The sequence below is a fragment of the Lathyrus oleraceus genome, chromosome 6 (assembly GCF_024323335.1).
Source record: "Lathyrus oleraceus cultivar Zhongwan6 chromosome 6, CAAS_Psat_ZW6_1.0, whole genome shotgun sequence".
In the NCBI taxonomy this organism is placed as follows: Eukaryota; Viridiplantae; Streptophyta; class Magnoliopsida; order Fabales; family Fabaceae; genus Lathyrus; species Lathyrus oleraceus.
Genome location: NC_066584.1, coordinates 21,089,206 through 21,161,294, shown reverse-complemented (window position 1 = coordinate 21,161,294; position 72,089 = coordinate 21,089,206). Strand labels below are relative to the sequence as shown.

At 40.1% G+C, this 72,089-nt stretch overlaps 1 non-coding gene across 1 annotated transcript; it reads left to right on the top strand.

The window, feature by feature from the left end:
* The first annotated feature begins 48,890 nt into the window (after positions 1–48,890).
* On the top strand, positions 48,891–48,997 carry LOC127099380 (small nucleolar RNA R71). The gene has a single exon (XR_007793887.1). It is a non-coding gene; the product is annotated as a small nucleolar RNA R71 (small nucleolar RNA).
* The last annotated feature ends 23,092 nt before the right edge of the window (positions 48,998–72,089 follow it).

Sequence of the window (72,089 nt, the reverse complement as noted above, 5' to 3'; positions counted from 1 at the left end):
AGATGGAATTGGTTATGTGCAGATGAATTCCCTTTAGTGTCCGGAGGCTGCTCTGAATCAGTTAGCTCTTCTCTCTGTCTAGGTTTTTTTTCATTCCCGGGTTAGGTCAGGGTTTTGTTCCAAGGAAACTTCAGAGTGTTTTCAGCTTTCACCAATTCTCTTTCTTTCTTTTTCCTTTACTGAAATTTCAGGATTTATAACTTGATTTTCGTGGCTTTGTGGGCTCAAATGAGAGAGGTCCAAGTCCAATATTTTTCTGTTATATTTTATTTATTTATTTATTTATTTATTTATTTCGTTCTTTTTTTTTCAAAACGCGTGGGCTTCGCCTAGCATGACAGTTCATGAAAAAACTTTTGCTCCTTCAAGATTAACGTTTTGACTGATGAATAGACCCTATTTGAACATGCTGGAAGTATCTCAAGCCATTCCCTTGTGTTGACTGATCACCCAGATAGGACCCACAAAGTGTCTTGGATGATATTCAAGCTTCTTGGATCTAATTCCGATTGACATGATGAAATGCAATATGAAATGTTAAATGACCTAAAAATGAATGCATGAATGGGGGGGGGGGGGAATTTTGAGGTATTACAAGTATCAACATGAAAGTTATTTGGAATGTCATTTAGAGTAAATTTTCGCTTAGAATAATTTTCATATGGTGAAAATTGTAGGAGATAGGGTCTAGGGAGACCCAATTTTGATAAGATGAATTCATCTGGCCAACCACCATCAACCAACTTGCTAACCTTCAATTCTCTTGACTTTCTTGGCTCATGGTAGATCATATATGCACAAGATGATGAATTTTGAAGTGTCCCTTTAGAAATTTGATCAATTGGTGAGATAGATTGTTGGAGAAGTTACTCAAGATACCCAGTCAAACTAGGGTTTCCAAGGCAAATCACCTCCAAACTCTTGAAGAAAACTTGATCAATATGACATATAGAGATCATTGGGACTCATATATGATGCTTTGAGACATTTTGGATCAATCTTTGATTGTGCTCTTAGCCATGAGGGTCTTAAACCCTAGATACGAACTTGATAAATCAATGGGATCACGCCCTACCTACAAAAGAGTTAGGCACATACAAAGACATATTTTTGGTATTTTGGCTAGTAAAATGATAATATATAAGTATGATACAATCACATGGTTATTGGTGATCTCTCCCAAAATAAACCAAATCAAAGAGGGGTAAGGAGGATGCCAAGGTATGATCCCAATGCTAATGCATATGATGAAATTGCATGAGGGATCTTAGGATCAGAATTGGGGTCTTTCAGCTGCCCCTATTTAAGAACATTCTAACTGAGAAGGTGAAGGTTAAAATCTTCGGCTTGACTCAGTAGAATGAGCTTAAATAACAACACACATAAACAAATTTTGGTCCCTAAGAGACCTCTTGATGCATATGATATGAATGCAATAGTTAATGCCCTATGGGGAAATGTTGCCACAAAGGAAAAGAAATCAGAGAGACCAAAAGTCCGCAGGAGTATAATGTATTTCGTAAGGAAAACTTACTAGGGAGATAGAGACTCTGAGGGGATAAATGAGGTTATGCGTAAGCCAGGCTACGACTTAAAACTGTTGGGGGACTAGAGGAATTCCATACAAAATGGAAAGACTTAGTCGGGGAAACAAAACATCCACAGGGGAAACAAGTAGATCAGGATAAAATTGATGCACTTGAATCATGCAGGAAGAACAATTTCACTAAGGAAATACACACTCAACTTCAACCGGGGAAGAAAACAATCTTCAACACAGGAGGAGCAAAAATCTACTATTTACTACCTGTTACTGGGTAAGGAGATAATAAATATCTGGCAGAGAGGACATTCTTCATCGGTTAGGAAGAACATATCAAGGATGACTCGCTGGGAACTTCCAGGAAGGAGTATTCATTACCGGTTACTGGGTAAGAATAACCTTGTTGGAGAAAACTGCAGAAAATAGGATTTACAACTACCAGTTACTGGGAAGAAGACCAAGGATGAAAGTATCCATCATCGTTTAGGATGAACATATCAAGGATAAACTCAATATGGAAGAAAATCCATCATCGGTTAGGATGAACATATCAATGATAGACTTTCCTGGGAATTGTCAAGGAGGATATCCGTCATCGGTTAAGATGAACATATCAAGGATAAACCAACTGAGCAAAAGGTAGGAATTACATCTATTGAATGCTGGATAGAATATCGTCAAAGAGAAAATCCGTCACCGTTTAAGATGAACATATCAAGGATAGACTCTGTTGTGGAGAGAAAATAGGAATTACATCTATCAGTTACTGGATAGAATACCACCTAAGAGAAAATACGTCACCGATTAAGGTGAACATATCAAGGATAGAATCTGCGGAGAGGATAAAAGCACGATTTACAACTATCGGTTACTGGGTAGAAGACTGCAAAGAGAAAGAAAATTCGTCATCGGTTAGGATGAACATATCAAAGATTTACTCTTTGGGGAACAAAAATAGGGATTACAGCTACCTTTTTACTGGGTAAAATACCAAAGATGAGAATATCCGTCATCAGTTAGGATGAACATATCAAGGATATACTCAGGAAGGGGAGAGAAAGATATTTGTCATCGGTTAGGATGAACATATCAAGGATATACTTTCTGGGGAATAAATCCACTAGGGGCTCTACTGAGGAGAAAAACAGGGATGCTTTTGCCGTGTATTGGGAAAGAAGTAACAAACTACAAACTAAGAAGAATATTACCGGTTACTGGGCAATAAACTCTTAGGAGACTCAAAGCATCTATCTAGGCAAGATCTAGAAAGAAACGGTCAATCAAGACTCAACCCAATGGGGATATATCTCAAGGGGAGTGGTTCCATCCAGATAATCGAATGGGGAGGAAAACTGAAACAATGATTACCCACGAGGAAATAACTCAGTGGGAAAAGGAGAAAGGTTAAAGTCTTTCTGATTAAGGGGATGACCTTCTATAATTGAGAGAGGACAGACACCGAACTTGTATGTGGATAAAGTACCGCCATAACAGAGCATAAGAATCTCAGACAATAATTCATCAAATATGACTGATGCAAATATGAAATTATATAAGTGTATATGTATATATGATGATTATGCTGACAAAATGATCTCAAAGGATACAAAGGTGTCGCAGAATTTGAATCATCGGTACAATCCTCGGCCAATCCAAAAAGAGGGGACAACTGTCGGAGAACAGAGAGATCAACATCCCAAAGGCTCAACCCTAGTCGGGGAAGGATGAGATCCGCTGAGGAAAGGAAACGTTATTGAGTCTGCGGGGAATTTTAGGTCAACACCATATCAAATGGGAGATAACCAAATAGAGGATAACACAAACAGTTGCTCAGAAACCATGAGGAAACTCTGACTGGGAGCGAGCCGGATGGCGACGGGTGGAGGAACCAACGCGATCTACCGGGTAAATAAACTTACTCTGCTGAAGATTCAAAATCAAACATGCTGAAGAATACACAAACTCTGCAAGGGGATACCGAAACTCCATCAGGGATAAAACACAACTCCGCAGGGGAACTGGATTAACGAACTGGACTAGGGATTCCTGTAAGGTTAACTGCTTTGGGGAACCCTTAATGCTTCACACTTAAAACTTGCTGCTTTTGAAATGCTATCGATGTTTCTTTTTAATTGCTTTGAAAAGTTCTTGCTTTTATATATTTAAGAAAAATGATTTTGATTAAAATTTTAATTTCAAAAATGATCATAATAAAATTTAAACTATTGGCTGAAGTAAAATAAGAGTGAAAACAATTGGATAAAAGCTCAACTTTATTTAATAGAATGGTAGTCTGTAAATGATAAGACTCCCTAGATTTTTACAAAGTTGAAAATGGTAAATTCCATGGAAAAGGGTTACATTGAATACGAATGACCACTAATCCTTCTGCCAACTCTTGATGTCTGTTGTGCTTTTGACCACTACCGGGGATGCTGAATTGATGTCAACCCTTGTGCTCAACAGTTTCTCCAAAATCTAAAGATCAGCAGAGTGCAATTACTTGCCATAATCCCTAATTTTTGCATAAGTTTCCCCAAGGTGGAGTACTCAACTTATCGGGAAATTCTTTCTATTTTATGTCTCTAACTTTTGCCTGGATCTCCCTTTCGGGTTTTTAATCCACCGAGATGCTCATTTTTGCTTAAGCCGCCCTTTCGGGTTTTCAACTTAGCGAGTTGTTCTTTTCTCTTTTTTAGGCGAAGTATTTCTTGACTACATCTGCGTTCACAGGACGAGTGAACTCTTCACCGTCCATAGTTGTAAGAACCAAAGCGCCGCCTGAAAAGGCTCTCTTAATAGCATATGGGCCTTCATAATTAGGAGTCCATTTGCCCCTAGAATCCGGTTTGAACGATAAAATCTTCTTAAGCACAAGGTCACCTTCTCTAAACACACGAGGTCTGACCTTCTTATCAAAAGCTTTCTTCATCCTTTGCTGATATAACTGACCATGACACATGGCAGTTAATCTCTTCTCTTCTATCAAATTCAGCTGATGAAATATGGTCTGACACCATTCAGCCTCAGTCAACTTGGCTTCCATGAGCACACGTAATGATGGAATCTCAACCTCTACGGGGAACACTGCTTCCATACCATAAACAAAAGAGAAAGGGGTTTCCCCTGTTAAAGTGCGGATGGATGTACGATACCAGTGCAAAGCAAATGGGAGCATCTCATGCCAATCCTTGTACGTCACAACCATCTTCTGAATAATCTTCTTGATGTTCTTGTTCGCAACTTCAACAACCCCATTCATCTTGGGTCTGTAGGGAGAAGAATTATGATGTGCAATCTTGAAGTCTTTGCAAAGAGCTTCCACCATATTATTATTCAAGTTTGATCCATTATCAGTAATGATCTTACTTGGCACACCATAACGACATATAATCTGATTCTTGATAAACCTTACAACAACTTGCTTGGTTACATTCGCATACGATGTCGCTTCAACCCATTTTGTGAAATAGTCAATTGCCACCAAAATGAAACGATGTCTATTTGAAGCTTTAGGCTCAATCATCCCAATCATATCAATCCCCCACATGGAGAAGGGCCATGGGGAAGAAATAACATTCAATAGTGTCGGAGGAACATGAATCTTATCTGCATATATTTGACACTTGTGACATTTCTTCACAAACTTGCAACAGTCAGATTCCATTGTCAGCTAATAGTAACCTGCTCGCAACATCTTCTTCGTTATTGCATGTCCATTGGAATGAGTACCAGAGGAACCTTCATGCACTTCGGTCATCAATAAGTCTGCTTCGTGTCTATCCATGCATCTGAGCAAAACCATGTCAAAGTTTCTCTTGTATAGTATATCATCATTCAAGTAGAAATTACCGGCTAATCTTCTCAAATTCTTCTTATCTTTCAAAGATGCCCCAGACGGGTAAATCTAACTTTGGAGGAAACATTTGATGTCATAATACCACGACTTCTCGTCTTCTACTTCTTCAACAGCAAACATATGAGCTGGCCTATCAAGACGCATCACATACAAATTGGGAACTTCATTCCAATACTTCACTACAATCATTGATGTCAACATTGCAAGAGCATCTGCCATCCAGTTTTCATCTCGAGGGATATGATGAAACTCAACTTTTGTAAAGAAAGTTGAAATCCTCCTCGCATAATCTCTATATGGTATTAAACTGGGCTGATTCGTCTCCCATTCACCTTTGATTTGATTTACGACCAAAGCTGAATCTCCATAGACGTCCAAATACTTGATTATGAGATCAATGGCCTCTTCAAGCTCCATAATGCAAGCTTCATATTCTGCCATGTTGTTTGTACACTTGAAAGTCAATCTAGCTGTAAAGGGAAAATGCGTGCCTTGAGGAGTAATAATCACTTCCCCAATGCCATTACCATATTGATTAACAACTCCATGAAATACCATGCCCCAACAGGAACCAAGTTATGGCCCTTCTTCAAGCAATGGTTCATCACAATCTTTCATTTTTAAGTACAAGATCTCTTCATCAGGAAAATCATACTGCACTGACTGGTAATGTTCAATTGGTTGGTGAGCCAAATAGTCATCCAAGATACTACCTCTGATCGCTTTCTAAGATCGGTATTCAATATCTTACTCTGATAACAACATCTGCCAACGGGAAATTCTCCTAGTTAAAGCAGGCTTCTCAAATATATACTTTATTGGATCCATTTTGGATATCAACCAAGTGGTATGATTCAACATATACTGACGCAGACGCTTGGCATCCTAAGCCAATGTGCAACAAGTCTTTTCAAGCATAGAATACCGAGTCACACAGTCGGTGAACTTCTTACTGAGGTAGTAAATTGCGAATTCTTTCTTTCCAGTCTCATCTTGCTGACCTAGAACACAACCTATACTATCTTCAACCACAGTCAAATACATGATCAACGGTCTTTCTTCAACAGGCGGAGACAAAATCGGCGGTTCAAGCAGATATTCTTTGATACTATCAAAAGTTTTCTGGCAGTCTTCGGTCCAATCACAAGACTGATCTTTCCGAAGAAGCTTGAATATAAGCGCACATGTGGCAGTCATGTGTGAAATGAATCTAGAAATATAATTCAAGCGGTCGAGAAAACCTCTGACTTGCTTCTCAGTTTTGGGCGCATGCATCTCTTGTATTGTTTTGACCTTGGCAGGATCAACTTCAATACCCTTCTCGCTGACAATAAAGCCCAACAACTTACCAGAACGAACACCAAAAGTACACTTATTGGGATTCAAATGGAGTTTATACTTCCTCAAACGCTGGAATAGCTTCAACAAATGCTCCACATGTTCCTCTTCATCAATTGATTTAGAAATCATGTCATTGACATAAACTTCAATCTCTTTATGCATCATATCATGAAAAATAGTAGTCATTACTCTTTGGTAAGTTGCACCAGCATTCTTCAAACCAAAAGGCATCACTCTATAACAGAATGTTCCCCAAGGTGTAATGAATATGGTCTTCTCCATATCTTCGGGTGCCATCTTGATTTGATTATATCCGGAAAATCCATCCATAAACGAAAAGACTTTGAATTTAGCAGTATTGTCTACCAACATATCAATGTGTGGCAAAGGGAAATCATCTTTCGGACTGGCTTTATTCAAATCTTTATAATCGACCCACATGCAGACTTTTCCATCTTTCTTCGGCATAGGTACAATATTGGCTACCCATTCCGGATACTCAGCGGTCACGAGGAAACCGACGTCAATCTGCTTCTTCACTTCTTCTCTGATCTTCACATCCATATCGGGATGCGTTCTTCTCAACTTTTGCTTGACTGGCGGGCATTCTGGCTTCAACGATAATCTATGCTCCATAATCTAAGAATCCAAACCAGGCATGTTTTGATAGGACCAAGCAAACACATCTGAATACTCTCGAAGAAGATCAATCAACCCCTTCTTGACATCTGGACACAATCGAGACCCAATCTTGACTTCCTTCACATCATCCTCGGAACCCAAGTTGACTAGATCAATCTGCTCTTCGAACGACTGAATGATTCTTTCATCATGCTCAAGAAGATGACACAGTTCATCACTCACTTCTTAATCACTTTTCTCCTCAACCTCAAACACAGGGAATTCAAATTTTGGAGAAGGAGAAGGATCATTGTATTCAATGGGGTTTGAAACCAACCTGCATAATGATTTGATATTTTGATTTTAGAGAAGTGAATTTGTGACCAAATATTATGCAGATGGATAATTATAGTGTTTATTTATGTTTTTTGTGATTACCATTTTCAGAATAAAGCAAAAAGTAAAAACAAAACATCATAGATGTGGGTGAATAGAATTAATTTTATTAATGATCAATTTCAAAATGCCCAACAATGTTCACTTCTCCCTTAGGCATAGAAGAAGGATTTTGAAAACATGTAAAAGCAATTACTTAGATCGATGCAAAATAACAGGAACATCAACAACAATCCAATTGTTGCAAGCCTTTCCATGCGTCACAAAATTGGTGCAGTCTTCCTCTTCGTCATCCTCTAGCACAACAGCTAAGTGTTGTTCATTGCCGTGAATGAACCCTCCGCTACGGAAGCTAAGTTGCATATTCTCAGATCTATCAGTTGATGAACCTCGTTGAAAACCCAAATCGGTTCTACCTTTGTTGTTGGAGACCTCTACCATGTGCCCCCCTGATCAACATTGCCTTCTTTAACAATCTTCTTGGCATCTTTCAATGTGGACATAGGTGCCCCAACTCTCTTTTCAGCAGCAATAGATAAGGCTTGGAATGGAGTTCCAACCTCATCCTCAGCTTCAACATAAGAGAAAGATGACAAATGACTAAACAACATCACCTTTTCTCCTCTAACGATAACAAGCTTTCCATTCTTTACAAATTTGAGCTTCTGATGCAATATGGAGGTAACAGCTCCCGCCTCATGGATCCATGGCCTTCCCAACAAGCAACTATAGGCCGGGTGGATATCCATTACTTGAAAAGTAATTTAAAAATCACTCAGACCTATCTTAACTGGAAGGTCCACTTCACCAATAACATTTTTTCGTGAACCGTCAAAAGCTTTGATGATTACACCGCTATACCTCATAGGCACTCCTTGATATAATAGCTTTGATAGAGTTGACTTCGGCAACACATTCAATGAAGACCCGGTGCCAACAAGCACATTCGACAAAGCATCATCTTTGTAATTCATAGAGATATGCAAAGCCAAATTATGATTTCTACCCTCCCCAGGGAGTTCTTCATCACAGAAACTAAGATTGTTGCAGGAAGTGATATTAGCTACAATATGATCAAACTGATCCACCGTAATATCATGTTCCATAAAAGCTTGCTCAAGAACTCTCTGCAGTGCTTCTCTGTGCGCTTCAGAATTCGTAAGCAGAGACAATACTGAAATTTTTGAGGGGGTTTGGAGCAGCTGCTCCACCATATTAAACTCGCACCTCTTGATCAAACGAAGCACCTCATCATCATCATTAGTCTTCAAATCGCTAGATTCATCAGACTTACCCTTTGAAGCACTAACCGGTTCTATAGCAGGTGCTTCCACCTTCTTACTGACAATCGATTCTTCTTTATCCTTTGGGAACACCGGCCCAAACACACGACCATTGCGGGTCATCTTGGTAACATCAACAATGCTCACTACAGAACTGGTCGTAGGTAACGGTACCTCTTGACCATCTTTCATCATTGTAGCATTATATTGATATGACACAACTTTATCAGATGAATACGGGGCTGGACCCGCTAACCGTATGACTAACGGTGATACTGATCTGTTGCTGATGCTGTTACCGTTATTACTGTCGTACTGGATCACCAATCTCTTTGGTTTCTTGAAAATGGGCACTATGACATTCACATCGTCATCTACATGACGGGATTGAACAATTTGAATCATGCCTTCATCCATCATTCGTTGGATGTCCCTTTTCATAACCTCATAACCTCTTGAATTAATACTACAAATAACACAACCATCATGTTCATGCTCACAATCACTCACCATACAAATGTCCTTATGCATCTGCACCAAGGACCTTCGGATGAAACGAACATCAAACACCTTAAACTCGCCAGGGAAACCATCCACCATATTAACAGAAGAATTTCCATGAGCGGCCAAGGGATTTGCTTTCACGTTCGGTGCACGGTCCTCAAAGGACACCATTCCACTCTTCATTAGCTTTTGAACCTCATACTTGAGTGGGTAGCAGTTTTCTATATCATGTCCAGGTTCCCCTTGGTGAAAAGCACAACTGAGTTCAGGCTTATACCACCAAGGAAGTGGTTCTGGAACTTGCGGCGGGTTTCTTGGTTGAAGTAGGTTCTTGAGAACCAAAGACGGATATAGTTCAACATAAGACATAAGAATTGGGTCGAAAGTGACCTTCCTCTCTAAGTTTTGTTGATGATGATTGTTGTTGGTATTGTTGTTGTTGTAGGTGTTTGTTCATTGTTGCGGCTGTTGCGGTTGACGTTGTTATTGTTGTTGAATTGGTACTGATTGATTATTGGAAAATACTGGAATGACTGAAGATACTTGATGATGGTGTTGACGGGGTGGTTGATTTCTTCTGATCTGAGGCCTCTTTTGCCTCCCACTGGTTATTGCATTTGTTTCACTCTCATTCTTCTTCCTAAAGTCACTGTCATACCTCTTACTTGACGATGCCTCATCTTTTGACAAACGTCCCTCTCGGACACCTTCCTCAAACCTCATCCCCATATTTACCATTTCAGTAAAGTCACTGGGGGCACTAGCAATCATACGTTCATAATAAAATGAACTCAGGGTCTTCAAAAAGATCATTGTCATCTCTTTCTCCTCCAAGGGAGGAGTGATCTGGGCAACCAATTCTCTCCATCTTTGCGCGTACTCTTTGAATGTCTCCTTATCCTTCTGAGACATAGACCTCAACGGGTCTCTATCAGGCACCATATCCACATTGTACTTATATTGCTTGACAAAAGCCTCTCCCAAGTCGTTGAAAGTGCAAATGCTTGCACTGTCTAACCCCATATACCAACGGAGTGCAGCACCGATCAAACTGTCTTGTAAGTAGTGTATCAACAGTTGATCATTATCAGTTTGGCTAGACATCTTGCGGGCATACATTACTAGATGACTGAGCGAACATGCGTTCCCTCTGTATTTTTCAAAGTCAGGCACTTTGAATTTCACTGGAATCTTCACATTTGGCACCAAACATATCTCGGCAGCACTTTTCCTAAACAAATCCTTACCTCTCAACGTCTTCAATTTCTTGTGCAGCTCAAGAAACTGATATTTCATTTCGTCCATTTTCTCGTAACCATCCGGACCCTCAGACGGCTCAGAATGATAAATGGTATCCTTCACACGAGGTAAGGTGTGCACAACGGGAGGTGGCACGGACATGATCGGGCTAGATGCCGGCATGGAAGCAAAGGTAGGCGCAAAGCCTTCAAGCATGAAATTCGACGGCATTCCCTATGGAAATCCGGCAGACATAGCAGGCACAAAGTGAGCAGCAGCAACAGGCATGGTAGAGGTAGCCACCTCTGAAATAACAGTCCTCTAAGGAGGAGGAGTTGCGGGCGTTGGAGAAGATTGACTCTGAGCGGCCAACACTGACTCCATCATGGCAGTCAATCGAGCGATCTCGTCTTTCAACTCTCTGTTCTCTTGCTCCAAGTGTTCCATGATTCTCAGATGATTGGCGCGAGTGTTGTACCGATGAGTCAGCTTGGCTGAAGCACAGAAGAACACCAATTAGACATCTGGCGAAAGAGAAACCTGCTTATGCAAATGCAATGCTTGTTTATTTATTTTTATTTTCAAGGAACTTACTATATCATTTGCAAATACTTAACAATAATTGTAACAATTTGATATGACCAAAAATCTCTTTTTATTTATATAAATGGAAGGATTACACTGAGTATAATTTCAGAAACCAAAATAAAAATACGAGAGAAAAGGAGACTAGTCATCCAAAGGATCCCTTACAACTATGTCAAAAGATCTGGCTGTAGACGCGTACTTCCTCCAAATGCGTCGAATCTCGGTCTCAAAAGAAGCCTTCATCTGAGTCTTCTTGAGGACAAGCTGATAAACAATCTTCTTCCATGCAACGGAAGGATGAGGCATGCTAGAAGGTAAAACCTCTGGCTCTCTCTGTCTCTTTGTCACCCGGTCTTCAAGTAGCTCAATAAGTGCATCTTTGTCCTTAGACTCCAATTGTAACTCTTCATGCTTCTTGCTCAAAGCATGGAAACGCTCTTCCCACATATCCTTCTCTTGCTTCATCTTGGTGAGTGTGTCTTCCAAATCCTCTATATCTTGGTTAGGGAGAGTTAATGGCTCAACCATAACCATAAATATAGGTCTTTCACAAGGATAAGGCATCTTCAACTCCAAAGCTTTCTTCTTCACCCAAAGAGTGTATGCTTCCAAAGCTACACAACTGCACGGACCAAGCTCAGATCTTCCTTTCCTATGCACATTATGCCAAGCATGCACAATCTTCTGCTTCAAATGTTGGGGATCTTTACCCTCTTGATAGAAAAGACCTTCTAACAAAGTGTTATTAGGTTTGTCTCTAAAGGGGAACCCAAGTTGACGACGAGCCAAAGCAGGGTTGTAGCTAATTCCTCTTTGTGTACCAATGAGAGGCACATTAGAGAATTCACCACAATAATCAATAATCTCAAAACCGCTCAAAGAAGGATCATACCAAACTATATCATCATTAGTGAGAGACATAAGTCTCTGAGACCACCTTAGACATTGTTTGTTCTCCACAAAAACAGGTGTCTGAGGCAAGTACGAAATAAACCCCTTGTACAGAAGAGGAATGCAACAAACAATAGTACCACCACCTTTGGAATTCCTTAGATGCAAAGAGAGGTACATATCACCCAACAAAGTAGGCACATGATTCCCAATCAAGAAAAGTCTAATGGCGTTAACATCAACAAAGCCGTTAATGTTAGGGAACAAAGCTAATCCATAAATTAGCAACACAAAGATAGCTTCAAAAGCATCCACACTACCGGCTTGAGCAAAAGCAGTAGATTCCTTGATGAGGAAGTCAGATGGCAACCCAAACAACCCTCCTTTCTTCACCCAATGAGCCTTTATCTCAGACTTCTTCAAGTGAAGAGCTTCAGCAATAAGATGAGATTTGGGAATCTCTTCCAATCCACTAAAAGGCACCCTACTAGAAACAGGTATCCCCAAGAGATGGGAATACTCCTCCAATGTAGGCACAAGCTGATAATCTGGGAGAGTGAAGCAACGGTAAAGAGGATCATAGAACTGCACTAGCACACTAAAAAGTCCTTCAACCACGTCAACAGACAAGATAGACAATAGCTTCCTATGACGTTGTTTGAAGTCCAAGGGATCTAATACAAAAGATGCTAGCTTCCTTAACTCTTTCAAGTCGGGACATCTGAAACTATACTTCTTAGTGTTCCTTCGTCCATAATCCATGGTCTGAAAATATTTGCAAATAATACCTTAGTTCCTTGAAATTTTCGTGTGATGAATGTTATGATGTGCATGAATGCATGAATGCAGCAATCACAAATAAGGGATCACACACAAGGCAAACAAACAAAGGTCAAAGGATGAATCTAGTCATTGTCAAGATCAATCATCCATTTTAGTGGATTATGGTTTACATCTTATCAACACCCAAGTTCCATTGATATTGACAAGACTTGATTGGATCAACCAAGAATCAAGGGTTTGTTGTAAGTCACGAGCATGGAGTCTGGGTAAGAACCATCCCAAAGGAGTGAACTAAGGATAAAACCTATAGAACATGTCCTAAAAAGTTCCCAGAGTCTTAATTCCATCTATCGGATATTACAGGTTAAGATGACTGACTCATCGATCCATAAAATTCTCAAGAGAAACTCGTCTGAGTGTAGTATCGCGTAACAACTGTTATCAAGTTTACACTTGAACAGTTTCCGCACTACGTCCTAAATAGCCCAAGAGGGGGTAAATGTTCTACGGTCCTCAGCTTCTCGGACCCAAATTAGAGATAGTAATGCCTAACCACAAATACTTGTGTGACATTTCTAAATCCAAAAGAGTCTCTGTAACACCCTTCTAAAAATACCCCAAATACTTAATTAAAATAATAGAATATCAATCAGAGTAATTATGCCCTGAAGGGTGTCACACAATCATTTCACACCAATCATCAAAATATCCTGTCATGCTCATTTATTTAATCTAAATAAGACATTTTTGCATAATTCGCAGCGGATACAAAAATAACAACATCCAAATCATGTACTACATTACATGTAAAGTTGTTCAACAACTGAAAGAAAACATAGTAAGACATCCCATCCCGATGTTACATCTACCAGAGCATGACCCACTAAGGACTACACTAGACGCCAAGGACTAGCTTCTATTCAATCACTGCTCGTTACCTGAAAACATAGTTGTAAGGGTGAGTTCCTCAATCGATATAATAAGCATTATAAAATATCATGTAATGTTAAGTAATATAACACATATCATCACCCTAATCAAATTACACATATTCAGCAACGGCAATATCAACTTATAATCATCACCATCATCATACTCAAGCTCAAAACAACCATAAAACACACGTATAATATTGGAATGCATCCATTCATATTATACGCCATACATACATATATTATGCAATGAGACTCCATGCATGCGGTACCGACTACTCGTGAACATATAGTTCAACCTCACCGACCAAATCCAGGTACGGCTACCAAGCTCACTAGTCCCACTCATTTGAGACCTAGTGACTCACATCACTAATTCCTCACCATGGGAATTAGCTACCACCCCAAGGGCCATGCTATGCACGCTAATCACCTAGCATGCAAATATCAACAACAGTCCAAAATGACTAACATCACTAATTCCTCACCATGGGAATTAGCTACCACCATAAAGGCCACAATATGCATGCTAATTCACCTAGCAATGCAACATCATCAACAACAATCTACAATGGACCTATGCTCACACTCTAAGCCATAAACAGTCCATACATAATTTCAGACATGATCAATACATTCACAACATTATGCATATCATCATACATCATCAACATATTCACCACATAATCATATCATGTCATACCACATAATCAATCACAGCATTAGCACACTCTACTAATGCCTATACTACTCAAAACAACGGGAAATGATCCCTAATATATCATACATCAGCTGAATTACGTTACTCAGCTGAACCGCTAAAAACTGCACAACAACAGCTCAGGAAAATCACAACCCTGCCCATACGCGTATTGCCTATGCCCATACGCGTATGGCGCATTTCCTCGCCCAACCCATACGCGTATCATCTGCCCCATACGCGTATGCTACGCGTACCACTCTCCCATACGCGTACCAACAGAGACAAATCTACGTTCAAAATATCATTTTCCTCACCCATACGCGTAAGGCCTCATCCATACGCGTACCAGCCATCTCATACGCGTATTGCCTAGTGCCATACGCGTATGACCAGAAACCAGAATTTCCAGATCTGCAATGGCTTTCTCTGCTACGAGATCTATCCGATTCAACCTTCCACATTCCAATTTTACACAATAATCGTTCATATCATCTAACACGAATCATACCCTATTCAATTTCACCAATTCTAACACTTTTACATCTAATTTCTACGAATTCCTTTCCAATCATAATTCAATTTTCATTCATCCAATCTTTCACAATTTTCATCATGCATCATTCAAATCAGGGACAAATCAATAGTATATCACTACCCATGACATGTTATCCCATAATACCCATTAATCGACGATAAACCCCCCTTACCTGAGTTAATCCGGCAATCCTGCAGCTTCAAGCTCTTCCTCTCTTCAACCCTTGTTCTCTGGCTCTCTTTGCCCTTTTCCACTCTTCTGTCCCTTTTTCCTTTTCACGTGAAAATGAACCTTTTTACTAAATGGGACCTTTTTCTAACTTCCAACTTTTATTCCAATAAAATAAAATAATGACCCAATAATAATAATTCCAATAATAAAATCCAATTAATCAATTAAATTAATAAATATTATATTAATTTAAATTAATTAATTATCCTTATTTCATCGGGGTGTTACAGTCTCCACTGAGCAGGTGGATCTCAAGCCAACTTGTTAAGGACTACTCCAGACAAGTCGAACATGACTATACCATCCTCCTATCTTAATTTCACTCAGGTTCGGCTTAGAACTTATCTCACCACTTAGAGATCACCAAGCACAATAAGAAGATTATATCATACAAACAAATATACATACATCACATATATACAATTATATAAACATAAAAAAGTAGGCTAAACCAACTGGAGACTACTCCCCAGCAGAGTCACCACTTAATTTTTGTAGCGGTAAATTCATGATCATCAAGCTATGGGTAAGCTAGACATCAAATAACAAAAGTCGTCATCGCGCTTTTATTGTTTCCAAGGGAAAAGGGAAAAGGTACGAACGAAACCCAAAAAGCAAGAAGTTTTCAAATCAAAACTAATAAAATGTCAAAGATTACAGGTAAGGGGGTTGGTTACACAGAGGGAAGGTGTTAGCACCCAAACTAAAATAAGTTTGAAAATGCAACGACATAAGGCCAAAGTTTCTAATTTTTGTAAAGTGGTCAAAGTTTAGAACAAAACTAGTTCGAACAAAGATTTTTTTTTTAAAATGAGGGAGAGATTTTGAAATTAAAGATATGGGGAGGAGATGAAGAGACTAATCCTATGCACAAAATTAAAAGTTAAGAGTTGAAAAGATCTGACCGATGGGTAGTAATCCACTAGACAAGAATGTCTTATAGAAACCCAAATTCCCTTGGACATTTTGAATCAAGCAACACACAATGCACAATTATATCAATCTTGAAGAGCAATACATCAAATAAAGATAGCCACATCCAAGCTTAGCCACTCCATGATCTTCTTCAAAATAGCTCATGTAGAAGATGAATTCCTCAAGTCACAGGTTCAAAATAACAGCTTCACAATGATCATGTTACAGGCGAACTCAAAGGGATCTTCAAAGATGTATCAGATGAAGTTTAAAATTGCAAGCACTTGGTTACACAAATGTTGGCATTGGCCAAGTCCTTTAGCATAGGAATGTCGCCTAACTTCTAAGTCCAATTTGTCCAAGATCAAGTCAACAGTCCACATAAAAGTTTTTTAGGGTTTTTGTTTTTATTATGTACATTAATGGTCCAAGACCACACAAACAAACAAAATATACACAAACAAGATATATCACATAATATGGTCCAAATGGACAAAAGTGAAAATTGCATTAACATAAACAATTAGCATGGTATGAATAATGGCAAATGAGTAGAACTTAAAAATTAAAGTGCCTTAAAATAAAGGACTTGAAATTAAATATTAGTTGTTAATGAGTTAGAAGTTAGTATTGTCTTGCTTTTGCTTTTCATTTTAAGTCATTCTTTGGAGAACACTCAACCCACTTATCACAAGCATGGATCCTTGAGTCAAGACATCTTCCAAAGGAAGGAAAAAAGGTCAAGTTTCCACACAATAACATGAAAGAGGGGAGACTTACCATCTCATTAACTAGAATGATATGCCTTTTGTGTCAAAAATTTAGCACTATGTTAAGCAATCGTAATTGGACTTATATAGAAGTCACAACTATTTGAGGTCAGGCAATAGAGTTTTGGTGTTAATGCATGTTAGAGATATAGTATAATGGACTATGCTCATGAAACATACCACACACAAAAATAATATGCAAAAGAGGTGGCCTAATCTCATCCATACTTATGTTGATTTTGCAATCAACTAGCCTTAGGACTTGGATATATCATAGGCCAAATGAGATGAGTGCATAAAGAATGGGAAATAGATGAAGAGGGAGGGGAATGGAAAAAAACTCAAATTGGTCAAAGGAGGACTTTTACCAATTTAATATCATTCATTCATTTTGGGAGATGAAATGTACATTCCATCAATCCCCTAAATCCAATGATATTAACTTAACAAAGTCAAATCAACCTTGAACAATGCCCAACAACAAAAGTTACACAAACCATCACAAGAGGTCAACACAATTATTTGGCATTTATTCAAATTAAAAATACTAAAATAAGACATTTAAATTAAATATGGTTTTCCAAATTCCTAAAACCTCATCAAAACACCAAAGAAATGGCCATGAGATTTATCATAGGTCAAACAAGGTCAAAGGACCTTGGAGGAAAAAATTCAGAATTTTTAAAGACTTAAAAGTATTTTTAAACAATTAAAAATAATCACAAAATCAATTAAATCATGAAAAATATTAATAATGATCCAAAAAATAATTTTAATTCAGAATATGAAAGAGGAATTTATTTAATTTTTTTTGGTGAAACTCTCATATTTTTTGGATCAATATTAAAATTAATATGAATTAATGAAAATAAAACAAATTAAATGAAATTCAAATAATCAGAAAAAACGTGAGCCACTTGATCTCCCTCATTAATTGAGGTGGCATATCAAGTGGCTGAACACGCACAATTCACCGTGCACTTGAGTCAAATGATCACACGTGTGGTAATCAGCATGTACGCTCATAATTAAAACGTTTTGAATAGATCCTATGGCTGGGAGACGTGTCAACACACCGCCGGAGCCAGAGCTCCGGTCTTCTTCTTCGGTGGACCTCACCGGACCGGTCCACCCTCAACCATCACCAAAATGAAAAGGGAGGACATGATCTGAAAGAAAAAATGGCGTAGAGCACGAATCTGACCTCAATTTAAACTAACTCCAAATATATAAAAAGATATGAGGAGTTGAATTTTGAGGTGTGTCAACTGAATTGCTTCGATTTGACCTCTAAGCAACTCAATCTTCTTGCCTACATTGGTAGGACTTCAGACAACCAAAGATCCAAGAGAATTGAGTAGAATTAAGTGAGAATCGAAGAGATAAAGTTTTCTGAAATTTACCTTCAATGTTGTGCAGAACTTGATGTTGCTTGCTTCAACCTTGATCTGATCACACTTGAGAAGCTTGCATGAGAGGTTTAGCAATGGTACAAAGCTTTGGATCCTGGAGTTCTTGAATCTCTAAACAGTGAGATTCAAACTCAATTTTCAAGTTGAAAATTCTTAGGTTTTCCTTTGAAATGTGAGGGTTTCAATTGGGGGACAAAGCTGGTGCACGAGGTGTGTTTGAATTGAGCTTAGAGGCCTTGTATTTATAGCATTTGGGATTGATAATTGCACACTTGAAAAATTGCTAAATTTGGTCACTTCATGCACAAGCTTGCATGGGCGTGTACAGGCCCATGAAGCAATCTAATTTGATCCATATCCTACTATTTTGAAGTTCAAATGAGGCTTGAGTGGCAAGACAATGATATGTGGAGTTTTGGACATTTGATTTTCTCCAATGATGCAACTCTGTTAAATCCATGCACAGACCTGACAAACTTCATCCAAAATACATGAACTTAGGTTCTTTGGAAAGCTTAGATCAAGGGGAACAAGTTTGATGTTGAACACTTTTCCATTTGGAGCTTGGATCATTGTGAATTTTGAGGTGGAAGTTTGGAAATTTCCACATGATGAAAACTTTTCTAAGTGTCAAGCCATATATCTTAATATTCCACCTTGCTTAACTTTTTATGTAAGCTTCAAATGAGAACAGTGTCTTCATCAAAGTTGTATCTCTTTCAAAGACCTTCAAAATGGTCACCAATTTCATGTCATTTGGATTTATAATGATAGAGTTATGCATTTTTGAAGTTTGGAAAAATCACTTGTTCAATGGTATAGGTAAAAAATGACCTATAATGTATCCTCATATCACATGCTCATAAAAGTTGAATTATCTCTCACTCAAAACATAAAAGTTTAAGTAGACATCTTGAATTTGATTGTGCAACTTGTAAATCTTTCATCTCATAAAAATTGAGCAAGTTATGGCCTTGGGAAGTTGACTTTCAAATTAGGGTTTAGACAAAATGACCTATAATGTTTCAACATAGAAAATGATTTTCCAAGCAAAACTAGCTCTAGGTCTCAACATGAAAGTTATTTGGAATGTCATTTAGAGTAACTTTTCGCTTGGAATCATTTTCATATGGTGAAAATTGTAGGAGATAGGGTCTAGGGAGACCCAGTTTTGATCAAATGAATTCATCTGGTCAACCACCATCAACCAACTCGCTAACCTTCAATTCTCTTAACTTTCTTGGATCATGGTAGATCATATATGCAAAAGATGATGAATTTTGAAATGTCCCTTGAGAAATTTGATCAATTGGTGAGATAGCTTGTTGGAGAAGTTACTCAAGATACCCAGTCAAACTAGGGTTTCCAAGGCAAATCACCTCCAAACTCTTGAAGAAAACTTGATCAATATGACATGTAGAGATCATTGGGACTCATATATGATGCTCTGAGACATTGTGAATCAACCTTTGATTGTGATTTTAGCCATGAGGGTCTTAAACGCTAGATATGAACTTGATAAATCAATGGGATCATGCCCTACCTACAAAAGAGTTAGGTACATACAAAGACATATTTTTGATATTTTGGTTAGTAAAATGATAATATACAAGTATGATACAATCACATGGTGCTTGGTGATCTCTCCCAAAAAAAACCTAATGAAAGAGGGGTAAGGAGGATGCCAAGGTATGATCCCAATGCTAATGCATATGATGAAATTGCATGAGGGATCTTAGGGTCAAAGTTGGGGTCTGACAATATTACTTACCCAAAATAGGTGAGGAGCGAATGTTTGCATCACATTGAATGGATTTACAAACCATCATTCACGGGAAATTTCCGCTTATCTCAACTCACATGATTGTGGACGAAGCATTGTCTAGCATCGTCTTGAGACAAAATACCTTTCGTTTGTGAAAAGGTTTTTGAGGATCACATAGTGGCGATAAAAATAGGTTTGATTCATTTAGTGTCTTTTATAAGTGAATAACAAATGCGCAATGAGAATAAGACATAAGCCTCAAGATCAAACATCGGGGTTCCACCGGAATGCTAGATTCCAACGGTCATTTTTCATTCAAGGTTTTTTAAGAAATTTGTTTGATGGACAACAAACTCTCAACAAGAACAAGACACATGCCTTGGAATTGATTGTTCAAGGGTTACATAGGAATGTTAGATCCCAATAATCCCTTTTAGTCCAAGTTTATTAAGTGTTTTAGGAGAGAAAGAATGAATGAATGGCTGACCAAAACGTGTACCTCGGACCAATCATTCAAGGGTTCTGCTAGAATGCTAGATTCCAACAGTCCTCTTCTTTCGCATTTGTTTAGAAAAAAGATGTAATATTATGTTTGATTTTAAGAAAGGCCACTCAGAGTTTGATTCGTGTAAGTGAGAAATGATTTGAAAATAGTTTGAGTTGGTGAGATTTTGAAAATTAACTCGATCCTGACCAAGTGTTTGAAACTTATCTTAAAAGATAGATTTTATTATGCATCGCTTTTATTATTTTTATTTAACAATTAAAAGTTTTCACACAAGATGAAATAAGTCATTCAATCAATCAATCACCCATGATTTAAGCAATAAAATATGCAAGCAATCATTCACTCAATCAAAGATCAAACAAATTAGGTCAAAACATCACTCGAGATTATTTCTAAGTTACTAAGACTTGAAAGAAAATTATTGGAAAAAAAGTGACAAGATGAGAAAAACCTAATTCAATATCTACATTTCTAAAATTTCACTTTTGACTTATTAAAAGTTATTATATTAAAAGGAATATTTTCATCTAAAATATTACCAAAATATAAAGAAATTTTTTATCATAAACTTCCATTAAAACAATGCTTATTTTAATTAAAACAACTTTAAAATAAACTATAAAAAAAAGGGTTGGAAGCCCAATATGGAGACTGAGGCGCGGATCAGGAGATCCGGGTTGGGGGGAGTTAGCAAGGTAAGAAGGGGAAGGCCCAACAAAATAAAAGGGTGGGAAGCCCAATATAGAGACTGGGCGCGGGTTAGACCTCAACCGACCCGGCCCAAAACAAACATAAGCAAGGTTCAACAAATAACCCTAGGAAAGAATAAGTCGTATTCGCTCTCTTTCTTCCCATGAAACACGTGTTCCTTTTCCTTATTCTAACATTCAATTATAATCTCTCTCGTCCCCTTTCTATGCCAAACGAAAATCTAAACCAACGACCATGAAAATAAACACAACTGAATAAAAACACATGTTAAACCACCTTGTATTCATCCTACGAATCTCACATTAAAACCTCAGAATGAATTGAATCAAGAGTTTTACTAGAGAAAAAATAACGGCCAAGAGCAACACACAATCAAACGAAAGTCATTAAGGAAAACATATGAAGCAAAGAAAGCAATAATCAGCACATCAAAACGAAAGGTGAAACGAAAACAAACGAACACATATATGAACCCTTTATCCCCATGATCCCCAAACCCTCTTCATTTTTTGTATCAAGGTTCGTTCAAAGAAAACATAAAAACACACCAAAACGAAAGAGGACAATGCAAGATCTAAGCGCAAAAGTTTTGCAGGAATTTGAGACTCCGGAGAGAGTCCGTCGACCTCTGATATGTTACCTCAAGTGTGTTCTTCCTTGGTTTTTGAGCTTTACTTTCAGAAACAACTACGCCAACTCCTTATTTTTCATGGGTAATCTTTGTTGATTTGTTGAGGTTGCCTGCGTATTGCTTGGTTGAGGGTGAAGTTTCACTTCGGCAATGTAACAATATGATTTTTTCTAAGGGAGTTGTGAGTAGAAATTTATGAGCGAAGGGTCTTCGCTCCAAATGCTCTGAGTTTCAAGATGAAATTCAGTGAACTTGAATAAGAGAGAGAGAGAGAGAGAGAGAGAGAGAGAGAGAGAGAGAGAGAGAGAGAGAGAGAGAGAGAGAGAGAGAGAGCTATATGAGGGTTTGTGGAAACATTTTTTAGAGCTTCACTGAGTCTTTTTTTGATGATTTTCGATGGCTGCTTTTGATGTATGTTAGTGGTTGCTAGGATCCTCTCCCTCTTCTCTGTGGTAAAATTCTGCTTTTATATTGTGATTTTTAGGGTTTATTCAGAGGTAGAATTTTTTGTTTTGCTATAAAAATGATGCAATTGATAGTCAATCTCATTACACTTTCTAAGAGGACGAAAATTGTCTTAGAATTTTGGTGCAAGTTTCTACCGTGTCTCAAAATTTGATGTTATGCTTTTCACTTTATTGCTTGGTGATCGTGTTGCTTCGTAAGTGCACGAATTACGTCAAAGTAATATAAAAGAATATCGATCCCACAAAGACCAATCGTCAATCTATCGATTACTATCGTTATGGTGTTTATCTAAGACGGTATAAAAGAGATATTGGGTTTGCAAAATAACGGTAAATAATAAATGCAGGTAAAGACAAGTTGAATGTAATTCACGTCAGTTAAGTGATGTTTCGATTGTCTAAATAGAACTACTTATGAGGCAATATTTTCTACTCTTGAAAAGAATCCATTTAACAGGAATTATCGCTTTCGCGTATTCAGAACCGAGTTTACCCTTAAATTAAGGCCTCTTATTGTCACTTATAAAAGGTGCGCAGAATGCTAAAGTAGTAAACTTATTTTTAAGAAATGAGACTCGTAAACTTAGTTGAAAAGTGATTTTGATTTGGAAAGTTTACCCAAGGAGTTTCCTAATTTTAAATCTATCAACGCGTCCGAAAACAGTTTCGAAAATAGTTTTTCCTTAAGTGATAAAAATTCCTAGTTACTAAGCCAAGGTGCTTTCGCACTCCTTGAATAATTAAAACTAACCAAGTTTGTTTTAGAAAACTCAAGTTAAAAATCAAAACAGCCCTTAAAGTATTTCTACAGATTCAATATGTGAAATATTACTTTAACCGTGATCCTTATATTCTAACCTTTAAAAGATTTAGCCAGACATAGTAACACAAACAAACACAACGGTGTTAATCATGATGAAAAGTTTGTTTTAGGATGTGAGGCATAAAGAGCGAGTAAAGTGCGTAAAATAAATAAAGTAAAATGAGTGCGGAAAATAAATAAAGTAAAGCGAGTGCGGAAAATAAATAAAGTAAAGCGATTGCGGAAAATAAATAAAGTAAAAGCGATGCGGGAAAATAAATAAAATAAAAGCGATGCGGGAAATAAATAAAATAAAAGTGATGCGGGAAATAAATAAATAAAGCGATAAATAAGAACCTGCTCTAAATGGAGGGCTTTAAATCTGGTACAAAAATAAACCTCCGACTCCTGAAGCTAAAGACGACAACAACTCGAAGTGACCCAACTCAATCTCACAAAGGTGCGATAACCCTCCGATGTGACGGATTATCACTATTACAAATGATAAATATATGCTTAGTGTTGTAAAACTAAGTTGGATGATTAGAAAATGAAATGGAACAAGCTATTTATAGAGGTTTTCAGCAGCTTGCAAAGACCATGGTGCCCTCCAACTTCTCCTTAGTGGGAACGTGACCTCCAAAGGTGGCGCCCACCATCCCTTCATGGCGCCCGCCATGTGTGTAAATGGGGTGGATCATGGGAACATAGCAGTTACCTCCTAGTTGAAGGCTGATGACTCATGGCTTTTCCTATAGCGGCCGCCATTTACGCCATGTGTGTAATTTCGCCGAAAAACCCTAATTTTAGGTCTTTTTGCTTCGTTTCTTCCAAAAGAGTCCGAAAGTGATAAATATCTGAAAACAAGAGAAAAGAGAGCATAATACAAACAAAATGATAATAAAGTCCTAATAAACATGTGAAATCCGAGTCAAAAACACGGCGTAATTCAGTGTGATCAAATTCTCCCACACTTAAACCTTTGCTTGTCCTCAAGCAAAACTCTTTATAGTTTATGCAAGAAAATCAGTATCAACAAGAGTTTATTCGAGGCAAAAAGACTTACGAGTTCATTCAAGGAATGTATTGATAAGTACTAATGAATCGAACTAAGGGTATTGTAGTGACACTTCCCGCAATTGCGGTCGTAGGCTTCGTTCCTATACAAATCAATCCACATTACCCCACCATACCTAAGCCTTCTTTTTGTTTTCTTAAAGTCCTTTTCATTCAGGTGCAATCACATTAAGCCCGTTATCCGTACACACTCATAGTAAAGTGACCGGTTAGTGATTATGATCTTAAGCATGGTGCTCTGGTACATAAGTTGGTGTAACCCTTTTATTCAACCCAATTTGCAGTCGTGGGGGATTGGATCATAATCCACCCTACCAAGTTCAGCACCAGATACCTCTGAACCAACAAGCAAATAGGCTTTATTTTTTTATTTTTTTAAGCATGGGGCTCCGGTACATAAGTTGGTGTAACCCTTTTATTCAACCCAATTTGCAGTTGTGGGGGATTGGATCGTAATCCACCCTACCAAGTTCAGCACCGGATACCTCTGAACCAACAAACAAATAGGCTTATTATTTTTTAGTTATTTTTCTTCTGCATGTTCCGCATATGTTTTTATTTTGCTGGGTTAAATGACCGTGTGAGAGTCACCTAGCCCGGATTTTCATGCGATTTGAGAACAAAGCATGAATTTTGGTGATCATTCACTTATTTTGATCGGTCCCCTACGTGGAGCATGCTTAAGCTGGAGCTGACTGCTAGGATAAACTACTTAAGGACTTATTTGGAACAAAAATTAGGGCTACAGGATATGGGGTATTGGGATCGACTCTTATAATCATGAAGCCTAAGGTGTTAAGACAATACCGCTTTTTAGAAAAAGTTTTCCCAAGTCTTTTACATCCTGTTATAAACCTGTCTTATAGCCTGAATGTTCAAGATGTACTGTTTTCTTGGCTAAATTTTTTTGGTAAGGTTAAAGAAATGGGGGAAATGAGGATACACTACACAAATGACTCGTCAGACACATGTTATTTTATTGAAAGGGAAAAACAAGCTACTAAAACATAAAAAATACTAAAATTAAAGGAAAACGGTAAAAAGCGATAAAAGTAAAGGAAAGCGATAAAAAGCTATAAAAATAAAGGAAAGATGAAAAGCGATAAAATCTCCTCCCACACTTAAACCGAACATTATCCTCAATGTTTTGATATGAGATAGGATAGGAGTAACCTGGAAGAGAGAGAGAGAGAGAGAGAGAGAGAGAGAGAGAGAGAGAGAGAAAGAACTAGGGGTGAGCACCGGTACCGTCACCGTCACCGCCCTGGTCAGGATGCCTGGGTCGACGACGTCTGGTTCGAGTACTAAGTCTTTCCTGAAGCTGCTGAGAGCGACCTAGGAGAGATCCTTGGGTGGCCTTGATGAGAGCGAAGTGACGCTCATTAGCCTGTCACTGGCGTTGCTGCTCATTAGTGATCGCAAGCAAGGACTCAGTCACAGTCCGATGTGCTTGCTCACTATGCTGCTTGGAAGCTACCATAAAACTCACATTATCTGACAGTTGTTGGTTTATGGTATTCAGAAGGGTGTCACGCCTTTCCTCACGAGCCAGGTGCTCTAGCCACATCTCCTCGGTGATGTAGAATCTGGGAGTGGTACCTGCAAAAAGGGTTAGAGGAAGAAGGTGCGGTGTGTGTAGGTGATGCAACAGGAATATCATGAGCAAGTGACTGGTCGCGCCGGTCATACTTACCATTGGTCCCTTGCCCATCATCCATAGGAACGTTAGGTGGCAAAGGACCGGTAAAGGGTGGAGCATCTAGATCGTATGTCCAGTTCCTCGCATGTCGCACATCCGTACGCTGAGAGCAAGGTCGGACAACACTGGGTACAGTTGCACCATGTATCATGAGGTAGAAACCACATTTTCGTTGCACCTTGCGTATTTTTTAAGGATGGCAGACATATGGGCCAACATGAAAGGAACAAGATTGATCCTGCGATTAGCGAGGCAACCCTGTAAAAATTTCAATTCTCGGGCAAGCCAAAAGGTATCTAAAAATACGTATGGCCGAGTTATGGATATTAGAAGCCAAAATTCCTTCAAAGGAAGTGACATTCACATTAGATAATCTGTTCTAAAAAGTAAATGCCTCGAGTGCCCATTCAGTATCCAAGGGCGTCTCACAGATAGCACTATCACCATAAGGCATTCCGAGCAAACCCGCTAAATCATCGGTAGTGTACTCGTATTAAACATTCTAAAACAGACGGTACCTACCGTGCTAGCGGTGCCAGGGTAAACAGTGTAAATTAGGGAACTCAAAAATTCCCTAGTGAGCCTATCGTAGGTGGGTGCTTTACCAGCAAAAATATCGTGTAATCCTAGATTATCAAGCATGTGGAAAACACTATGGTATGTGCCTATACTGTACAAATAGTCTTCATCGACATACCTGGTAGCGAGGATCTCCCGAGTTTGCAATCTTTGCAAAATCTTATTTTGTCGCTCACCGGGCTTTCCTCCACGAAGAATGATGTCGTTAAACTCCATTCCGACCATTAATGATGATTGTAGAGAAAAATGAGTATTTATAGAAAAGAAATGAAAAAAATGGAATTTAATGGATTTTTGGTGGAGAAATGGAGAAGTGAAGTTGAGAAATTGTAAAGGTTTGTGGTGAAAATGAGAAGCTTGGGGATTTTTTATGAACTTTGTGGAGTTGGGAGAAAAAGAAAATGGATTTTGAGAGGCTGAAGAAGGTATAAATGGTGAAAAAGGGAAATCTGCCCGTTACGTCATGGCGCCCGTCATGAAGCCTATGGCGCCCGCCATGTCTTCGGATTTGGTTTGGGTCGGCTTGGTGTTTGCTACTTGGGCCTCAATCCTCTTGTCTTCATTTTTGTAATGGGGGTGCATATAGGTATCCATGAATGCTGTTTTTTTGTTTTTTATTTAAGCTTGATAAAATAAAATAAAATAAAATAAAATAAAATAATGTAAAACAAAATAAAATAAAACAAAATAAAATAGTAAGGTAAAATAAAACAAAATGGACATATAAAAATAATAATTATAATAATGCATATATATATATATATATATATATATATATATATATATATATATATATATATATATATATATATATATATGTGTGTGTGTGTGTGTGTGTGTGTGTGTGTGTGTGTGTGTGTGTGTGTGTGTGTGTGTATATGTGTGTATGTGTATATATATGAAGAGTCAATAATAATTCACGAGTCCAGGGATCTTAGGAAAAATAAAGCAAGCATAATGTCAGCGGAAACAATAAAAATAGGCATGAATGATAAGTAACGGGAAAAATAGGGAAATTCAAACGGTATTTCTCGATTCACGATGGTATCAATGCTCGGGGTACGGTGGAGTCTCTTCATCTTCGTATCCTCGAAGCTCTGTGGTCTGGCGTTGGAGATCAGCGATCTCATCATGCAGCATATCAGTCTTGGTGTCGTGTGAGGCAACTGATACTTCAACCGGTAAAGCAACATCAGCAAGCTCTTGGCGAAGCTGAGCTATCTCCATGCGAAGCTTAACCAATTCGGACTGCATGCTCGGAATTTGGAGATTCAGATTGTTGGTACGGACTTTGATTCTGATTGGTGCAATCTTTGGCGCATCTACCGTCTCTCCCTGCCCTTCTATGGCGTAGGCCCAGTTGGCCTGATCAAACACACAAGTCAGTTGAGGGTCAGGTAAAGTGAAGTAGTGAACGTCTCACCCTCAATTAACATCCTGTATTGATTCGGTTGGAAAGAAGATCTCCTCATGGAGCCACGGTCTAGACAAAAATAAATATCCATCAAGGTGTAGCTGCAGTAAGAAGTCAGGTGAGATAGTCTTCTATTGAGTCCTAGGGATGAGGCTATATGAGTCACCGGGCTTCCAACATGTATAAGGCTCGCAGCAGAGCGAGCATTAAGATATAGACTCTAGATCAAGAAAGCTCCATAATCTACCGGGCATGACTGAGTGGTACAGTGCATGAAGAAGATCTCTTTAGCACTAACATGCGTATCAGGGTCACTCTTCCCCAGGAAGGTGTGGGCAATGATCATCTGGAAGTATCGGAAAGCAGGGTTGTGAATCTTGTTGGAGACTTGGGTGGAAGGGTCAGGGCTACCTCCACACGTGATATCGCTCTAAAACTTCTCGACGTCTCGGCTCAGAAAGTAGCTCATGGGGAGCTCAGATGAAGCATCATAGGCAGTCTGAAAACCAAGAAAGTCGCCGAAACGCTTGTGGTTGAAGGTATTCTGCCCCAAATAACCTGAAGTTAATGTATCCTCCATCACTGGCGTGACCAACATAAGGCTCGTAGATAAGCGAGCTCAGGAACTCCAAAGTCAGGTTCTTGTAAGTCACGTGCATAACATCAGTGTATTCATCCCACTACAACTGATTGCACAAGTGCCTGACACTAGGCTCAATGCCTAATGCTTTCATGCAGCTCGAGTCGGGTTATCTGGTGGGCAATATTGGGCGCTGTGAAAGCATGGTGTAACGCTGTTCTTGAACTGGGTCACGAAAGCTTACTGGCATAGTATCGATATTCTCCATTCATGAAAAGTTAGATTAGAAACAGAGGACACCTGAAATCAAAAATATTATAACTGTTAGTCTCCACATAGATATACATATATAAAACAAATAAAAATATGAATTGGAAATAGTAAAAGTAAAGGAAAAGAAATCATGGGTTGCCTCCTATGCAGCGCTTGTTTAACGTCGTTAGCTTGACGATTCGAACTTTATATGTTAGTGGTAGGAACTTGAGGGTTGGTCATAGTTTGGCCATGACATTCTGTGGGTATGTCACCTCCTTGGTATTGCTTCAGTCTTTGTCCATTTACGACAAATGGATTACAGGAGTTGTTCCGGATTTCAACTGCTCCAGATTTTAGGATTTTGGACACCTCAAAGGGGCTTGTCCATCTCGAACGCAACTTATCTGGAAAAAGACGTAATCTCGAATTGAAGAGGAGAACAGAGTCTCCTATATTAAATTCCTTTTTCACGATCCTTTTGTCGTGCCAAGCTTTGGTTCTCTATTTGTATATAACGACATTCTCGTAAGCGTTCTGGCGGAGTTCCTCTAATTTGTGAATATCAAGGATTCGCTTCTTGCCAGACGCCAGGTAATCCAAATTTAGGGTCTTGATAGCCCAATATGCCTTATGCTTGAGTTCAAAAGGTAAGTGGCATGACTTCCCTTAGACCAACTGGTACGGTGTAGTTCCAATAGTGGTTTTGTAAGCAGTTCCATAAGCCCACAGTGCTTCTGTTAGCTTTTCAGATCAATCTTTTCTAGATATTGATACAGTTTTCTCCAAGATCTGCTTAATCTCTCTGTTGGATACTTCCACTTGACCATTAGTTTGGGGGTGATATGGTGTTGCTACTCTGTGTTTTACTCCATATTTCCTTAGGAGTTTATTAAATATCCAGGATATAAAATATGATCCACCGTCGCTTATGACAAGTCGTGGAACTCCAAATTTGGGAAAGATATTATTCTTGAACATCTTGATGACTACTCTTGTGTCGTTGGTGGGTGCGGCTATAGCTTCTATCCATTTGGACACATAGTCAACGACTACCAAAATGTACTTGTTTCCCAATGAAGATGGAAAAGGTCCCATGAAATCGATACCCCAAACGTCAAATAACTCTACTTCTTGGATGTTCTTCAAAGGCAATTCGTCACGTCTTGAGATGTTTCCAGCGTGCTGGCACCAGTCACATCAGACAATATAAGCATGGACATCACGCCATAATGTCGGCCAATAAAGACCAGGTTGAAGGATCTTAGCGTATGTCTTGGATGTGCTTGAATGTCCACCATAGGGTGAAGAGTGACAATGTTCTATGATGTTTTTGACTTTTTCTTCCAGGACGCAACGTCGAAATATGTTATCAGTTCCTATTTTGAAAAGGAGTGGTTCGTCCCAATAGAATTGTCTTATATCTGTAAATAACTTCTTCTTCTATTGATAGTTGGGGTCAGGTGGTATGATATTAGCGGCTAGATAGTTCACAAAATTAGCGTACCATGGAACTCTGCTAATTTCTAAAACAATCCCAAGGTTGTCTCTATTAGGTTCAAGGGGAGCGGTATCTATCTTAGCTATCAGTCTGTCATAGGTGAAGTCATCATTTATAGGTAAATGATCTGGCTTTAAATGCTCTAATCTGGAAAGATGGTCAGCAACTACGTTTTCTGTTCCTTTTTTGTCTCTAATATCTAAATCGAATTCTTGTAGCAAAAGGAACCACATGAGTAATCTAGGTTTTGCATCCTTTTTGCTCAGAAGGTAACAGATAGCTACACGGTCTGTATAGACTATAATCTTAGATCCTACAAGATAAGACCTAAATTTATCGATTGCGAAAACTACAGGTAGGAGTTCCTTCTTTGTTGTTGTATAATTTAATTGAGCGGCATTGTCATACGGTGAACTGACTTGGGGTGTTTTGCTTTTAATCGCAATGTCGCGGATAGCAAGAGTCGCCGCCGACTTTTCTTTTATCCAATAGGGAAAGGTGGAAAAGAACAGGAAAGACCTTAATTAGACTTTGGGTTCGGGAGGTACATTATACAAAGGGAAGGTTTTAGCACCCTTTGTATCCATGGTTATCCATGGGCTCTTGATTGCTTGATCACTTATGTTTGTCTGGGAAAAGTGGTTGTGCATTGTTTAGAAAGTGTTTTGAAAAGAGAATTTAACTTTGTAATGATTCTTGTATGAATGTATACAAAGTGGTTATCTCGTTTAGTTTTGAAAGTTGTTTAGAAAAATATAACTCGGTGATGATCCTGGCATGAATGTATACCAAGTGGTGATTTTCTAAAAGATGTTTTGAAAAGGTGTAAGGTGCGAAAAGTATTTTGATTTGTGAGTAAGCAATTAAGAGTTATACCTTCCTAGGGTCTTTATGGGCATTTCCTATCCTTATGAGGGTAAAACCGTCCTTATTATTGAGAAATAAGTGGTTTCATCCTTTGGATGTAAAAGGGTCATTGTAGGGTCATCGATTGGTCATTGAAAGCAACGGTTGTAAGGATACCTTAGCATTCGAAGGGACTATCATCATTTAACCGTAGGCTACACCGAAGAGTCATCGAGGGACAAAATCATATATTAGAAGGCAACATCCGAGGGGCTATGATGATTTAATCGAAGGGTCTTAGCTAAGTGTATCCCCACATTCGCGGGACATGACCATAATACCGTAATACCGTAAAGCAACAGGGAGAGGTCCAAGATCACATACTCAAAGGCCGTATTTTACAATCAATTAGATAATCAGGAGGAATCCCCCGCATTAAAATTAATACATTAAGATCAATTAAGCAATTTAGAGTGGATCTTTGCCACAAAATTAATACATTAAAATCAATTGAGTACTTCAGGGTGAATCTCCACAAGGGTATCCCACACATAAAGTGGAATACCTAACAAGCAATCTTTTCCTGGGATACGTGAACCTTTACAAAACTCAACAAAACATGTCAGAACACCAAATCAGGGCGCAATCGAGGATTACACCAAAAAAAAAACAACAGTAAATAGGGTCGGGTAAATGATGCATGGCTATGATAAAACATGAGTGAAAAACCAGAACAGAAAAGTCAGCTACTGTCACGTTCGCTCCTGCCTCGCCCAGCGAAGGCTTAGCGAATACTCGCTGCATGCTCGCTTAGCGATGTGCTAGCGAGCGGCTGCGGATTCTGGTTTTGATATCAGTATAATTTCAACCAATTTTATGCCTTATGGCTTTCATTACAGCAGTTATATGGTTAATTATTTAAGGTATTCAGGTACATACCAAAATTCACATGCCAAACTTAAGATATTTAATCATAATGCCATATGCAAATTAAGAACATAAGGCAGTAATAGCAATGTAAAACCTGTTTGCAACTGAATTGCGACTTCGAATCGGCAAAATCGGATTGAATTGGGCAGAGGTAACCTTGATGCCGCCGAGTTCCTTCAGGGTTTGCCTCCCGTGAGTGTTAGAGTCTGCTTGCTAGGGTTCTTCTTTCTCCGTTTTCGTTCCCTTTTTTCTGACTGAAGCTTGGCTATTTATAATGCTCTTGTTGTGACCTAATGGGCTCAGAATGAAGCCCAAAAATTCTGATATTCGCAAGCTTCGCTAGGCGAAGGATTTGCTCGCCAAGCGAGCAGGCCATCTGTGACCTAATGGGCTCAGAATGAAGCCCAACAATTCTGGTATTCGCAAGCTTCGCTAGGCGAAGGATTTGCTCGCCTAGCGAGCAAGTTAGTTTGGGCTTTTTCTGGATTGGGTCTGTTGTGAGCTGGGCTTTTGTTCCTTTAAGGTCAATGCCTTGCAGAATAAGTTGGAGTACTTCGAGAAATGTTTTGCAAGATTAATGGGTAAATTTTGGGGTATGACAGCTGCCTCTGTTCAATATTCTTGAACCGAGAGAGTGAGGATGGCAAGTATGCTATTCGTGGTCTAGAGGTGGAAGATTATTGAACACTAGAATGCCCCAAAAATTTGCACTTGTCAACTAGTCTTGATGGAGATGGGCTTAAAGATGCCATCCAGGAAGTTTGATGATGAGAGTTTCAGATTGCGTCGTACGTTAGACGATATTTGAAGACATGGGTGTCATACCGGGTCGTACGCTAGACCGTGTGGTGAGTCATCCATTAGGCTGTCGACTTCGCTGGGGAGTCAGAGTGTGTTATACGTTGCTGGGGATAAGGGATCAGAATGGATCGTACGCTAGATCATATCTGAGGGGATGAACATCCAAATGGGTCGTACGCTAGGCCGTATTGGAGTTGCAAAAGGAGCCGTCTATTAGGCTGTATCCGAAGAAATAAGGATCAGAATGGATCGTATGCCAGATCGTATCTGGATAGCAGAGTGAACCGTCCCTTAGGCTGCATCTGGAGAGGTAAAGGTCATAATGGATCGTACGCTAGATCGTGTCTGAGTAGCATAATGAGTTGTCCATCAGGCCGGTGACTCCGGGATGAAATACCAGACTGGATCGTACGCTAGACTGTATCCGAGTTGCAGAATGGGTCGTCTATTAGGCAGTATCCGAGAGGGGTAGTCGTATGCTAGGCTACACGTCAGAATGTACCGTATGCTAGGTAGTCTCTGAGAAATGAAAGGTCTAACTGGGTTGTAAATTAGACCGTATTGGAGTAGTTGAAGATCAGAATGGATCGTCCGTTAGATCGTATCTGAGTGGAAGGAGTCATATGTTGAGCTGAATCAGAATGAACCGTACGTTAGACTGTATCTGATCGTATTTGTAGATGTTGTATTTGCAATAAATGGCCGGGATGGGCTTAAAGATACCATCCTTAGGAGGATAATTAACCTGAAAAATAAAGCTAGCTTCATGCCATGTCATGATGCATGAGATGTTTTATGCTTTTGACAATAAATGCGAACAATGTATGCATGCGTATGCTGTGAAATGATGTAATGAATGAATTATGCATCTGAAAAGTTCTTCCCGAGGACTCTACTGGGGAAATAAATCTCAGTCTTCTGGTTGGAGATAATGGTATCGGTGATCCTTTCGTAGCTAGGGATACTTGATTCTTGTCTGATGGTAGAAATATTTGACAGCCTGGCTGGGGATGGGAGAGATGACCAGTCTGTCTAGTGATGCCAATTTCTTCTGGGGAATAACTGGTTTTGTTGAGGAATAGAATTGGTAACGGATTCATTGGAAGCATGGTTAGACCTTCTCCTCGATCCTGAAGTCTTGTAGTAATCGCTATTTCTATTTTATGCATGCATTTTTGGTACACATTGATCATATTCAAATGCACATATCAATTCAAATTAAATCAATGGACGTTTATGCAAACAAAACAGACAAAGTAAAAACAAAATCATCTTTTAGGAAATAAAATTGTATTGATTTTGAAAGAGGGCCTATAAACAGGCAATTCGTGTACAAAGAGACAGAAATCCTAGTAAGAGGAAATTGTCGAGAAAACAAAGAAAAAGCTATGAAGGAAAAGCCCTGTTGATTTTAACTCTACTACTGTCATTATGTCTTCAAGCATCTCATCCCTTGCTGTCGGATGGAAGTGATTAGCTTGTTCAGTCCTTTGAACTGGGTTGAAGCTGACTGAGAACGGGACATAGTCTTACGCTTTAATCCCTAATTTTTGCCTGAACCGCCTTTTCAGGTTTTCAGTCCACCAGGATACCCTTTTTTGCCCAAGCCGCCTTTTCAGGTTTTTGACTTGCCGGGTGTACATTTTTATATGTTTATCCCTAATTTTTGCCCGAACCCTTTTTGGCTCGCCGGGATGCCCTTACTTTTTCCTAGACACGTCGACCTAGCGGGTCTCTTTTATGCGTAGTATTTTTTAACTATGTCCGTGTTCACGGGATGCGGGAAGTCTTCGCCGTCCATTGTAGCAAGTATCATGGCTCCACCAGAGAATACCTTCTTAACTACAAATGGCCCTTCGTATGTGGGAGTCCATTTGCCCCTGGGATCACCTTGTGGTAGAATGATACGCTTGATAACTAAGTCGCCGATTTGATACACCCGTCTCTTGACCTTTTTGTTGAATGCCTGAGTCATGCGCTTCTGATATATCTGCCCATGACAAACAGCCGCGAGTCTTTTTTCATCAATCAAATTTATCTGATCGAGTCGAGTCTAAATCCATTCATCTTCATCTAGGCCCGCCTCTTTCATGATTCTTAGAGAGGGAATCTGGATTTCCACGGGTAAAACGGCTTCCATTCCATAGACTAAAGAGAAAGGAGTTGCCCCTGTCGAAGTGCGTACTGAAGTGCGATAACCATGGAGAGCAAATGGTAACATCTCATGCCAGTCTTTGTATGTTACTGTCATCTTTTGTATGATCTTCTTAATATTCTTATTAGCAGCCTCCACGGTGCCGTTCATCTTTGGCCGATACGGAGAAGAGTTATGGTGTTTTATTTTGAACTGCGTGCAGAGTTCAACAATCATCTTGTTGTTCAAATTAGTGCCATTATCAGTGATAACTCTTTCAGGGATGCCGTATCGACAGATGAGATTATTCTTGATGAATCGTGCCACCACATTCCTGGTAACAGAAGCAAATGAGGCTGCCTCTACCCACTTTGTAAGGTAATCAATAGCAACAAGGATGAAGCGATGTCCATTAGAAGCCGTAGGTTTGATCTCCCCGATCATATCAATGCCCCACATTGCAAAGGGCCAAGGGGCCGTCAACACGTTTAATGGAGCAGGAGGTACATGTATTTTATCCGCATAGATCTGGCACTTGTGACAAGTTCTGGAGTGGTGGTGGCAATCAGCTTCCATGGTAGACCAATAATACCCTGATCTCAGAATCTTCTTGGCCATTGTATGTCCACTAGAGTGAGTCCCAAAAATACCGTCATGCATGTCTTCCATAATCTTTTCTGCTTCCTTTTTATCCACACAACGAAGCAAAGTCGAATCATGATTACGCTTGTATAATATTCCATTACTCAAAAGGAATTTAGCGGAGAACTTCCTCAGGAATTTTCTGTCATTGATGGACGCCCCTTCAGGGTATTCCCGAGCTTCTAAATATCTTTTTACTTAGTGGAACCAAGGTTTCTCTAATACTTCGGCAGCGTTAAGTTCATAACAATATGCTGGTTCATCTAGTCGTTCAATGGTAATCTTGGGAGCTTCATTGTCCCATCTGACTCTGAACATAGAGGACATGGTGGCCAAGGCGTCTGCCAACTGATTCTCTTCTCGTGGAATATGTTCGAATGTAATCTTTTCAAAGTATGGGATTAATGTCAACACCCGCTCTCGATAAGGGATGAGATTCGGATGTTTAGTGTCCCATTCTCCTTTGATCTGACTGATTACTAATGCTGAGTCTCCGTACACACTCAAAAACTTGATTCTCAGGTCTATAGCAGCTCTGAGTCCCAAAATACATGCCTCATACTCGGCCATATTGTTGGTACAATCGAAACATAGTCTAGCAGTGAAAGGCGTATGGCAACCCTTGGGAGAAATAATTACAACACCAACACCATTACCCAACGCATTAGAAGATCCATCGAAAACCATAGTCCATCCGGATCCCGGTTCGGGTCCTTCATCTGGTCCAGGTTCTTCATAATCAGTAACAAGCATGACATCCTCATCTGGGAACTCAAAATTCATAGATTGGTAATCATCCACTGCTTGATGAGCCAAATGATCAGCTAGCATGCTTCCTTTGATTGCTTTCTGGGTAGTATACTGGATATCATACTCTGTTAAAATCATCTGCCATCTTGCTATTCTTCCGGAGAGGGCAGGTTTCTCAAATATGTATTTGATGGGATCCATCTTAGAAATCAACAAAGTGGTATGATTCAACATATACTGTCTTAGTCGGCGAGCAGCCCAGGCCAAAGCACAGCAAGTTCTCTCGAGCAGTGAGTATCTTGTTTCACAGTCGGTAAACTTTTTGCTAAGGTAGTATATGGCATGCTCTTTTCGACCAGACTCGTCATGTTGCCCCAACACACACCCCATTGAATTTTCTAACACGGTTAAATACATAATTAGAGGTCTTCCTTCAACTGGTGGTATCAGGATCGGAGGCTCCTGGAGATACTTCTTGATTTTGTCAAAAGCTTCTTGACATTCGTCATTCCATATCATCTCTTGATTCTTCCTCAGTAGTTTGAAGATGGGTTTGCAGGTAGCAGTTAAATGGGAGATAAACCGGGCGATGTAATTCAAACGTCCCAAGAAACCTCTGACTTCCTTATCTGTACGGGGCACTAGCATTTCTTGGATAGCTCTCGCCTTAGCTGGGTCAACCTCAATTCCTTTACCACTGACAATAAATCCCAAGAGTTTACCAGATCTTACTCCAAAGGTGCATTTGTTTGGGTTCCGTCTCAGCTTGTATTTCTTCAACCTCTCAAACAATTTGTACAAATGATCGAGATGTTCTTCTTCAGTATGAGATCTGGCTATCATGTCATCCACATATACTTCTATTTCGTGATGAATCATATCATGGAACAAAACTACCATAGCACGCTGGTATGTTGCTCCTGCATTCTTCAAACCGAATGGCATTACTTTGTAACAGAAAGTGCCCCATTGCGTCACAAACGTAGTTTTCTCCATGTCTTCAGGTGCCATTTTAATCTGGTTATAACCCGAGAATCCATCCATGAAGGAGAATACTTTGTGTTGAGCGGTGTTATCTACCAGAACGTCGATGTGCGGGAGTGGAAAGTCATCTTTGGGACTTGCTTTATTCAAATCTCTGTAATCTACACACATTCGCACCTTGCCATCCTTCTTTGGCACTGGTACCACATTAGCAACCCATTGAGGATAAGAAGTAACAGCCAGAAAACCTGCGTCAAATTGTTTCATAACCTCGGCTTTGATCTTCTCGGACATTTCAGGACGCATGCGGCGAACCTTTTGCTTAACAGGACGACAATCTTCCTTCGTTGGCAAACGATGCACTACTATATCAGTATCCAATCCTGGCATGTCTTCATAAGACCAAGCGAAAATCTCTACATAGTCATGTAACATCTGAATCAATCTTTCTTTAATACTGTTTTCCAAGCCTGCTCCTATTTTGACTTCTCTCTTGTCCACTTCAGTACCCAGGTTTACAATTTCGATTGACTCTTCATGCGGCTGTATAGTCCTTTCTTCTTGCAGTAACAGTCTGGCAAGTTCTCCAGGTACTTCACAATCTTCCTCACTTCCATCCTCGGCTTGGTAGATCGGATTTTCAAAGTCATAATGGACAGTAGTAGAACTATTATCAACAGGATCCAGAGTGGGTATGGATCTGCAATTCGTTACGTGAGTGTGTGTAAGAAAACATAGCTTTTTCGGAAGATGACAGGAAAGATAAAGAGCGCAATATTTGAATGCAAAAAGTCCATTGATTTATTGAATATGAATATGCTTATGAAAATGACAAAACCCTTAACAAATTAGCTATTGTGCCCCGGGCATAGACACAATACTTTAAGAAGTTCAATTGTAAAAACTAAAAAAATTTGTAACACTAAAATAGACAATAACAATTACTCCTGACTAAAGGAAATCAGGATAGTGTCTTCAGCCTTCCAATTATTGAGTCCGTCACCAATAGTTGGGAAAATCCAGCTATCCAGGTCGCAATCGCTACCAGCATCTTCTACAACATTACTTTGATCTTTGACCATCTTTTCAGAGTTAAATCCCAGACCAGCCTTGTCAGACTTGTATGGTACGTTGATCAGTTGACCCCAACCAGTACGACCACCATTTTCAACCACGGCTTGAGCGTCCTTCAGAGAAATCATGGCAGGAGGAGCATGAATAACCTTGGGCACAAGGGGAGTCGGCTTAAGGACAGGACTGGGCGGAGGGACCACTTCAAATGACTGAGAAGGAGTCTCGACGAATTCGCCATCCATCTCGACGTATCTGAAGGACTGCACACTACTGACAATGTACTCTTCTTCTCCACACACAGTGACAATCTTACCCTCTATTGGATACTTCAGCTTTTGATGGAGAGATGAAGCTACGACACTTGCCTCATGAATCCAAGGGCGTCCCAGCAAGCATGAATAGGCAGGACGGATGTTCATCACGTGAAAGGTAGTGTTGAAGACTTGAGGTCCTATCTTGATAGGGAGAACCACTTCACCATGGACAACACTTTTTGCACCGTCGTACGCACGCACCACAGTATCACTAGGTTTCAATTCGATGTTCTTACAGTCAAGTTTATCGAGCACAGCTGTCGGCAGCATATTCAAAGAAGAGCCGTTGTCGATCAATACGTGAGATAAGGTGATCCCCTTACACTCAATGGAGATATGCAGAGCTCTATTGTGATTCTTTCCTGCTGGTGTCAGATCAGCATCGGAAAAGCCTAGGCCACTGTCAACAGTTAAATTGGCCACATAGTTTTCGAATTTATCGACGGATGTCTCCTGGGGTACATGAGCAGTCTTCAAGAATTTTATCAATGCCTTGGCATGAGATTCAGAAGATAATAACAAGGATAACATCGAGATCTTAGATGGAGTATGCCCCAGCTGTTCTACCACATCAAAATCACTCTTACGGATGATTTTCAGCATTTCCTCCATTTCCTGCTTGGCAACATTTTCAGCAGTAACTTCGACCGGTGTCTTTGACCGAGGAGGGTTGACTGGTTCCTTGCCTCGAGTTTCAGGGGCGGGAGGTGAGATTTCTGGAGAGAAGATCCTTCCACTTCGAGTAACTTTACTAGTCCCAACAATGTCATTAGGATTAGCAGAATTACCAACTTGCTTTATGCCATGGATGTAAACATCACCTCCATAATTCCACGGAATGGCTTTGCTGGAGAAATACGGTACTGGGCCAGGTGCAGTAATGATTAGGGGAGCCACCTTGGGCTCAGCAGTAATCTTCACAGGCGCTCTAGTAGCGGTAATCTTCACTGGAACTTTGGACCTAGCAATCACAGATATTTCTTCAGTAGGGTTTTCCACCTTAGGAACCCTTTCGAAGAGAATTGTACGATCATCTATCAGCCGTTGAATACCATTCCTCAACTTCAAGCACTCATTGGGTCGGAGTATACAGCGATCGCAATTTTCAGCACAACCTGGAAATAAACCAGCTTGCAATAAATTATTCTTGATGATCAGGAGAGGAGATGTTAAATCAGCTACATTAGAAATGTGAGAATTGTCATCCGTAGCATTAACGGCCTTGTCATGATTAGGCATAGGTGCAGTGATGACGTTAGGAGTCTCCGGAGGCTCAAATTCAATTTCCCCGGCTTCGATCATATCCTGAACCCTATTCTTCAATGACCAGCAATCGTTTGTATCATGTCCGGGGCTATCGGAGTGATATGCACACCTGGCATTGGGATTATAACGAGAAGAGGCAGTGTTGGGTTTCGTAGGAGGATCTCTGAGGGTGATCAGATTTTCCTTTAGCATTCCCTGCAGTGCCTGTGCCAAGGTCATATTGATCCTGGTAAACTGCCTTCTTGGCTTGTCTTGTTTGGGCTGGAAGCTTTGAGATGGCGGTGCTGCAATCGTAACCGCTCCAATGGTATGGTCACGATTTTTCTTGTTATGACCCTTTTGACCGTACACAGCATTTGATTCATTCCTCCCCTGATAGGACCTTTTGGTGCTTGCAGGGGTAGCCGCCTGTATCTTTCCACTTCGGATGCCGCTTTCAACACGCTCACCTGTCAATATAAGTTCAGTGAAACCTGATGAAGAACTCCCCAGTAGATGGCTGTAGAATGGGCCAGTCAGTGTGCCCATGAACATGTCCACTAATTCTCGGTCAGTCATAGGGGGTTTGACTCTGCCAGCCAAATCTCTCCATTTTTGAGCATATTCTTTGAAGCTTTCTTTGGATCCCATAGTCATATTCTGCAACTGTAGCCGAGTAGGCGCTAGTTCAGAGTTATACTGGTACTGTTTATAGAAAGCTGTTGCTAAATCAGTCCAGGTGCGGATGTTAGAGCTCTCAAGCTGATAATACCATTCCAACTGTGTGCCAGATAGACTCTCTTGGAAGAAATGGATCCATAGCTTCCTATCAGCGGTATGTGGCTGAATCTTTCTCACATAAGCTCTCAGATGCATCTGAGGACAAGACACACCATCGTACTTAGTGAAAGTGGGGATCTTGAATTTGCGAGGAATGGTCACATCGGAGACCAGACCCAAACTTTCGAAATCCAGACCGGGCGCCTTCTGACCCTCCATGGCTAGCATACGTTCTTCCAGCAACTTGTACTTATCATCTCTTGGAGAGTACTGTTCATTTTCATAATCTTCATCGTCATCCTCAGGGTTGGAGAAATCAACATTCTCCTCCTCTGAATCATTCTCCGGCTCCTCTTCTGGACCATTCGGAATTCCAAACTTGACTCCCGCGGCCTGTCTTTTAAGCCTTCTTCCCGTGTTAATGTAACTCACAGGTTTCTGGTCTTTCTTCTTCTCGAGCAAGAGAGCCTTCAATTCCTCTTGCCCCTTGGATAAGCTCAGCATCATCTCCTGAAATTGAGCATTCTGAGCCTGGAGATCTTTGACAGTTTGTTCGAGGTCCATTTTTCTGTTTAGAAGGAAGACCGTGAGAATATTGATCTCTTTAGGATACCTGTTATGCAATGTTATGTTATGCTATGCAATGTATGAAATGTTTTCAAGGACTTTTGGAACTTAACTTTGCGTAAACCACCAAAAAGAGAGGAACTTTTTATTAATAATTTCTTTAATCAATGTTCATTACAAAAGGGAAAATAAAAATACAATGAAAGCTCAAGTCTCCCAGGGACGGCTTCTTTTTGGGCGAAGATATGTATTGAGTCTTCGTTCCTCATTAAGCTGGCTGGTGAGCTCTAACACTTTCTTCCTTTCTGCAACAAACTGAGTCTCAAAAGTATCCCTTTCCTCTCTCAACTGGATCCAGGATCTCTTTAATTCTTCAACATCGGTAGGCATATCAGGATAAGGAATGATCTGAGGAGTACCTTCTTTAACTTCTGGTTCAACAATCAGCGGTCCGACTGCAAGATATGGCATGACAAGTTCACGAGCTCTGGCGCGTACCCATCTGAGATAAGGTTCCATAGGAATAAAGTTTTTCTGTCCTAAAGTGCTTCTTTTCACCATGCCCCAGGCTTGTACAAATCTCTGACGGAGACCTTGAGAATCATTGTCATAGTCAAACACAATTCCTTGGATGATTATTTCATGTGGACCATCTCTTCGAGCATAACCAAACTGACATAGGGCTAAGGCCGGGTTACAAGTGATACCTCCTCTTATTCCTAGGAGTGGCACATTGGGGAACTCGCCATAACGGTCAATGATGGTAACATTTTCCTTGAACTGAGGACACCAACAGATGTTTGAATGGGAGAGCGACATTATCCTTTGAGACCATTTCAAACTCTGCTCGTTCTTCAAGACTGATTGAGGAAGGTGCGAAATAAACCACCTAGACAATAGAGGTATGCAGCACATGAGAGTCCCTTGCCTTTTCATAGTACGAGTGTGGAGGGAATGCAAAATGTCTCCAAGCACGGTAGGCACAGGGTTATGAGTGAGAAATATCTTAATAGCATTCATATCTACGAATTGGTCTGGGTTAGGAAATAGCACCAAACCATAGATTAGCAATGCTAGAACATCCTCGAAAGCATGGACATTCATATCCTTTAAGAATTCTCGGGCCTTATTTATCAAAAACTTGGCAAGTAAACCCTTAACTCCACTTCTTGTTACGCAATTGGTTTCAATATCGGACTTTGTCATGTGTAAAGCCGCGGCAACTTCTTCAGACTTCAGAATCTTTTCTAAACCACTGAAAGGTGTTTGATCAAGAATAGGTATCCCAAGCAACTTGGAGAATTCTTCTAATGTGGGTACCAACTGATAATCTGGGAATGTGAAGCAATGATGTTTAGGATCGAAGAACTGGAATAGGACCCTCATCATATCCTCTTTGAAACCAGTGGTAACCAAATTGAGGAGAGAACCATGTCTCTGGATAAACTGAGCCCGATCAGGAAGTTCTGACACTAAATCCTTGAGTTGAGGAGAGATTGCCACAAGATTAATCCGGATAGTCTTCCTGGGAGCCATAGCCTTACAAAACAGAGCAAAGTTAAATCCCTAAGTCCTTGAAATGGTTAGTACAATGCCATGATGTTATGATGTTATGATGTTATGATGTTATGTAAACAACAAGCACAAACAAGTCACACAACAATCATTCCTAGGTTTTAAGGCTTGCATGAATTCCATAGGTAAGTACCCTCCCCACTGAAGTTTGGTTGGTTCAACCTGTCCTAGAATAGTAACCGGGTTCTAGAAGGATCTCAAATGATCGACCTTTCTTTAAGTCCACTTCAGTGCAACACCAAGTGGTTGACCAAAGCTTCCCTAAAGTCCAATCTCAAAGAGTGTAGTTTCGAGTCTCAACCAACCCCAGTCGGAACCGAAGTCAGTTATCTCACTACTTTCTAATGGCTAGGATGAGTCAATTAGGGTTCTAAAGATCTGGTTAATGCTTTGATGACACCACGCAGACGCCAAATTTCTCCTCAAGTAAACATGAGGAACATCAGGACATCCAAAGTGTCACATTAACCGTAGCCATCATTTTAACCATTCCAGTATACGCCGGATAGTCGCGATGATCTATTGCTACTTACCTAAGGTACACTAGATCCGGGTGTAGGATCTTTCACTCAAAATACCCTTAAAAGAAAGGAACAATTTGAAAACATAAATGATTTTTTTAGGTGACCTCTCTTTGTAGTCCCCAGCAGAGTCGCCAGTTCTGTCATACGGTGAACTGACTTGGGGTGTTTTGCTTTTAATCGCAATGTCGCGGATAGCAAGAGTCGCCACCGACTTTTCTTTTATCCAATAGGGAAAGGTGGAAAAGAACAGGAAAGACCTTAATTAGACTTTGGGTTTGGGAGGTACATTATACAAAGGGAAGGTGTTAGCACCCTTTGTATCCATGGTTATCCATGGGCTCTTGATTGCTTGATCACTTATGTTTGTCTGGGAAAAGTGGTTGTGCATTGTTTAGAAAGTGTTTTGAAAAGAGAATTTAACTTTGTAATGATTCTTGTATGAATGTATACAAAGTGGTTATCTCGTTTAGTTTTGAAAGTTGTTTAGAAAAATATAACTCGGTGATGATCCTGGCATGAATGTATACCAAGTGGTGATTTTCTAAAAGATGTTTTGAAAAGGTGTAAGGTGCGAAAAGTATTTCGATTTGTGAGTAAGCAATTAAGAGTTATACCTTCCTAGGGTCTTTATGGGCATTTCCTATCCTTATGAGGGTAAAACCGTCCTTATTATTGAGAAATAAGTGGTTTCATCCTTTGGATGTAAAAGGGTCATTGTAGGGTCATCGATTGGTCATTGAAAGCAACGGTTGTAAGGATACCTTAGCATTCGAAGGGACTATCATCATTTAACCGTAGGCTACACCGAAGAGTCATCGAGGGACAAAATCATATATTAGAAGGCAACATCTGAGGGGCTATGATGATTTAATCGAAGGGTCTTAGCTAAGTGTATCCCCACATTCGCGGGACATGACCATAATACCGTAATACCGTAAAGCAACAGGGAGAGGTCCAGGATCACATACTCAAAGGCCGTATTTTACAATCAATTAGATAATCAGGAGGAATCCCCCGCATTAAAATTAATACATTAAGATCAATTAAGCAATTTAGAGTGGATCTTTGCCACAAAATTAATACATTAAAATCAATTGAGTACTTCAGGGTGAATCTCCACAAGGGTATCCCACACATAAAGTGGAATACCTAACAAGCAATCTTTTCCTGGGATACGTGAACCTTTACAAAACTCAACAAAACATGTCAGAACACCAAATCAGGGCGCAATCGAGGATTACACCAAAAAAAAAAACAACAGTAAATAGGGTCGGGTAAATGATGCATGGCTATGATAAAACATGAGTGAAAAACCAGAACAGAAAAGTCAGCTACTGTCACGTTCGCTCCTGCCTCGCCCAGCGAAGGCTTAGCGAATACTCGCTGCATGCTCGCTTAGCGATGTGCTAGCGAGCGGCTGCGGATTCTGGTTTTGATATCAGTACAATTTCAACCAATTTTATGCCTTATGGCTTTCATTACAGCAGTTATATGGTTAATTATTTAAGGTATTCAGGTACATACCAAAATTCACATGCCAAACTTAAGATATTTAATCATAATGCCATATGCAAATTAAGAACATAAGGCAGTAATAGCAATGTAAAACCTGTTTGCAACTGAATTGCGACTTCGAATCGGCAAAATCGGATTGAATTGGGCAGAGGTAACCTTGATGCCGCCGAGTTCCTTCAGGGTTTGCCTCCCGTGAGTGTTAGAGTCTGCTTGCTAGGGTTCTTCTTTCTCCGTTTTCGTTCCCCTTTTTCTGACTGAAGCTTGGCTATTTATAATGCTCTTGTTGTGACCTAATGGGCTCAGAATGAAGCCCAAAAATTCTGATATTCGCAAGCTTCGCTAGGCGAAGGATTTGCTCGCCTAGCGAGCAGGCCATCTGTGACCTAATGGGCTCAGAATGAAGCCCAACAATTCTGGTATTCGCAAGCTTCGCTAGGCGAAGGATTTGCTCGCCTAGCGAGCATGTTAGTTTGGGCTTTTTCTGGATTGGGTCTGTTGTGAGCTGGGCTTTTGTTCCTTTAAGGTCAATGCCTTGCAGAATAAGTTGGAGTACTTCGAGAAATGTTTTGCAAGATTAATGGGCAAATTTTGGGGTATGACAGGCATCTAGGGTTCTATTAGAGTAATATATTACGTGTAGTTTCTTATCTTTTCTTTTCCCTAAAACAGCTCCTATAGCAAAATTGCTAGCATCACACATTATTTCGAAGGGTTTAGTCCAATCCGGGGTTTGTAGAATGGGTGCTGAAATTAATGCTTGTTTTATACGGTTAAAGGCTTCGATGCATTTTTTATCGAAAATGAATTCGATGTCTTTCATCAGAAGGCCGGTCAGGGGTTTCGTTATTTTAGAGAAGTCTTTTATGAAGCGTCGGTAGAAACCGGCGTGTCCAAGGAAACTACGGACTTCTCTAACTATTTTAGGAGGTTTAAGGTTTTCTATAACTTCTATTTTTGCTTTATCGACCTCAATGCCTCTTTAAGATATTATATGTCCTAGCACTATGCCTTCTTTAACCATAAAGTGGCACTTCTCCCAGTTTAACACAAGGTTAACTTCTACGCATCTCTCTAGGATTTTCTCAAGATTAATGAGGCAGTCTTCAAAGTCTAATCCACACACCAAGAAGTCGTCCATGAATACTTCCATGATTCCGTTGAGATAATCTACGAAGATTGACATCATACAATGTTGGAAAGTAGGTGGCGCATTATAGAGTCCAAACGACATTCGTCTGTAAGAAAACGTTCCATAAGGACAAGTAAAGGTTGTTTTCTCTTGATCATTGGGGTGTATGGGTATTTGGAAAAATCTAGAATATCCATCAAGAAAACAAAAGTAAGAGTGTCTGGAAAGACGCTCCAACATTTGATCTATGAATGGAAGGGGGAAATGGTCTTTCCTAGTTGCCTTATTGAGCTTCCTATAATCTATGCACACACGCCATCCGCCTTCTATGCGTTTAGTGACATGCTCTCCCTTCTCGTTCTGCACAACTGTGATGCTTCCCTTCTTGGGTACCACATGTACAAGACTTACCCACTTACTATCAGGAATCTGATAGATTATACCAGCTTCCAGTTGTTTAAGGACTTCCTTTTTCACCACCTCGCTCATCACAGGGTTGATCCTTCTCTGATGTTCTCTGGAAGGTTTTGAATCCTCCTCTAGTGAGATCCTGTGCATACACATGGATGGGCTTATACCTTTTAGATCAGAGATGTTGTACCTTAAGGAAGAGGGGTACCTTCTTAAAACATTCAAGAGTCGATTCGTCTCGTCTTGATTTAAGGTGGCACTAACTATTACTGGGTGGTTCATTTCTTCATCCAAGAACTCATATCTTAGGTTCTTGGGTAGTTCCTTAAGTTCTTGGGCTGGTTTTTGAGAATTAGGTGAAGGGTCTGGAGTAAGATCCAAACATTCGTGAGGTTTCGTTTCCTCTAGCTCATCATCTTTTTCATTCGGGTTTGAAAATGGTTCGATCTTAGGTTCTCCTTGATCAAATTCTCTTATGAACTCATCTATGATATCGATCACATAACATGCGTCTCCTAGAATTGGTGCCATCAGGAATTTCAAAAGAATGAACTCGATCTTTTCATCCCCTACTTTGAAGGTTAATTTCCCTCTTTTAACATCTATTATAGCTCCGGCTGTTGATAAGAATGGTCTACCTAAAAGAATAGGGATATCTTTGTCTTCTTTGATATCCATGACCACAAAGCCTGTTGGGATATAAAGTTGACCGATCCTAACTGGGATGTCTTCTAAAATGCCTACAAGATACTTAACAGACCTATCGGCTAATTGAAGGGACATCTTAGTTGGTTGTAATTCTCCTAAGTTTAACCTTTTACATACAGCTAAGGGCATTAAACTCACACTAGCGCCTAAGTCTAGGAAAGCTTTGTCGATCACATGACTCCCTAAAATGCAAGGTATAGAAAAACTACCAGGGTCTTTCTCCTTCTTAGCAAGTTTATCCTCGGAAATAAAGTTGCATTCCAAGGGTTTTGGATTATCTAGCATATGCTTGTTGGTTAAGATGTCTTTGAGAAATTTGGCGTAAGACGGAATTTGGGTGATAGCTTCGGTGAAAGGAATCTCTACATGAAGCTTTTCTATCACTTTTATAAATTTCTGGTATTGGTTATTAACTTTGGTTTGTTTAAGTCTTTGCGGATATGGGATTGGTGGTTTGTACGGGGGTGGTGGTTTGTAAGTTTTATCCTTGGCTTCACCTTCTTGGTTGGTTTGTTTCTCTGGTTCCTCCGGTTCCTCTTCTTGGTTGGTAGGTACAGAAGTTTTGGACTCGCTCATTGCTTGGTTACGAGGCCCTTCGTAAGCGGTCCCACTTCGTAACAAGATAGCGTTAGCTTGCCCTCGAGGGTTTGGTTGAGGTTGTCCAGGGAATTGGCCTCCAGGTGTAGTTTGTGGGGCTTGGTTTTGTGCTACCTGTGAGATCTAGGTTTCAAGCATCTTGTTGTGAGTGATTATCTGATCAACCTTGGTTCCTAATTGCGTTATAAGTTCGTTTACATGAATGTTCTGGTTTAGGAATTCTTTATTTTGCTGAGTCTAGCCCGATATAAAGATCTCCATGATCTTCTCAAGGTTAGACTTCTGGGGCACAACTTGCATAGGTTGGTTTGGTTTTTGTGCTTGATAACCTTGCAGTCTCTGAGGTGCATGATTTTGGATAGGGTTCTGGTTTTTATAGGAGAAATTTGGATGATTCTTCCATCCAGGGTTGTAAGTGTTTGAAAATGGGTTACCTTGGGCGTAATTCACTTGGTCGATATTCAGTTCGTTCAAAAGGTTACACTCCGCTGATTCGTGTCCTTTAGATCCACAGAGTTCGCACTCTATGTGGACTACTGCTACGGTGTTAGTGTTTGTAGACATATGTTCGATCCTAAGGGCTAAAGCGTCCATTTTCGCCTGCATCATGTCTAGAGAGCTTACCTCAGGTATTCCACCTTGGGTCTCCTTTTTCTCTATTGATGCTCATTTAGTTCCCCATTGGTGATGGTTTTGGGCCATATCCTCAATCAGGTCACAAGCTTCTGGATAAGGTTTGTTCATCAGCGCGCCACCTGCGGCAGCGTCGATGCTCATCTTGGTGTTATAATGGAGTCCATTGTAGAAGGTATGAACGATCAACCATTGTTCTAGGCCATGGTATGGACAGACTCTTAATAGCTCTTTATATCTCTCCCAAGCTTCGAAAAGCGATTCTCCTTGGTTTTTAGCAAATCTAGTTATTTGGTTTCGAAGAACAACAGTCTTACTAGGGGGAAATATCTAGCAAGGAATACTCTCCTAAGGTCTTCCCAGGTAGTTATTGAATTAGCTGGAAGTGAATCTAGCCATGAACGTGCTCTATCCCTGAGGGAGAAAGGAAATAATCTTAAATGGATCGCATCGGGTGAAGCGCCGTTAGATTTAAAGGTGTCGGCTAGTTGGATAAAAACTTTTAAATGTTGATTCGGGTTCTCAGTAGCGAGACCCGCGTATTGGTTTTGTTGCACTAATTGCAACAAAGACGGTTTTAGTTCGAAATTGTTAGCAGGAATAAGGGGGTTTACTATACTCGAGCTAGGTTCCTCATCAGAGGGTTGGGAAAATTCCTTAAGAGGTCTCCTATCGTGATTCTCGGCCATAGCTTTCTTAATTCGGATGAGTAAGAGGTGTGTACGAGTATAACGTTCGGGTTCCGCTAAAGGATCTACTAAATTTACGGTACTACGTGTTCTTCGCATTTACCGGCTAATAATGCCTTAGTCTATACGGTGTAACAACAGGGTACGAAATTTGATGAAGTTGGTCCCCAGCAACGGCGCCAAAAACTTGATCGTGTTGATTCGCAAGTGCACGAATTACGTCAAAGTAATATAAAAGAATATCGATCCCACAAAGACCAATCGTCAATCTATCGATTACTATCGTTACGGTGTTTATCTAAGACGGTATAAAAGAGATATTGGGTTTGCAAAATAACGGTAAATAATAAATGCAGGTAAAGACAGGTTGAATGTAATCACGTCAGTTAAGTGATGTTTCGATTGTCTAAATAGAACTACTTATGAGGCAATATTTTCTACTCTTGAAAAGAATCCATTTAACAGGAACTGTCGCTTTCGCGTATTCAGAACCGAGTTTACCCTTAAATTAAGGCCTCTTATTGTCACTTATAAAAGGTGCGCAGAATGCTAAAGTAGTAAACTTATTTTTAAGAAATGAGACTCGTAAACTTAGTTGAAAAGTGATTTTGATTTGGAAAATTTACCCAAGGAGTTTCCTAATTTTAAATCTACCAACGCGTCCGAAAACAGTTTCAAAAATAGTTTTTCCTTAAGTGATAAAAATTCCTAGTTACTAAGTGTTGCACCCCAAAATTTGCCCTCTATTTTTAACTCTAACCAATTTTTTGTTTCACATTCATTTGCATCATCTTCATAGCATAACATTTTTTTCTGTCTTAATATTAGCCGGAATAATTTCTCGGAATTTACAAACAGACTGGTCAAATTAACTTTTTAACTGTGCCTAAAATTAGTCAACGAAAAAATGTCAAGTTTAAGTTTGCAAATGTCGGTAACTTTAATCTGCGGTTCACGTGGTTTAATTTGACATGCTAAAAATATTTTTACGACTATTTTTGGTCATATGTTGATCAGTCTGAGCAGTTTAAACGGTTATAATTTTTATTTCAAAATCCGACCAAACGCTGTATTTTTCCGAGTCATTTATTTCGCGCTGATTATTTTGACGTGTTCATTTTATTTTCTCGAGCATTTTGGTGCCCGACATTTTTTTTTGGGGTCTATTTATTTTTATATTGGGTCTAGAATAAATAAATAGGTTAATTAGTTTTTATTTTAATTTTAACTATTTTAATTATTTAACTTTATTCAGTTTTTAATTTAATATTGGGTTTCAAAATAAACTTAGGCCCATTATCATTAACCTAATTTGTTCCTATATATATTTACTAGCATGACTGATAGAGGGAGGCCAAAAGACAGAACAAAAAAGAGAAACTGAGAGTGGCTGATCTATACTATCGTACACACAGTTTGGTAATAGTTTATATATGATATATACTTTATCTATTTTGTTGATATATTTGTTACTGTATTTCAAATACATGTTCATATGTGTGACTGTGTTATGTATTCCAGATACATGCGGTTTGGTTAAATATATCAGGATATCGCCGTTTTGCTTTTTTATGCACATAAGTATAACATGTATAATAATTTGGTTCATTGTATTATGTATTTGATGTGTTTGTTTTTATATAAGTTTTACATGTCTCATAATATATAATATAATATAATAATAATTTTGTTGTTAATAAAAATGCATATGGATCATATAATATATAATTTATAATATGTAACTAGTGTGTTAAATATATATATATTTCTATTTTATGTTATAATTTGATTATGTTTTCGGATCGGATCGTGTCAATATGCCGTTTTCACATATACGTGTATGAGGCGTGGCATTTGTGTTATCCGATCCAGTTGCGATGATCGCAATTTTGCGCTAGCAACGCCGTTGTTTTTTTTTAATTCATATTTTTTTTATATATACATATATTTAGATCTGCACACTTTTTTTTTCATAACTAACTACCCTGACTTTTCCTAAACCCTGACAATTTCGCCACAAACTCTAAATTTCAAACCTAAAACTTTAACCGTGTTGTTTCCTCTAAACCATAAACCTTTTCTTAAACCTTAACAAACCTTATTATTATTTCCTATTCTCGCTCATATTTATGTTATTCATACACTGTAACTGCTTCGCCCTTGTAATATTTTAAGTTTTAACTTGTAATATTTTCAGTTTTACTTTTCGCCATCTTTATTATGTAACTGCACCAAAGCGTTGTAATAATTATGATTTTATTTTCAGCCATTTATTTTCTGCCATTTTATTTTTCTGCCATTTATTTTTCTGCCATTTAAATTCCTGCCATTGATCCTATATTAACTGCGTGGTTTAGTAATGTAGGGCGTGAAAACCTAGTAAATTAATTATTTAATATTTTTCTATAACCTTTATATTTTTTTGTAAATAAATAATAAATACTAACTATTTTAATAACTTTTTTTTATTACTTACTTATAATAATAAATCCTTATATATTTTGTAAATAAAATCTAATTGACCATTTTTCTAATTGAATAATAATAATAAACCTATTAATCTAATAATTTGATATTTTCTATAACCTTTATTTATTTTGTAAATAACAAACTTAATATTTTTCATATAACTCTTTTATTTTATAATTTGTACATTAATGTATTTTAAATTCTTTTATTATTACTAATTTATTTTAAACTCATATTTTTCTAATAACTTCTAAAAAAATCTAACTTGTTTAACTTAAAATAATTTCTTTTAAAATTCTAACCTTTTTATTATCACTTTATTATTATTGTTATTTTATTATTGCTTTATTACCATTGTTTATTTATTATTTTATTATTATTTGCTTTTATCTATTCTATTTTTGCTTCATTATTTTCCTTATTTTAATTTTGTTTTATTTATAATATTAGGAACAAATGTATAGGTTGTAAATTTATTCTTTCTCGCCTGATTATTATGTATCTGTCCCATAGCCATGTAATAGTTTAGGAATTTATTTTTCTTGCTTTTATTTTTTGTAAATATTTATTGCGTGGTTAGTAATTTAGGGAGTGCAAAAAAACTAACTGTAAATAATTGAACTTAGAAAATTAAATTCAAGACAAATATCTGAAAAATAACACTCACACACGTAAGTCGATCTTTGATCGCCATCTGTACTTCCTAGGGTATTCCTCTTGGTTGCCTTCTTTAAATGGTCAAGTCCCTCGAAAATAGGGGTGTCTTAAGCAGAGTCCCTTCAAACAGAAAAATCATCAAGTCCCTATAAACTTAAAAGATCAAGTCCCTACGAGGTTGCCTACGATATAATGATCTTGTCCCTTCGGTAAATATGATGATAGTCCCTATGAGTTGCTAAAGACACCCCTTATGTTGCCTTCATTGACCATACGATGACCCTACGCCCGTCCCTTAAACACATCCAAGGTAATGACTACCTATTCCTTAATAATAGGGACAGTCTTACCATTGAAAGAATATACGAGAACACGAAAGACTTAATCTAGGGTAGGTATCTCATAGTTACTTGCTCACACTTTTCAAAATTACTTTTACACCTCACAATTTCTAAACTAGGTTTTGTATACACCCATACGAGGGTCATTACAAAGTACTTAAAGAAATTTTTCTAATCACACACTACACTCTTGCAAACAAACAAAGTGAGCTAAGTAACTAAGAGCCCATGGATAACCATGGATATAAAGGGTGCTAATACCTTCCCTTTGTATAACCTACCCCCCGAACTCAAAATCTTTTTAAGGTCTTTCCTGTTCTTTTATGTCCTTTCCTTTTGGATAAAATAAAAGTCGGTGGCGACTCTTGCTATCCGCAACATTTAACTAAAGTCAGTTCTCCCACCGTGTTACAGAACTGGCGACTCTGCTGGGGACTTAATAAAAGAGGGGTACCCTTAGGAATTAGATCACTTTAAAATTGTTTGCCTTGTTTGCTTTATACTTATCTGTTGGGTGCTCTTATGTGTGAAAGACCCTAACCCGGATCTAGTGTACCTTAGGTAAATGGCAATAGATCAAGGAAACTGTACGGCGTATATCGATATGGTTGATCTGGTGGCCATAGTTAGTGTGACTTCTTGGTTGGTGCATATGTTCCTTAAGCAAGTTGAGGATAATATGAGGCTGCCATATGTTGTCAATACACTAACTGACTTTTAGAACCCTAGTCATCCCATCTTGGCCTTTAGAAAGTAGTGAGATAACCGGCTTTGGTGAAGACTGAAGTTGGTTGATACTCGATACTACACTCATTGAGATCCTAAACTTGGAGGGTTTTGGTTGGCAAGTAAGTTGCCTACTGAACAACCACCCTTGTGAAGGATCAATGATTTTGAGATCCCTTAGAACCTGGTTACTTTTGTAGGACAAGATGAATCAACTAAACTTCAGGGGAGGGTACTTACCTTTAAACCTCATGCAAGCCTTCAAACCTAGGGCTATTGTGTGACTTGTTTGTGTGTGCCACATGTTTGTGATTGAGCATAACATCATAGCATCATCATGCATCATAAGCATAGCATTTTCACTAACCATTTCAAGGACCAAAGGATTTATCTTTGTTCTTTGTTGCAGGTCATGGCTTCTGCTCGTAGGAATACTATCCGGATCAACTTTGTAGGAATACCTCCTAAGCTTAAGGAATTGGCCTCTCAAGTTTCTGAAAACTCCCAGTTCATCAAGAAGCACGGTCACCTACTGGATCTAGTCACTTCAGGGTTCAATGAAGACATGATGAGTGTCCTGTTTCAGTTCTTTGACCCTAAACATCATTGCTTCACATTTCCCGACTATCAGCTGGTTCCTACAATGGAAGAGTTCTCCAAGCTTCTGGGTATACCTATTCTTGATCAGAAACCCTTCACAGGCTTGGAAAAAGAGCCTAAACCTGAAGTCATTGCTGCAGCCTTACATTTAAAGAAATCAGACATTGTCCTAGAAACAAGGAGTGGAGTTAAGGGTATTCTTGCTAAGGTATTGATGGAGAAAGCTCAAGTATTCCTGAAGGCTATGAGTTATGATGCTTTTGAGGAGATCTTAGCCCTATTGATTTATGGCTTAGTACTGTTCCCCAATCCAGACCAGTTCATAGACGTGCACGCCATCAACATATTTCTGACTCGCAATCCAGTGCCTACATTACTTGGAGACATCTTACACTCTCTTCATACCCGTACTACGAAGGCACGAGGAACTCTGATGTGTTGCATACCTCTATTATCTAGGTGGTTTATTTCTCACCTTCCTCGATCAGTGATGAAGAATGAACAAGGGTTCAGGTGGTCCAAGAGGATTATGTCACTTTCTCATTCAGATATTCATTGGTGCTCTAGATCTATGGAGAATGTTACCATCATTGACCGTTGTGGGGAGTTCCCTAATGTGCCACTCCTTGGCATAAGAGGGGGCATTACCTACAACCCTTCTTTAGCTCTACGTCAGTTTGGTTACGCTCGGACTGATGGTCCTCATGACATGCTTATTCAGGGTATTGTGTTCGACTACGACAACGATCTTCAAGGTTACCGTCAAAGGTTCATACGAGCATGGGGTAAAATGAACAAGGTTGACAGCAAGACTCTGGAACCCAAGTACACTATTCCTATGGAACCATATCTCAGATGGGTACGATCTCGTGCTCAGACTCTTATGATGCCATATCCTGCTATCCTGCCAGTTACCATGGAGCCTGTTTGTCATACGGTGAACTGACTTTATGTGTTTTGCTTCGGAAAGCAAATGTCGCGGTTAGCAAGAGTCGCCACCGACTTTTCTTTTATCCAATAAGGAAAGGTGGAAAAGAACAGGAAAGACCTTAATTAGATTTTGGGTTCGGGAGGTACATTATACAAAGGGAAGGTGTTAGCACCCTTTGTATCCATGGTTATCCATGGGCTCTTAATTGCTTGATCACTTATGTTTGTTTGGAAAAAGTGGTTGTGAATTGTTTAGAAAATGTTTTGAAAAGAGAATTTAACTTTGTAATGATTCTTGTATGAATGTATACAAAGTGGTTATCTCGTTTAGTTTTGAAAGTTGTTTAGAAAAATATAACTCGGTAATGATTCTAGTATGAATGTATACCAAGTGGTGATTTTCTAAAAGATGTTTTGAAAGGTGTGGGGTGTGAAAAATATTTTTAGGTTGTGAGCCAGCAATTAAGGGTTATACCTACCCAAGGTCTTTATGGGCATTTCCTATCCTTATGAGGGTAAAACTGTCCTTACTATTAAGAAGTAAGTAGTTTTATCCTTTGGATGTTAAAGGGTCATCGTAGGGTCATCGATTGGTCATTGAAGGCAACATTTGTAAGGATACCTTAGAATTCGAAGGGACGATCATCATTTAGCCGTAGGCTACACCGAAGGGTCATCGAGGGACAAAATCATATACTCGAAGGCAACATCCGAGGGACTATGATTTTATTTATAGGGGCATGATGATTTAACCGAAGGGTCTTTGCTAGGTGTATCCCTACATCCGTGGGACATGACCATAATACCGTAATACCGTAAGGCAACAAAGACAGGTCCAAGATCACATATTCAAAGGCAAAGTTTTACAATTAATTAGATAGCCGTAATCAATTAGGTAATTAGAGTGAATTTCCACATTAAAATCGATTAAACAATTAGGATGAATCTCCACATTAAAATCAACTAAATAATTAGGAGGAATCTCCACAAGGGTATCCCACAAATAAAGTGGAATACCTAGCAAGCTACTTGTTCCTGGGAATATGTGAACCCTTACAACATTCAGCACACAGGTCAGAATACCAAACGGGGGTGCAATCGAGGATTACACCGCAAAGGAAAACATAGCAGTAGGAATGTCAGGCAAAATAACGCATGATTAACATAGAACAGATCAAATAAGCACAGAACAGAACACCCAAAATATTAGCGACTGTCACGTTCGCCTCTGCCTCGCCTAGCGAAGGCCTAGCGAATACTCGCTACAGGCTCGCTTAGCGATGTGCTAGCGAGCGGCTGCAGGTTTTGAATTTCAGAACAGTATGACCTCAGCCTGCTGCACGCCTTATGGCATCCAATACACAAATTACATGGTTCAGCATTCACAATATTCAGGCACATTTAAATTCCCATGCAAAACCTCAAATATGTTTGTGAATTCAATTATAATATCATATGCAAATTAAGAACATAAAGCGGTAATGGTAATACAAACCTGTTTGCAATCGAATTGCAACCTTGAATTGGTAAGTTGGATTGAGTTGGGCGGCGGTAACCTCGATGCGGATGAGTTTCCTTCAGGGTTTCCTTTAGGGTTGCTCTGAATTCTCTGGGTTAGCCTCCAGGGTTTGTTGTGCCTTCTTTCTATCTCCGGTTTTCCTTCCGTTTTCGTCCTCCCTCTTCCTGAATGAAGCTCTGCTATTTATAATACTCTTTTTATGACCTAATGGGCTCAGAATGAAGCCCTGAATTTTCTGATATCCGCAAGCTTCGCTAGGCGAGCGGTATAGCAAGGGGTTCGCTAGGCGAAGGATTTGCTCGCCTAGCGAGCAAGCCAGTTTGGGCCATTTTCTGGATTTGGGCCATCTGTGTGCTGGGCCTTTGTTCTTTTGAGATTAATGCCTTGAAAAATAAGTTGGGTGCCTTAAAAAATGCCTTGTAATGTTAACGAGCAAATTTTGGGGTATGACAGCTGCCCCTGTTCAATATTCTTGAACCGAGAGAGTTAGAATGGTATGTACGCCATTCGTGGTCTGGAGGTGGAAGATTATTGAACATTAGAATGCCCCAAAAATTTGCACTTGTTAATCAGAAGTTATTCCTGATGGAGATGGGCTTAAAGATGCCATCCAGGAAGTTTGATGATGAAGGACCAGAACGGGTCATACACTGTTGGGGATAAAGGATCAGAATGGACCATATGCTAAATCGTATCTGAATAGCAAAGTGAGTTACCCCTTAGGCGGGTGACTTCATCGGGGATGACAGATCAGAATGGATCGTACGCTAGATCGTCTCTGAGTTGCAGAATGAACCGTGCGTTAGGCGGTATCTGACGAAGGTAGAATCAGAATGGATCATACGCTAGATCGTATCTGAGTTGAAGATCCAAATGGGTCGTATGTTAGACCGTATTGGAGTTGCAGAATGAGTCGTACGTTAGGCTGTATCTGAAAAGGGGTCAGAGTGGATCGTACGTTAGATCGCATCTGAGTTGAAGATCCAAATGGGTCGTACGTTAGACCGTATTGGAGTTGCAGAATGAGCCGTACGTTAGGCTGTATCTGAAGAAGGTAGAATCAGAATGGATCATACGCTAGATCGTATCTGAGTTGAAGATCCAAATGGGTCGTACGTTAGACCGCATTGGAGTTGCAGAATGAGCCGTACGTTAGGCTGTATCTGAAAAGGGGTAAGAGTGGATCGTACGTTAGATCGCATCTGAGTTGAAGATCCAAATGGGTCGTACGTTAGACCGTATTGGAGTTGCAGAATGAGCCGTACGTTAGGCTGTATCTGAAGAAGGTAGAATCAGAATGGATCATACGCTAGATCGTATCTGAGTTGAAGATCCAAATGGGTCGTACGTTAGACCGCATTGGAGTTGCAGAATGAGCCGTACGTTAGGCTGTATCTGAAAAGGGGTCAGAGTGGATCGTACGTTAGATCGTATCTGAGTTGCAGAATGAGCCGTATGCTAGGCTGTATCTGAAGAAGAAAGTAGTCGTACGCTAGACTACACCCCGGAATGTACCGTATGCTAGGCAGTATCTGAGGATTTGAAGATCCAAATGGGTCGTACGCTAGACCGTATTGGAGTAGTTGAAGGAGTCATATGTTGAGCTAAACCAGAATGAACCGTACGCTAGGCTATATCTGATAGTATTTGTATACGTTGTATTTGCAATGAATATCTGGGGTGGGCTTAAAGATGCCACTATTGGGAGGATATCAGAGTGCTTGTCAGAATGGATGTTCATATGAATTATATCTGAGAGATGTAGTTGAATCTTGAATGTAATTGATAAAGATGTTCGTCTGAATGGACCTTTGTTTTGACTGTATCAGGAGGATAATTAACCTGAAAAATAAAGTTAGCTTCATGCGATGTCATGATGCATGAGATGTTTTATGCTTATGAAAATAAATGCGAACAATGTATGCATGCGTATGCTGTGAAATGATGTAATGAATGAATTATGCGTCTGAAAAGTTTTTCCTGGCGACTCCCTGGGGAAAATAAATCCCCATCTTCTGGTTGGAGATACTTGTATTGATGACCCTTTCTCAGCTAGGGATACTTGATTTCTGTCTGATGGTGGAAACACTCAACAGAGCCCGGCTGGGGATGGAAGAGGTGACCAGTATGTCTGGTGATGCCAACTGTTTTTGTTGGGGAATGGAATTAGCAACCGGATTCATTGGAACGCATGGTTAGACCTTCTCCTCGATCCTGAAGTCTTTTGTAATTGCTATTTCCGTTTTGTGCATGTATTTTTGATAAACATCGATCATATTCAAATGCACATATTAATTCAAATTAAATCAATGGACGTTTACGCAAACAAAACAGAACAAGTAAAACAAAAGCATCTTTTGGAAAATAAAATTGTATTGATTTTGAAAGAGGGCCTATAAACAGGCAATTTGTGTACAAAGAGACAGAAATCCTAGTAAGAGGAAATTGTCGGGAACATAAAGAAAAAGCTATGAAGGAAAAGTCCTATCGATTCTAATTCTGCTACTGTCATTATGTCTTCAAGCATCTCATCTCCTGCTGTCGGATAGAAGTGATTGGCTTGTTCAGTCCCTTTGACTTGGGTGAAGCTGACTGAGAACGGGACATAGTCATACGCTTTTAATCCCTAATTTTTGCCTGGACCACCTTTTCAGGTTTTCAGTCCACCAGGATACCCTTTTTTGCCCAAGCCGCCTTTTCAGGTTTTCGACTCGTCGGGTGTACATTTTTATATGTTTATCCCTAATTTTTTCCCGAACCCTTTTGGTTCGCCGCGATGCCCTTACTTTTGCCTAGGTACGTCGACCTAGCGGGTCTCTTTTATGCGTAATATTTTTTGACTATGTCTGTGTTCACGGGATGCGGGAAGTCTTCGCCGTCCATCGTAGCAAGTATCATGGCTCCACCAGAGAATACCTTATTAACTACAAATGGCCCTTCATATGTGGGAGTCCATTTGCCCCTGGGATCACCTTGTGGTAGAATGATACGCTTTATCACCAATTCGCCGATTTGATACACCCGTCTCTTGACCTTTTTGTTGAATGCCTGAGTCATGCGCTTCTGATATATCTGCTGTCGCATCCTGCGAAAAATCAACCGGCGAGACTCAAAAATAAAACACACACAGAGCCGCCACTGCGCGTTATTTATCCCAAGATAGGGAAAGGAAACGCTCAGAAAAACCTGGAAAGGAAATGGTCTTGCGACCAAAGAGAAAGGGTAAGGGAGTCGGTTACGCGAGGGGAAGGTATTAGCACCCCTCACGTCCGTCGTACTCGACGGGATCCACGTTCTAAGAAAAGAAAAGGTTGCTAAACATCACACACACACACAAGGGAACGCAGGTGGGGTTAAGAGAAACGGGCTCGATAAGGTATCGCACCTTATGCCTACATATCTTGTCTGGAACAAGAATCAGAGCCTCTGTAGTTCGGCTTACGCACGCCAAACAACACAAAACATACAAACACACAAGGGTGGCAAACATGGAGCCCGACAACCACCGGATGGAATTACGTCGGCATCCGAACCAAAACACACTCAAAAGGGCAAACATGGAGCCCGACAGCCAATCCTGGGCTTACGTCGGCATCCGAACCAAAACACACAGTCAGATAACAAGTAAACACACGCAAAAAAGGAAAAGGTTGCCCGGAGTGGTCTCGCACGACCACCTGCCTACATACCTCGTCTGGAACGAGGATCAGGGCGATGTAGTTCCCCTGAAAGGGACTGAATTGCTAACCAGAAACCGGGGAAAGACACACTACTAGGGAGCTGGACTCGAGCCTAGTGTTGTCATGCATCGTTTACCCTAAGTTCGGTTTTCTATCCTACTTGCATAAGCAAACTATTCCTATCCAGGAAAGAAGCCAGCACACAAGCATACAGCATAATTCAAGTATACATCAAATGAGAACAAGCATCTCAAACAGATATCCGCACAGCACGCACTATAACCAAACAAGTGGCTCACACAATAGGTTTGACTGCCGAAGCGAGTCGTCTGTACGGGCTGGGTTTGCTCTTAACCTTGCCATTACGAGGCTAAGGTGAAGCAGATGAGAGGTGAAGTGAGGATCAGACCTCACAGCTCTTATCCCTAACCAGGGAGAGCTTCTGACAAATGAGCATGGGTCCAGAATAGGGGAACCCTTCTATACTCGATGACTCCGACTCGATTGTGCGACAGCACAGATCTTGGGCTTGTGTTCTCAATGCTACAACCATGTAATGGGAGCAATGAGAAGACTCACAGAATAGTGGGGGGTAGATTGCATACCCCTACCTTCCACCAATTGCCTTATTTAAAGGACTTTCACCTGCTTGGCACGAAAAATAAACAACCACAATCATTGCCTCTTAAGGAGGACTTCAGACATTTATTTGCCCGGTCAAATAACAGACCGGGTCTCCAGACTACATGAAGTTAGGAAGTTATACCTCAATGCAAGTTGCTTAAGCAAAGCAAAGCAAAAGTTCACAAGGAACTGAGCAACTAAAAGTACCTGGAAACAGTCAAACACAGTTAGTACTCAGACAGACAAAACTAAACAGCAAGTATCAACCAATTAATCTATACAGATCAATGCACAACAAAGCAAGCTCAAAGCTCAATCCCAAACTTCACAACCTACAAAACAATGTTATGTTAGTGTACAAACATCAAACAACATCAATTGCATTTAACTTGATTCATTCTCCATGTGCATTATGCTTTTGATCCTGAAAAATCAAGCAAATATTAGCAACTAGACCACTAGGCCAAGCCTAGGGTCCAAAGGCAAGAAAAATTCCTAAACAGCAAGGTATCTCTAACCAAACTCAAGCTAAAGTCAAACAAGAGCAAACACCATTAGTCTCATGTTCATATCATTCATCATGTTCATGTTATGCACAAAACAAGGCAAATTAGTTCAAATGAAGCACCAAACATGCAAACAGAACTATTGCATTCAAATCCATACCAAAACAATTCTAAAAATTCTCAAATAATTTACACCTAAACAGGGGATATTCAAGGTCTAGCATGTCAAATTTTAGCCAAATTGGACCAAGGGAACCATGTCAATGAAAATCAACAAAAACAGACACAATTATATGCTCCAAATCACAACACCAACACATGAACTCACTTCAAAAATTCATAACTCAATGAAAACAAAAAATAAATGGATGAGACCAAAACAGGGATGTTCCATCATGTGTCTATTTCAAGCATATCAAATTTCATGATCATTCAATACCATATGAGCATTTCACATTGATTCTACCAACCTATGTCACATGAACTTGCAAATTCAACCACCAGAGATGAAAAATAGCAATCAATTTGAAAATGCCACATAAAATTCCACAAAAATTCACATAGCATCTTAACATGCTAATCAATCATCATGCAAAATTTCACATTAATCCAACAAGTATAGGTCACTAAAACAAATCCAGCAAGTTGACATAATGAGGTGTGACACAAATTGTCACACCTAAGTTCCAAAATTTGCTGCTCAATGACCAGGTATCAAAAATTCATGAAATTTACATGTAAATCTCCATCAGCCAGTCCACAATCATCACAAAAATTTTCAAGCATTTATTTTAGAATATGAGGATTTCATGAACAAAATGGCACAATGTATCAAAATATGAACACATGTGAAATAAGCCTAGGTCAAATCATATTTTTGCCATGCACAACTTTGACCAATAGGTCAAACAAATTCTAGAGTCAACAACAAAGTCAAAGGAAAAACTCTCATATTTTTCTGAATTTTCTATAATTTTCTATGAATTTTTAAAGGTGTTATGAATTTTAAGAAATTTTTTAGAATTAATATAATTAAGAGAATTTTCAGTAATGGCACTATGGTAATTCTTGTAACAGTGGCGCGGGAAACATCATTTTTCAAACAGAAATGCGCTCACACGGATCAAACAGTAAACATAATTCAACAATTCATCTTCTTCTTCGAGCGACATTACCGTGTTCATCAACGGCAGCTTCGACTTTGCTTATTTCATCACCAAAATTAACAAACTAATAACCGTTGGAAAGGTCTGAATGTGAGGATCTCAAATACGTAATCAATTTCACCTAATTCTTAACACAACTTACGGATCGATCGAATAAAGTTTCACATTCAAAACTAAAAATCATGATATCTCGTTCTACAATCAACCAAATCGAAAACTACGAATTGCAGCACGCTCAGCAATGAATGAACTACAAAAACCACATCTCAATTCAAGAAATAATGAGACTCGGATTCGCACCTTATTTCGATGACAGCAAGTAATCCGCGAGCTTCGAGCTTCAAATCATGAAAACAGATGTAGAACACGCTTCAGGAAGATGAATTCTAAGCTCAAGTTCAACTGCTTTCACTCCTAGTGCAAGAATTTTTGATTTGCCATATGCGATGTAATGTTGGACAGTTGCAATTGGTGGAGCAATTGATGATGAGAACCACAAACAGATGTAGAGGAAGATGATGCAAGATTAACACAAAAGGAAATTCGAAAATTGATCAACAATTGAAGGAGTTTGATGAATTTGAAGATTTTGGTGTTCTTGAGATTTTGAGAGAATGTGATGAGTTTTTGATCCAACTTTGGTAAATGTGAAATTCTGTTATGCTTAGCATGTGATTAAGAATATATATGATACACTAATCCATGCTTAATCATGTAATTAACCAAAAATGCAAATGTTAAGTGAAATGGTTAACTTTCAAAGTGAGGGCAAAAGTGGAATTTCATAGGACAACTCAATGCCACCTATTTGACAGCTCACACACCTTCCAAATGCCATGTGTGAGCTGTTGCAATTTGTCTCATGCTCATTGGATAAGCCATTCTCAATTTCACTATGTATTTGCATTTTGTCCATTTTTGCCATTCCATTTTTCAAGCCAAATCCCAAACCATGAAGCCTAGCCATGAAGTGATGATTCCAACAAATTTTAAATGCCATTCATGAGGTGTAGCAAAAATTCCCACTCAAAAATTCCAATTATTTTGAAAGTTGGACAATTTTGCCCTTGGTCCACTTTAACTGTCCAGTTGAAAAGTGACTTTTTGCCTTGACCACTTTTGGAAAAATCCAATTATGCACCATGAAAGTACATGTCAAATGGAGTTTGTGCATATAAAGAACTTGCAATTTGGACAAACCATGTGGAAATTATGGCCTCCTGATTATGGGTCATTTTTGAATTTCACTGAGCCATAATTTTCCAACCATACATTGGAATTTCAAGTTCTTGGACTTTTTGGAAAGGTGAGAACAAGATCTACAACTTTCATGTTGAACAAATTTGCATTTGAAGCTTCCTTGGACACGTGGCTTTGAGGTCAAAAACTTTCCATTTTTGGAAACTTCAATTACAAGTCACTTTCTATTTTTGGCAGTTTTTGTCCTGACTTGATTTTCTTCATTTTTAAGCTTTGAGATGTCAAATAACACTTGTTCCAACATGAATGAAGTGTATCCAACTCATTTCCACCTCCAAATTCATCAGATCATGTACAGTTGACCACAGTTGACTTTTCAACTGATAGATGAATCTGGCAATGCATAGATCAAATTGAACCCCAATCTTCAACTGAAATAGCTCAAGGGTGATACCCTAGCCTCAATTAGCTCAATATAACCATATAATGAACCCCATAACCATCATAGACCCCATCTCCTGATTATGCCCTGATTGGCCCAATGCAACTGATTAGGGTTGACCAGTGGTCAAAACCCTAATCTCAAGGAATCTTCTTCAATCTCCTGATGACATCCAACCATGATGATGATGATGTATCATTGCAATCAAGATGAAGACCATCATCCATTAAGAATCACAAAACCCTAATTCACAGCCCAATCCTAAGATGGCCAATGATCAGTCAGTAAACCATAGGCTTGCACTTTGACTTCTCCATCTTCTGATCGAGACTTGAGAGGATAGTTTGCACAATGTAACCACATGATATGCAATATGCAATGCCTTAATGACCTAAAATGATATGTACAATGTTAATGCTAGTCCCAAGAGAGGAGGGCAAATTTTGAGGTGTTACAGCTGCCCCTATTCAATCCACTTTGAACCTGTCGATACGGAATAGCCTCGGCTTTCGGATGATCAGGGTGAAGAGTGATTGAATACCAAGAACAGACGAACAATTTGCACTCCGATGGGATAATAATTAACAACGCCTGTCAGAATCGGCGAAGAAACAATCTCGAAACTAAAAATATCCGTCTGGTACGGAGAAAGTCGGCTTGAATACCGAAACAACAACGTCGACCTGGATACCAAAATAAATGGTAACGCAGGGATAACCATGGCCTGAACACCACTCATCCGCTCGGGATTATTATTCCTTTCTTTTTATGCTTTTCTTGAACCCCGAAATTTTTCTTTCGCGCAAATGATCCCAGATCACCGCATTTGAACCCCGAAATCTTCTTTCCTTGTGATAACTCCGCTGGCAATCGTCGGAAATAACACCAATCACCACTCTGATGGCGACATATCAGAGGGTACACCTTCAACCAGACACTGACAGATGACCGGGAAGAAACTCGATGTTTACAGGCATCGGACGATGATGTTTTACAGGACACCAAAGAAAACTCGACCAAACATTAAACAATGACTGGGAGACAACTCGATGTTTACAGGCATCGGACAATGATGTTTACAGGCATCAAACAATGATGTTTACAGGCATCAAACAATGATGTTTACAGGCATCAAACAATGATGTGGACAGGCATCAAATAAGGATGTTTACAGGCATCAAACAATGATGTTTACAGGCATCAAAGAAAACTCGACCAAACATTAAACAATGACTGGGAGAAAACTCGATGTTTACAGGCATCGGACAATGATGTTTACAGGCATCAGACAATGATGTGGACAGGCATCAAACAATGATGTTTACAGGCATCAAAGAAAACTCGACCAAACATTAAACAATGACTGGGAGAAAACTCGATGTTTACAGGCATCGGACAATGATGTTTACAGGCATCAGACAATGATGTGGACAGGCATCAAACAATGATGTGGACAGGCATCAGACAAGGATGTTTACAGGCATCAAACAATGATCGACCAGACATTAAACAATGACTGGGAGAAAACTCGACGTTTACTGAACATCGAATGATGATGTTTTACAGGACACCAATCAAGCTCGACCAGACACTTACTGATGACTGGGAAATACTGTGGTTCCAAACCCACAATGCTGAACTCCTCGGAGTATCGTCTTCACTGTCCGGCAAAACCAAATCCCAAGCGGTAACCACGACTTGAATCGCGCTGATCGCGTAACGTCCTTTGATGTTATTTCCATCTCTGTCCGACGGAAACATTTCCTCCAATATCGCACTACTGGGGAACATTGCTGATCTGACGTCATGATGCTAAACTCCACAGAGTAACGTCTTCACCATCTGATGAAACCAAACCTTCAAGCGGTAACCACGGCTTAAATCGCGCTGATCGCGTAACCTTTCCATCTCTGCCCGACGGAAAAAGCACCCTCCAGTATCGCACTACTGGGGAATCTCTGATCGAATCCTGAGGCTAAAACTCCTCTGAATAACACCTTTGTTGTCTGGCAAAAACCACTCCTCAAACGGTAACCACAGCTTGAGACTAGTTCATGCGTGCAATATGATGCATGATTGATTTTTCTGCGTAATGCTCCATAATTATGAAAATGCTACGCGATTTATCATTATTTTTTTATGCAATATGCTATGCTTACGCTACATGATGAATGTATAAAAAATGTCCCCCTCAAGGGATTCTGCTGAGGAGCACGAGACACTCTGCTGAGGAACTCGACATTGCTCCAACTCCACCCTGCTGGGGAATAATACTGCTGCTGGGAATAAGGTAACCCTTACTGGGGAAGAACCTCCTTCGCACCCAATCCACTTGAGAAACTGCCGGGGATAAGCACCACCAACACTCTGTGGGGATATAACAATCTTTGACTTGCTAGGGATATAAATCCCAACTCTGCTTCGGGAACCCTCACAGATACCTGCCGACTTCACTGGGGAAATGCTCACAGATACTCCGCTGGGGAAACAACAGCCTCCAGGCTTGTCAACTGGGGAAGCATCAATCTATCACCTGCTGGGGACAACCATCCTGACCATGCTAGGGAAACGAATGCTACTCCGCTGGGGACAACCCATGCCATCCATAGGTAGGATACACTCAGCTGGGGATGCAGATATCGGCCTGCTACGGAAACTTGTCCAATCCACTGGTAGGATGAACACTGCTGGAGATATATTTCATTGAAACCCGCTCCACTCGGGGAACTGCTGGAGATATATTTCTTTGAACCCGCTCCACTCGGGGATAGCAACCTTCGGGCCTGGCTGCTGAGGAAACACCGTTGTAAACCTACCGGGGATAACCATCCTGACTCGGCTGGGGAAGTCCACAAACCTTGGATCTGCTGGTGAGTTGGTCCTCTAACTCTGCTTGGAGACATAGCTGGAAAAATGAGAAAAGTTGGTATAGAACACCCGTCGACTCGTCGAACCATGGTATCCACCTCCCAATCTCGCATCAGCTTTCCATTTTTGAGAATTCCCAGACTCGTCTGGACCTTTTCTGCTCCATCATCTTATATTCCAAGTCGCTCCGCGCTCGACGAGAAAGCGTACTCCCGGGAGTTACACATACTTTTCAATCTTTCGATTTTGAAGAGTCTTCTTGGTTAATTCCAAAAGTCGTCGGACATCTCGACGTCTCTCCGTCCTTTCTTCATGCACTCGTCCCTGATCGGACCCTGCGGGGAATTACATACTCTCAAGTCTTCCAACTTTGAAGAGTCTTCTTGATTATCATCAAGGATCATCGTATGTCTCAACGTCTCTTCCGTCATCCCTTCATATTCATTTGTTCCTGAGCGAACTCTCTGGGGATTTGCTACAAAACTTCCACATCACCACCTGCAAGTGAATGAAAATACCTAACAGTTCCTGCAAAACAGATCGTTAGATAAAACCGTGCCCCAGGCGTGTCAAGATTTCAACACTTGGGTCACTCATCCTTCCAAATAAGATTTCAAGTTTTCAATCTTATAAACATGCATTGGAAGGAACCTGTATGTCTTAAAATGCAAGATTCTTTATCAAAAATATCTGGATGTTTTTGCAATCAAAGCAGTAATGAAAAACAAAAACAAAATTATTTGACTGAATTTGCATTTTATTGATTTGAAAAGTGTGGCTCAAATGAGCAATACAAAGGAAGCAATTCCTGAAAAGAGGTAATTGCGCACAAGAGGAAAAATATATCCTAGTGGCAATGTGAAACCCGTGATCTCATCGAGTTCCAACTCGGTTACACCCCATATATCCTCAGACTCTCCATGCGTTCTGCCTTCTGAACAAGACAATTCTAACTGCTCCCTACCGGGTATTATCCATGATGCCTTAACCAAAGCGAAAACGATCATGCGAGACGCAGTTGTTCGTTTCAATCCCTCTTTTGCCTGGACCGCCCTCTCGGGTTTTCAGTCCACCGGGATACCCATTTTTGCCCAAGTCGCCTTTTCAGGTTTTCGACTTGCCGGGTGTACATTTTTCATTTTATCCCTAATTTTTGCCCGAACCTTTCTTCTGTTTTTGGTTCGCCGGGATGCCCATTTTTGCCTGGACTATTTTATTCTTTTCGTCCAGCGGGTCTATTTATACGAAGTATTTTTTAACTGCGTCCGCATTCACAGGGGATGGAAAATCTTCGCCATCCATGGTCGTTAACAACAAGGCTCCACCAGAGAAAACCTTCTTGACACGAACGGACCTTCATAATTCGGTGTCCATTTGCCCCTTCGATCGTTTTGAGGAGGAAGGATCCTTTTCAGCACCATATCACCCACGTGATATACCCGAGGTCGCACGCTTCATCCTTTGCTAGTACAACTGCCCATGACAGATGGCTGCTAGCCTCTTTTCCTCTATCAGGCTCAACTCTTCGTACCGGGTCCTTACCCATTCAGCCTCTTGCAACTTCACGTCCATCAGGACTCTCAAAGAGGGAATCTGAACCTCAACGGGTAACACAGCCTCCATCCCATATACCAATGAGAAAGGAGTTGCCCCAGTAGATGTGCGTACCGACGTGCGATACCCATGTAATGCAAATGGCAACATCTCATGCCAGTCTTTATAGGTTACCACCATTTTCTACACAATCACACCGCCGGTGCATTCAAACGTTATCCGGGCAACAAAAGCTCATTCACCTTAACCTCCCCATCAGACATCAAAATCCGTTCGGATTCAGGGTCAGGCCCCTCCTCCGGGATCGGTCACTCTCAATCTTTCGATTTGAGTACCTCGAGATGTCCTCATCAGGGAACTCAAACTTCATCGGTTGATAATCCTCCACGGGTTGTTGGGCGATGTAATCAGACAATACACCCCTTGATTGCTTTCTGAGAGTGTCACAAATCAGCCAATATTCTTTCGCCCTTTCACAACCCGTCCGGTTAATGTTGGATTCTCAAACCCATACTCGATCGGATCCATCTCGGAAATCCACAAAGTGGCATGAATCAACATATACTGTCTCAGTCGGCGAGCAGCCTATGCCAAAGTACATCAAGTTTTCTCGAACAGTGAATGTATTGTTTCACAGTCGGTAAACTTTTTGCTAAAGTAAATTGCATGCTCTTTTCGACAAGACTCGTCATGCTGACCCAATTCACCTCGTAGACCCCTCGAAGACCGTCAAGTACAGATTAACAGTCTCTCTCCACAGGAGGTATCAGAATCAGAGGTTCCCTGCAACTTATTCTTTTATTTTTTCCAATGCCCCTTGGCAATCATTATTTCACCTGACCGTTTGATTTTTTCCTTTTTTCTCTTGAATGGGTTCCCACGTGGCTGTTAAATGAGATGTGAACCATGACAGGTAGTTCACTCTCTCTAAGGAACCACGAATCTCTTTCTTTACTTTTTCTCGGTTCAGGCATTTTTTTTTTTTAGCAGGATGAACCTCGATTCCTCCCTTATAATGAACCCCCAGCAGCTTACCGGCTCGCACTCTGATAGTGCACTTACTCGAATTCAACCTCAGTTTGAATTATCTCAACCAGTCAACCGACTTACCCCGGTCAGCCAGATGCCCCACTTCCGTATGGGACTTTGCTATCATGTCACAGCATAGCATTCAATTTCCTGATGAATCATATCATGAAACAAAGTCATCATGGCTCTCTGATAAGTAGCACTGGCGTTCTGCTTCTCTAGAGGACAGTCCCCTTTCCATGGTAGCTTGTGCACAACGACACCGGTATCCGACCCTGGCATATCCTGACATGACCAGGCGAAGGTATCCACCTGCTCTTTCAACAGGGCTACCATTCTGCTCTCGACTCGCCTCTGAAGCGGCCTCATTTTCCTATTTCCTTCCTGACCTCGGCGGTGCTTGGAACAACAATCTCAACCCGCTCCTCGTGCGGCTGAATCACCTTCTCCTCTTGTTTTGACAACCTGGCTAATTCCAGCAGATCACAATCTTCTTCGCCTTCTTCTTCGGCATGATAGATCGGTTTGTCGAAGTCATATGAGGTGTAACCAAATCGTTATCAACGAGATCCGGAGAATTATTTTTGAAGTTGGGACGAGACAAATCACAAAAAGGAAAAATGAAAATAAACATTGCCATTTTTATTTGTTTTTAAACTGCAAAAATAAATGAAAAACAGGGAACACCACTTTTTGACTGAAAAACATCCATTTATTAATGATGCAGAAATGCAAATTTAAACATGAGGTGGCCCTTACAATGGACCATTACGTGTCGGGCAACACGTAAGGCTTTCATGCATATAAACTGAAAACAAGAAATTATTACTCTTCAGGATGAGTGTCAGTGCTGATCTTTTTAAGCCTTCCAGCTTCCTGGTACGCACGGCTTTATCCATGATTCAAGTTCACAGTCGCTGTCAGTTTCTTTACCCACTGTATAAGCGTGATCTGAATTTTCAGCAATTGCACCCACCATCGCCTGACCATGTGCCGGCATGGGATTGGCATTAACGTTGGGAGATGGAGCAAAATTGATAGCCTTGGAGTCTACCAGATCCTGTACAACATTCTTGAATGCTCTACAGCCCTCAATGTTATGCCCCGGTGTTCCAGAATGGAATTCACACTGGGCGTTCTCATCATAGTTAGGAGGCCTCTAATCTGTTCTCATCGGAACCATCGCCCTCGGCTGAACCAACCCAAGATCCATCAGCTTCTTGAACAAAACAGCATATGTCACAGGCGGCTTGTCAAAATGGCGATCGACCCCTTTTCCCTTCACCTGATACCCAGCTTTCTGTTGAGGTGGCTAACGTTGCTGTCGTACTGACTGATTACCAGCAGGGATGGTTACCGCAGTAGTGTGCTGGTAGTAACGATCCCCACCGTGTCCCCTTCGGGCATACACAACATTCGATTCACCCTCATTCTTGCGCTGACCATTCCCGAATGGCTTCTTTGATCCTGATGATGAAGCATTACCACCCTGGATCTTCCCCATTTTCAGCCAACTTTCAATTCTCTCTCCGGCCACCACAATGTCTGCAAAGTTAGTCACCGGGCATCCAACCATCCTTTCAGCAAAAACCCCTTGCAGGGTCCCCAGCAGAGTCGCCAGCTGTCGCATCCTGCGAAAAATCAACCGGCGAGACTCAAAAATAAAACACACACAGAGCCGCCACTGCGCGTTATTTATCCCAAGATAGGGAAAGGAAACGCTCAGAAAAACCTGGAAAGGAAATGGTCTTGCGACCAAAGAGAAAGGGTAAGGGAGTCGGTTACGCGAGGGGAAGGTATTAGCACCCCTCACGTCCGTCGTACTCGACGGGATCCACGTTCTAAGAAAAGAAAAGGTTGCTAAACATCACACACACACACAAGGGAACGCAGGTGGGGTTAAGAGAAACGGGCTCGATAAGGTATCGCACCTTATGCCTACATATCTTGTCTGGAACAAGAATCAGAGCCTCTGTAGTTCGGCTTACGCACGCCAAACAACACAAAACATACAAACACACAAGGGTGGCAAACATGGAGCCCGACAACCACCGGATGGAATTACGTCGGCATCCGAACCAAAACACACTCAAAAGGGCAAACATGGAGCCCGACAGCCAATCCTGGGCTTACGTCGGCATCCGAACCAAAACACACAGTCAGATAACAAGTAAACACACGCAAAAAAGGAAAAGGTTGCCCGGAGTGGTCTCGCACGACCACCTGCCTACATACCTCGTCTGGAACGAGGATCAGGGCGATGTAGTTCCCCTGAAAGGGACTGAATTGCTAACCAGAAACCGGGGAAAGACACACTACTAGGGAGCTGGACTCGAGCCTAGTGTTGTCATGCATCATTTACCCTAAGTTCGGTTTTCTATCCTACTTGCATAAGCAA